This window comes from Panthera onca, chromosome E1 (genome assembly GCF_046562875.1).
Source record: "Panthera onca isolate mPanOnc1 chromosome E1, mPanOnc1 haplotype 2, whole genome shotgun sequence".
Taxonomy (NCBI): domain Eukaryota; kingdom Metazoa; phylum Chordata; class Mammalia; order Carnivora; family Felidae; genus Panthera; species Panthera onca.
In genome coordinates this window covers 57,287,756-57,356,461 of record NC_138352.1, presented here as the reverse complement: position 1 = coordinate 57,356,461, position 68,706 = coordinate 57,287,756, and the positions used below count along the sequence as shown (strand labels likewise).

At 52.0% G+C, this 68,706-nt stretch overlaps 4 protein-coding genes across 7 annotated transcripts in view; 2 read left to right on the top strand and 2 right to left on the bottom strand.

Annotated features, from left to right (window-relative positions):
* Positions 1-13,197, top strand: part of JUP (junction plakoglobin) — a 24,871-nt gene extending 11,674 nt beyond the window's left edge. For all 4 annotated transcript variants that reach the window (XM_081791292.1, XM_081791290.1, XM_081791289.1 and 1 more), the window contains exons 3-15: positions 1,026-1,285; positions 1,503-1,741; positions 2,483-2,684; positions 3,495-3,639; positions 3,750-3,853; positions 5,284-5,622; positions 6,811-6,966; positions 7,153-7,272; positions 10,358-10,508; positions 10,620-10,741; positions 11,567-11,606; positions 11,851-12,016; positions 12,337-13,197. In XM_081791292.1, coding sequence (XP_081647418.1) covers positions 1,026-1,285; positions 1,503-1,741; positions 2,483-2,684; positions 3,495-3,639; positions 3,750-3,853; positions 5,284-5,622; positions 6,811-6,966; positions 7,153-7,272; positions 10,358-10,508; positions 10,620-10,741; positions 11,567-11,606; positions 11,851-12,002 — 2,030 coding nt within the window. In that variant the 3' untranslated portion in view covers positions 12,003-12,016; positions 12,337-13,197. The remainder of the gene's footprint in view (positions 1-1,025; positions 1,286-1,502; positions 1,742-2,482; positions 2,685-3,494; positions 3,640-3,749; positions 3,854-5,283; positions 5,623-6,810; positions 6,967-7,152; positions 7,273-10,357; positions 10,509-10,619; positions 10,742-11,566; positions 11,607-11,850; positions 12,017-12,336) is intronic.
* A 15,219-nt stretch (positions 13,198-28,416) lies between these two features.
* On the top strand, positions 28,417-37,206 carry HAP1 (huntingtin associated protein 1). Its single transcript, XM_081791187.1, is given in 12 exon segments — positions 28,417-29,523; positions 30,563-30,657; positions 31,022-31,168; positions 31,301-31,446; positions 31,448-31,755; positions 33,006-33,292; positions 34,059-34,193; positions 34,328-34,416; positions 34,678-34,719; positions 34,882-34,943; positions 35,254-35,264; positions 35,384-37,206. Coding segments are annotated over 12 exon segments (2,346 nt in total). The 5' UTR covers positions 28,417-29,048; the 3' UTR covers positions 35,933-37,206.
* Positions 37,207-41,735: 4,529 nt separating this feature from the next.
* GAST (gastrin) lies at positions 41,736-42,326 on the bottom strand. Its single transcript, XM_060647843.3, has 2 exons — positions 41,962-42,326; positions 41,736-41,839 (listed from the first exon to the last, which is right to left on the bottom strand). The coding sequence occupies exons 1-2, from the start codon at positions 42,170-42,172 to the stop codon at positions 41,736-41,738; spliced, it is 315 nt and encodes a 104-aa protein (XP_060503826.1). The 5' UTR covers positions 42,173-42,326.
* A 20,688-nt stretch (positions 42,327-63,014) lies between these two features.
* Positions 63,015-65,771, bottom strand: EIF1 (eukaryotic translation initiation factor 1). Its single transcript, XM_060646110.3, has 4 exons — positions 65,584-65,771; positions 64,713-64,876; positions 64,473-64,574; positions 63,015-63,887 (listed from the first exon to the last, which is right to left on the bottom strand). Exons 1-4 carry the CDS (start codon positions 65,612-65,614, stop codon positions 63,843-63,845), a joined length of 342 nt encoding a protein of 113 aa, XP_060502093.1. The 5' UTR covers positions 65,615-65,771; the 3' UTR covers positions 63,015-63,842.
* Positions 65,772-68,706: the final 2,935 nt, after the last annotated feature.

The window sequence follows — 68,706 nt, the reverse complement described above, 5'->3', positions numbered from 1 at the left end:
CTCCCGGACAGCAGGCTTGGCAGGGCCGGCCAGGGCGTGGTGTTGACAGCTACAAGTACAGCACCCAGGTGGGAAAGCCCAGCGGTGTCTCCTTCCCCCACTAACTGGGGGATGGAGCCTCCGCCTGTCTCCCCCCAGGGTATTGGGACACTTGCCAGGGTAGGGCTGCCTGGGGAGCGTGGGCACCTATCCGTGGGACTCCTGGACTCACCCAGGGATGGATGGAACCTGCAGTCTGAGCTGAGAACCCACCTCCTGCTTTCTGAAATCCACAGTCCCGACTTTCCCTCTGATCTGCTGTATGATACTGGCTGGCCCTCTGGGCCTCTATTTGCTAGCCTATGTAATGGGAGAGTTGCCTCCTTTAGAGATGATGAGGATATAATTAGAGTCATGACATATCAGACTTGAAAGGAGACTTAGGTTGTCTCATGCTACCCCGACCTGATTGTTAAGGGAGGGGCCTTGGGTTGGGGTTTGGGCTCTGGAGTCAGGCTGTCTGAGTTCACACCTCAGCTTGGGCTCCTATAAGCGCTCTGTGCCTCAGTTTCCCCATCTGTAAAGTAGAGATAATAATAGTGCTTATCTTGTAGGGTTATGGTGGGACTAACTGAGAAAATATAAGGAAAGCATTTAATTCACAGCTAAGCACATAGGAAATACTCCAAAAATGTTAATTATTCCTATGAATAGTAATATTCACTCACGGTTTTGTAGTGACATTTGCACTACATCTTTTCTTTGCAGAGCAGTTTACAACTATTATCTCACTTAATTCCCATAAGAATTCCCTGTGATGGACAGAACAGGTGGCACCCCATTTTACAGCTGATGTAACTGAGGCGATGGTGACCTCCCCTCTGTTAGAGGCAGGACTGCGAGTGGTGTCCTGGGGCTTTGGTCGGCGGGGGTGGGGAGCGAGGCCACAGAACCCAGGTGGGCTGTCCGCAAGGCCTGCCCTGCTCCCCAGTGTCCCCCCACCCAACCCACCTCCTGCAGCTCAGTCCCTGCCCGTTGGCCCCCAGGAGACCTGGAGTACCAGATGTCCACGACGGCCAGAGCCAAGCGGGTGCGGGAGGCCATGTGTCCTGGCGTGACAGGTGAAGACAGCTCACTGCTGCTGGCCACCCAGGTGGAGGGGCAGGCCACCAACCTGCAGCGGCTGGCCGAGCCGTCCCAGCTGCTCAAGTCAGCCATCGTGCATCTCATCAACTACCAGGACGACGCCGAGCTGGCCACCCGGGCCCTGCCCGAACTCACCAAACTGCTCAACGATGAGGACCCGGTCCGTGAGGGGCCTGGCCAGGGTGGGGGCAGGGCAGAGAGGGGGGTAAAGGTCAGGTGTCTGCAGGGAATGGCCCTACCTGGGGCCCCATCAGCGGGGAAAGACTGACCCGGGTCCCTCCGAGCTCTGTGGAGGGGTCACCTGGCCCCTCCATCTCCAGTGTCAGCCAGCCTGGCCCGTCTGCTCACTTTTTCCCATCCTTCCTTCTACCGCTCAGGTGGTAGTGACCAAGGCAGCCATGATCGTGAACCAGCTGTCCAAGAAAGAGGCGTCGCGGCGGGCGCTGATGGGCTCACCCCAGCTGGTGGCAGCCGTGGTGCGTACGATGCAGAACACCAGTGACCTGGACACGGCCCGCTGCACCACAAGCATCCTGCATAACCTCTCCCACCACCGCGAGGGGCTCCTTGCCATCTTCAAGTCAGGCGGCATCCCTGCCCTGGTCCGCATGCTCAGGTGACTGCCCCTGCTTGCTGTGGGATACTGGGGCTTTCCTCTCCCTTTCAGACATTTACTGAAGCCCTACTATGTGCCAGGTAGAGAACCATGCCCAGTCCTGGTGCTCAGCTACTCACAGCCCAACAGGGGAGGCAGGCATGTAACTGGCACATTAGTTATTAGGATACAGTATAGGCTAGGGCAGAGGTCTGTCCAGGATTTCTCAGAGCCGTGAGACACTGTGCACTTTAGCAACAGGGGGTTGACGGATGAGTGGGGCTTGGCCTGTGTAGGTGAAGGGAAGGCCATTCCAGGCAGAAGGAACAGCATGTGCAAAGGCCCTTGCCACCTTTATCTTTCCCATCCTGTTAATATTGATTGGCCTTTTTCCTTACCTCCATCCTGGGCTGTGAGTTCCTCGAGGTTGGAGATACTCTGACCCCCCCTTTGCAGGACCTCTCTAGCACACGGCCTCCCATATGGTAGTTAGTTAGTAGAGACAGATGTCCAGGGGACCTACTAGGCACTCAGCACTGGGCTAGGAGCCCAGAAGCAGGAAGAGTTGTGGTCTCCCAGTGGGGAGAGGGACGGTGCTGTGTGCTCCATGCATAAGAGTGGGGCTGGGCTCAGGGGACAATGAGATTTTAGTAAAGGGCTATGTCTACAGGGGTGTTGGTAAGGGGAGGGCTTCCTGGGGGAGGTTAGCTTGCATTTATGCCAGGGCCCCGACTCCTGTTAACCCCCTGCCCACCCTCCCAGCTCCCCCGTGGAGTCGGTCCTGTTCTACGCCATCACCACGCTGCACAACCTGCTGCTCTACCAGGAGGGCGCCAAGATGGCGGTGCGCCTGGCAGACGGGCTGCAGAAGATGGTGCCCCTGCTTAACAAGAACAACCCCAAGTTCCTGGCCATCACCACCGACTGCCTGCAGCTCCTGGCCTACGGCAACCAGGAGAGCAAGGTGGGCTGCGCCCCGCCCCCAGCCGAGAGCCGCAGCCTTCCCGCGCATCGCCTTCTGTCCCGCTGCAGCTTCCGGCCACTGCCCCCTCACCATTTTTAGGTTAAATACATGAGTACATGCAGCTGTACATGTCTCATTATGTAACTGAAATATTTTGAGGATTAGGAAAAGGAAAGGAAAAAAGGCACCATCCTCACACAGCCACTGCTGTCTCCGCGTGCTTCCTGCAGTGCTATCCTGTGGGCATATTTGTCCGTGGTTGTAGTCATGGCAAATGTGCAACTTTGCATCTGTTTCCTACGTTTTCTTTTTTGTTTGTTGTTGCTGTATCATCCTCAAAAGCACCCTCTGTAGGGGCAAATAGCATCTCATTAAGTGGAGGCCCGAGACTTTTTTCTGAGGGCATTTAGATTGCTCTCAATTTTCCACCCTTATAAACAGTGCGGTAACGAACATCTTTGGGCACACAGCTTTTCCCAGGGAATAGAAAATTTTTTCATCAGTGGGGCGAACGATTTTTAATGTTTCTGAGCTTTTACCCAGGTTTCCAGATCGTTTTCCGAAAGGATTGTATTATTTACAATGTCATTGTTGGTGGTGTATGTTAGTACCATTTCACCTCATCCTTGTCAGCATTGTGTATTATCCTTTTTTCAAAATTTTGGATTTCTTTGCCAGTCACAAAAGCTATTCGGGTTTTGGCTGAAGCTCAGTAATGACAGCTCTGTCACCCCCAATCCTTTCCTTGTTCCTTGTCGTATTTCCTGTCTGTCTCACACTTGTTCTCCACTGTCTCCCCTGCCACCCCAGCTCATCATCCTAGCCAACGGAGGACCCCAGGCCCTCGTGCAGATCATGCGCAACTACAGTTATGAGAAGCTGCTCTGGACTACCAGCCGCGTGCTCAAGGTGCTGTCTGTGTGTCCCAGCAATAAGCCCGCCATTGTGGAGGCTGGTGAGTATGGCCCATGTGGCCAGGAGGGGCGGGGTGAAGGCCTTGTCCAGCAGCCAGGCTTGGCCAGCCATGCTCCCCGTGGCTGACATGCCCCCTGTTCTGTGCCCCAGGTGGGATGCAGGCCCTGGGCAAACACCTGACAAGCAACAGCCCCCGCCTCGTACAGAACTGCCTTTGGACCCTGCGTAATCTCTCGGACGTGGCCACCAAACAGGTGAGGGAGACGTTCGGGCCTGGGTCCACCTCTTCAGCCACCTTGTCCTCCCCTCTTGCCACATGCACGCTCCTGTCTGGGACTCTGACCTCAGGAACCGTGGGAGGCCTGAGGCCTCGCAGTCTTGCCCTGTTGTGGCTGAGGCTGGAAATACCCTTCAGACCCTCATCCCTTTAGCTTAAGGTTCTAGTCACTGCTAAAGATTCAGGAAGGAGAGGTCCCTGGTGGCTCAGTCAGTTAAGCGTCTGACTTCGGCTCAGGTCATGATCTCGAGGTTCGTGAGTTCGAGCCTTGCATCGGGCTCTGTGCTGACAGCTCAAAGCCTGGAGCCTTGTCTGAATTCTGCGTCTCCCTTTCTCTCTGCCCCTCCCCTGCTCGCATTCTGTCTCTGTCTCTGTCTCTGTCTTTCTCTCAAAAATGAATAAACATTTAAAAAAATTAAAAAAAAAAGATTCAGGAAGGAGAATAGATGAAGGCACTGATGTTCCTAAGCCACACGTTCCCAGATGGTACCAGGGGAATAGTTTTGACCTAGACCCGGTGGCGAGGAACAGTAATACACCAAGAGACAGCTTGGGGCCTCTGCTGGCTAAAAACACAACTTAAAGAAAAATGCAGTTTTAGGACAAGACTCCTGGTCTCCCTTTCCAACCTGACTACCATTCCTAAGAGGCCCCCACCCCCATCCGTAGGCTGTTTATTCAGCTCTGGCCACTTGCTGGACTCTGCTAGGCACTTGTGAACATTGGCTCGCTTATGTCTTTCAACAACTGGAGTGGAATGTGAGACCCAGTTGGTTAGGTGAAGAAACAGAGTCCCAGGGAGTTACATGATGGCCCTCGTTCACAGCTAGTAAATTGGCAGAGATGGGATTTGAACCCAGAACTGTCATCCCAGAGCCTGGGGGCCTTCTGTTCACAAGGCCCACGTGGCTCCGCTGGGAGAAGTGCGGCTTCCGGGGCAGGAATGTTTCCTGAAAGTGGATTTAGTCTGGGGACCGCTGAGGGGGCAGCAGCAAAGGCCCAGAAAGATGAGAAGCCGGGAAAAATGGGTCAGCTGGGCCACCAAGGCATGTGGCCTCCTCAACAACTTCCTCCTGGCCCTGCCTGGCTCTGAGGATGCAGAGAGGGGCAGGAGGGGCGTGGAGGGAAGAGCATGAACTTGGAGTCAGGCCTGGCTTTGGAGCTGGCCCGCCGGCAGTGGGTCTGTGTGCAAGCCCCTCAACCGCCCTGATAGTACCACCTTCCCGTGGGGTGTTGGCAGAATCACAGGGATGAAGATTCCTGGGCACGCAGGCAGGACCCAGTGGCTGTCAGCTGGGTGGGCTTCAGACCGTGAGTTCATCTTGCTGCCCTCGGACGTATTTGGGAAAGACTTCTGGGAGTGGGGGATCCCCCCTCACTCTCCACTGCCTCCCCCACAACCCGCAGGAGGGCCTGGAGAGCGTGCTGAAGATACTGGTGAACCAACTGAGCGTGGATGACGTCAATGTCCTCACCTGCGCCACGGGCACGCTGTCCAACCTGACGTGCAACAACAGCAAGAACAAGACGCTGGTGACCCAGAACAGCGGCGTGGAGGCTCTCATCCACGCCATCCTGCGTGCCGGCGACAAGGACGACATCACGGAGCCTGCGGTCTGCGCCCTGCGCCACCTCACCAGCCGTCACCCAGAGGCCGAGATGGCCCAGAACTCCGTGCGCCTCAACTACGGCATCCCGGCCATCGTCAAGCTGCTCAACCAGCCCAACCAGTGGCCGCTGGTCAAGGTACCTATTGTGGCCGCCGTGGGGGCCGGGCGAGGGGAAGGAGCTCTCTGCCGTCGGGATTAGGTGCCAAATCAGTGCAGGCAAAGCCGCTCTAATGGGCCCTGAGTCCATAGGCTGGGGTGGCCGCCAGACGCTGCATTTCTAACGCGGTCCCAGGTAATGTTTCTGGTCCACGGGACGCGTGGCTTCGGCTCACAGTTTGGAACTTGATCACATTGCCACGTCTAGGTACAAGGAAGCTGGCAAAGCTTCATGTGTCCTGAAGGCCTTGTGTCCCGCTACAACTCAGAAGGGATACTAAAAAGACAAAAAGCAGAAAGGGTTCTGGGGGGTGGGGGGACACTTAGTGTCTGCCATAGGGATTAAAGGCGTGAAGGGGTGCAGCCTTCTCTGTAGGTTGCTGCCCGGGTAGAGGAGGGCCAGCTGGCAGGGACTCCCACTGGCGAAATTGTAGACAGTTTTGACAGTACAGATAAGAATGCCTCTAAGTAGTTACACACTGAATTTTTAAAATCCATAGTGAGAAAAAAAGCAGTAGTGTGTGGCCCCTCCCGCGGGTTGGTCCCTGCTGCGAGCCCGAGGTGGGGGGAGGGTCTGACTTAGCAGCTAAGTGGCAGAGTGACCTTGGCAGGTCATCTACCTTGTGCTCACGTCCCCAGCTCTCGTGATTTTTGTCCCTGCTCTCTTGGCTGCTTGTTTTGAGAGTCAGATGAGATGAGAGCTTGCTTTGTAAGAACCCGAGGGACCCTGGGAGGCCAGAGTGGCCCCTGGGAGACCGGGGCCCTGGGGAGGAGGCTTCTTCCCAGAGCGGCCTCACTGAGGATTGATCACAATACGAGTGTCACTAAAGCAGGAAGCTTGGGGGTCAACCAAGCAGGGTTTGGGAGTTACTGGGAAAGGGGTAAGACTCGGGTGTCTGGGGGAGAAGGGGTACTGAGAGAAGGGGCAAGGGTGAGAGTCAGGGCCTGGGGCTGGTAGCATGTTCTGGAATGGGGTTTCATTTTAGCAGGGGCTGTTAGAGTTAGACAGGAGCACCCACCGATCCTATGGAATAAGGGACGTGGGCTGGGAGTGGTCTCGTGGTCTGGCAAACGGAGACGACAAGGGAAGGAGGAGATGGTGCTGGGAAATTGGGATTCTCCAGATGCCCAAGAAATGTCCCTGATTGTTGTCCTTTTTGCTTGTCAGGCAACCATCGGCCTGATCAGGAATCTGGCCCTGTGTCCAGCCAACCATGCCCCTCTGCAGGAGGCGGCGGTCATTCCCCGCCTCGTGCAGTTGCTGGTCAAGGCTCACCAGGATGCCCAGCGCCACGTGGCTGCAGGCACACAGCAGCCATACACGGTCAGTCCCCAGGGGTCGGAGTGGCCTTTTTGTGAATGTGTGTGCACGTGTGTGTAAATGGGGAGGCAGGTTGTGGTGGATGCACACTCTGAGGACCAGTGAGGTTTGTCAGATCGTCACGGTGGGGGCGTGCGGCCACGTCCAAGGGCCATCTGTCGCAATGTCCCACCGCCTCCTCTTATGCAGGATGGCGTGAGGATGGAGGAGATTGTGGAGGGCTGTGCCGGAGCCCTGCACATCCTCGCCCGGGACCCCATGAACCGCATGGAGATCTTCCGGCTGAACACCATCCCCCTGTTTGTTCAGGTGAGTCTGGGGCAGGGAGGCAGGAGAGCTTCCTCCATTCCCCGCGCATCCCCGTTGCTGAAAGGGGGAGCTTGGCAGCCTCTCTGGGCCAGGCATCAAGAGGTGTTTGGAGGAGTTTGGAGGAAAGTGGCCACGCCAGGAGTGACCACTTAGCAAATCCCTGCATAGGAACGGCTTTCCAAACTCAAAAGCAAGGGAAGAGATCACAAGTGAAAAAAAATAGCTTAAGATTCAACCACATGGCCACTAAAATCATCTATATGTCAGAAACAGCCTAAAAAGCGTTAAAAAGTCGACACAGGGGTGCCTGGGTGGCTCAGTCAGTTAAGCATCTGACTCAGTTTCGGCTCAGATCATGATCTCACTGTTTGTGAGTTCAAGCTATGTGTCAGGCTCTGTGCTGACAACACAGAGCCTGCTTGGGATTCTCTCCCTCTCTCTCTCTCAACTGTATCTCCCCCACTCATGCACACGCGCGCACACACGCACACACACACACGCACACACACACACACACACACACACACACACAGTCTCTCTCTCTCTCTCTCTCTCTCTCTCTCTCAAAATAAACTTAAAAAAAAAAAAGATTCTCTCTCTCCCTCTGCCCCTCTCCCCCACTCATACTCTTTTTCAAAATAAAAGAATAAGATAAATAATAAAATAAATAAAATAAAAAAATAAAAATAAAAAAATCAACAGCAAACTGGGAAAATGTTTCCAGGTATCACAATAGACAAGAGTCTAATATCCTTCATATAAAAGAGCTCATTAATACTAGACCCCGGGGGTTAGATGGGCAGAGGCAGAAGCAGCTCCCAGGTGGCTTATAAACATGCCCAACCCCAGGAGTTTAAAGAAGAGAAGCTCACATTCCCAGTGAGATCCTATTTTCCACTATCAAACTGGCAGAGGAAAAAAAACGGGAGTGCCCTGTGCTGGCAAAGATGTGATGAAATACGCAGTCCCATATCCTGCCGGTGAGGAGAGAAGATGATAAAACCTCTCCGGCAGGCAGTTCTACAATCTATATAGAGAGCCTGAAAATATTCATATCCTTTGACTAAGTAGTACAAGTCTTATGGGATAATTATTTATTAATTTAAAATGTGGCGGAAATGTATACCTATAGCCAACAATCGCAATGTTACTTATAAGAATTGAAAACAAAATGAATGTCCAATGATAAGGGAATGGTTTAAAAAAGAATGGCCATGGGGCGCCTGGGTGGCTCAGCCGGTTGAGTGTCCAACTTCGGCTCGGGTCATGATCTTACAGCTTGTGAGTTCAAGCCCCGCATCGGGCTCTGGTGCTGACAGCTCGGAACCTGGAGCCTGCTTCGGATTCTGTGTCTCCCTCTCTCTCTGTCCCTAATCCACTCGCATTCTGTCTCTGTCTCTCTCAGAAATAAATAAACATTAAAAAAAATTAAAAAAAAAAAATTAAAAATAAAAAAATAAAAAAGAATGGCCATTGTATCATATGGCCATATATAGCAATGTTAATGAATTTTTGCTTTTGAAATTTTTCCATTTATTTATTTATTTATTTATTTATTTATTTATTTATTTATTTTACTTTTAATTTTTGGGACAGAGAGAGACAGAGCATGAACGGGGGAGGGTCAGAGAGAGAGGGAGACACAGAATCGGAAACAGGCTCCAGGCTCCGAGCCATCAGCCCAGAGCCTGACGCGGGGCTCGAACTCACGGACCGCGAGATCGTGACCTGGCTGAAGTCGGACGCTTAACCGACTGCGCCACCCAGGCGCCCCTATTTATTTTACTTTTAAATGTTTATTTTTGAGAGAGAGAGAGAGAGAGAGCACGTGTGTGAGCGGGGGAGGGGCAGAGAGAGAGGGAGACACAGAATCCAAAGCAGGCTCCAAGATCTGAGCTGTCAGCGCAGATCCCAACCTGGGGCTCAAAGCCACAAAGTGTGAGATCCTGACCTGAGCCAAAGTTGGATGCTTAATCGACTGAGCCACCCAGGCTCCCCGAGAAATTTTTTCCCTTTAGAGTTCAGAGTGAGGGATTGGCACTGTTGTGACCTCCTATTGTGACCAATGGGTTTTTTTTGTTTTTGTTATTGTTTTGCTTTTTAGCATTACTCTTTTTCTCTTATCAATATGAGCTCATAGATTTCTAGGAAATGTTTTTTAATAATGTAGGAAAATGCCTTATGCTACAATGTTAGGTAAAAAAAAAAACCCCAAACAAACAGGAATCAAAGTATCAAAATACATGCTATGGGGGGGTGTGCCTGGCTGGTTCTGTTGGTGGGGCATGAGACTCTTGATCTCTGGGTTGTGAGTTTGAGCCGCACGTTGGGTGTAGAGATTACTTAAAAACAAAATCTTAGGGGTGCCTTGGTGGTCCAGTCGGTGAAGCCTCCGACTTCGGCTCAGATAATAATCTCACAGCTTGGGAGTTCGAGCCCCACGTCAGGCTCTGTGCTGACCGCTCAGAGCCTGGAGCCTGCTTCAGATTCTGTGTCTCCCTCTCTCTCTCTGCCCCTCCCCTGCTCTCTCTCTCTCTCTCAAAGATAAATAAACATCAAAAATGTTTATAGATCAAATTTTATAGATAATGAGGTGCCTGGGTGACTCCGTCAGTTAAGCATTTGACTCAGGTTCGGCTTGGGTCGTGATCTCCCAGTTCATGGGTTTGAGCCCCATATGGGGCTCTTTGCTGACAGCGCGGAACCTGCTTGGGATTTTCTCTCTCTGTCTGTCTCTGCCCCTCCCCTGCTCATGTGCACATGTGTACACGCTCTCTCTCTCTCTGTCTCAAAATGGATAAATAAACTTAAAAAATTATAGATAAAAAAACAGGACTGTGATAAAAATCTGATGGAAATATGCCAGTGTATTAAGAGAGGTTGTATGTGGGTGGGGAATCATGGCTGGCTTTCTTTCTGTTTCTTTATACCTTTCTTAGACTTTCTACCCTTTCTGGTATGAGCTTGTGTTAAATCCAGAGAAGGGAGGCAGAGATGGACAGGGCTGGGAGGCAGGCTGCCCCCCTGCCTGCCTTACCCCTCATCCACCTCCACCCCTTCCCCACCCTGCATGCCCTCTGCCCAGCTCCTGTACTCATCAGTGGAGAACATCCAGCGTGTAGCCGCCGGGGTGCTGTGTGAGCTGGCCCAGGACAAGGAAGCAGCTGATGCCATTGATGCCGAGGGGGCCTCGTCCCCACTCATGGAGCTACTGCACTCTCGCAACGAGGGCACAGGTGAGGGGCTGTGCTGTGGGCGAGGGGGTAACAGAGGAGGGCTGAGTGTTAGTCCTCCAGCCAGAGTGGAGGCAGGCACCTGAATTGGTCTTTCCTTTCCTCTCTGCTCAGCCACCTATGCTGCCGCTGTCCTGTTCCGCATCTCTGAGGACAAGAACCCAGATTATCGTAAGCGTGTGTCTGTGGAGCTCACCAACTCCCTCTTCAAGCATGACCCAGCTGCCTGGGAGGCCGTGAGTATCCTGGGTTGGACTGTGACGTCTGGTTGTGCAAGTTGCACACTGCACAAAGACAGCACTTTTAAGGGGGCTCCTGTCATACTGTCTACCTCATAGATTTTTATTTTGTAATTATTTCTTTAAATTTTTTAATTAAAATTTTTATTTTATTTTTTTTTTTGAGAGAGAGGGAGTGCATGTGAATATGCGCACAAGTGGGAGAGGGGCAGAGGGAGAGGGAGAGAGAAATCTTAAGCAGGTTCCATCCATGCTCAGTGTGGATCCCCAGGCAGGGCTCGATCTCATCACCATGAGATCCTGACCTGAGCCGAAATCAAGAGTCAGACACTTAACCGACTGAGCCACCCAGGCACCCTGATTTTTATTTTATAATTGGATCATCCACGACAATTTCTAGCAGACGGAAGTAATAGGTTGAACTGTCTTTCTGATTTTGACCTGCCAGAATGGTAATTTTATTTTGTCCACACTATACATTCTAAGCATTTGAGGCAGGGTGCCTTTTTCTAACTTGCATGGAGGTGCTCTATAGGCTAGCGGCTGCCCTGATCCCGGGTCCACTCCCGTCCCCAGGGCTGCTCTAGTTCTGTGGGTGCCCCCAAGCATGAATGGTGGGACCTTCCACGCTCAGGAGGTGCCTGACAGGAGGGGTCCACGGAGGCACTGAATAACCGCATTCCATCCTCTGTTCTTTCAAGGGGTCTTTGTTTTTCCCCGGCCCCCTTTTCTAGAAGCACCTCCAGCCGCCCACCCCCAGCCCAGAGCCTACATTTTCCGCCCTTCTCCCTTCCCTCAATGTTTCTCTGTCTCTTTCCTTAGGCCCAGAGCATGATCCCCATCAATGAACCCTACGCAGATGGTAAGTGTGTGCAGAGTTCCTCAGGGACCCCCAAGAGCCCGGGGCGTGGGACATCTGTGGGTGTGAGCGAAGGGGGCATTGTGTCCCCAGTGGCAGACACCATATAGAATCCACAGATATCCCCGTGGAGGTCCCCTGATGTGGGAGTTTGAGGACGGGGTCAGGCCCACGGCAGATGGATGGAGGGCTGTCCAGCAGGGTGGTCTACAGACTTTAGAAGGTCCTCCTTCCTTCTCCTCCCCAGACATGGATGCCACCTACCGCCCCATGTACTCGAGTGACGTGCCCCTGGACCCTCTGGACATGCACATGGACATGGACGGAGACTATCCCATCGACACCTACAGCGACGGCCTGAGGCCCCCCTACCCTGCGGCGGACCACATGCTGGCCTAGCTGGCTCCTTTCCAGTACGGTGCCCTCTGTCGTGTCTGCAGGCTGTGGAGACACGCTTCCCCCCCACCCCCTGCTGGAACCTGCTTCTCATGGAAGAGGCCCTCTCATGTTTCCTTGGAACCTTTGGCTCTTTTTTGGGGGGGGAATGAATGTGGGTCCCTTGCTGTCGAGCACCCGCCAGGGAAGGTGTCTGTGGCCTACCTTACTCTCTTATCTTGAGGGGGTGGGGAGTCCTGCCCCTTTGTGGGTAGTGGGTGGGTGACCTGGCGGGGGGGACGAGCTCCTAGGGGACAGAGGCCTGCCCTGACCTCTCTGTGTCTGCCTCACCCCCCAGGTGCGGTTCCTCATCTGAGAGGTTCTCCGTGCAGGCGATGGGGCGAGACAGAAAAGTGCCTGAGCCCAGGGGAGCGGGGCTGCGACTTCTTGCCGAACCCCACGCCTCCAGAGGTCCTCTGTAGCGTCTTTCTTGGGATGGTGATCTGCTCCTGCTTTTCTGTCCTGGGCCGTGGGTCCAGGGCCCAACACCCCCTCCCCACCTCTGTGGCCCCGGAACTAAAGCTTTAGACTCAATCACCTGCTCTCTTCCCCCACCTGGCAATCACCCCCCGACCCCCACTCCCACCCCCCAGCCCAGGCAGCTTGACCCCAGCAGCCTGGGCCCCACAGAGCTTTGGTTCCTCCCCCGGGCCTGATTTTCTCACCGAACTCCAGCCGACCGACTGTTCCGAGCCCCTGGGGTGTCCAGGACCCAGGTTCAAGGCCCCAAAATCCCAGAATCCAAAGCTTGTCTTGAAAAGTTCAGGGACCGACAAGGAGATGGGATGGAGACGCGGAGAGTGAGTCCCCCACTCCAGGACACTGCCTGCTCCTCTCTCCAGGACACTCAACCGGACCTGGCCCCTTCCTGGGAGCTCTGGGGACAGCTCCCTGGCACCCCATCCCGCCCCGTCCCACCCACTCCACCACCCTAGCTGACTCCTGAGAAGTGCTCTTGGCTGACCCCTCTGGTGTGCGGTGAGGGGCTTTCTCTTCCCCTTCCTGTTTCGAACCCACCACCACCTCCTGCACGTGGGTGTGGGGGGCTGGGGGAGGTCCCAGCGGAGAGTTTTATTATTATCGCTTTATGTTTTTGGTTATTGGTTGTTTTTTTTTTTTTGTATAGACCAAAGCAAAGGAAATAAAACTAACACACAGATCCAATGGAAGCTGTGCGGGGTGGGGGTGGGATGGGGCGTTGGGGGCTCCCCTAGCAGCCCGATGCCTCCTTGGCTGGGTCCCACGTGCACTCATGACCACCTTGTGTGTGGGAAAGACACAGGGAGGGGAGTCAGGGAGAAAGGCACATTTGAGTATCTGGAGTAGATTCAATTCAGTCCGCACTCACAGGGACCTTAGGGAGTGGGAGGGGTAAAGATATGCCTGGAGGTGCGTCCCCCCTTCAGGGACGCCAGGCCTCACTTTTTTCTCCAAGGGGCGCCCTCCTCGCTGGCCTCAACCTCTGGCCCTGTCCCATCCAGCCTTAATGTGCCTTTGGTGGATTTCTCCTGGGCGCAACACTTCCTGTGGCCTATGGCTTCGAGTCTGGGCCCCTTTTTGAAAGTCTGTGGTGGGCCCACTCTGGCCCCTGCCCACCTCCCTTCTGTCCCCTCAACCAGCATCCTCTCTGCTGGTTCTTGCCTCCCAATCTTTGTGCATGCTGTTCCCTCTGCCTGGAATACCTTCACTTGCTCACGCACTGGGGTCCAGCTCAGCCCTCACTCCAGGAATGCTGCTTCCTCCATGACCTCCCACAGCTCCCAGCCGGGCTGAGCTGGTGCCCCTTCTGTGCCCCGTAATGCCCTGTGCACGCCATCATCTCACCCACCACACGCTACCGTTGGCTTGTGTGACGGTTCCCCACCCACATCCCCGAATTCCCCTTCCTGGGGACAGCTAATCGCAATGGTCCTGTGGCTCCAGGACGGATGTGCTGGGGGCAGGGACAGCGAGCCCGACTGCGAGGCAGATGTGGGGTGCGGGCAAGAGGCGTTGAGATGCTGAGCCGAGCTCCCCTGAGGGGAGGGGACAGGACAGTTTTCAGACATCACAAGGACTTTTAGGGACAAAGCACTTTGTGCTCTGTGTTAAGGGCCTGTCTTATTCTGCTTGGGCGGCTACAACAAAATACCATAGGTTGGGGGCTGGAAGTCCAAGATGAAGGTCCCAGCAGATTCCATGCCTGGGAAAAGCTGGCTGCTTGGCTTGTACAAGACAGCTGCCCCCTGGACGAGTTCTCATGTGGCCTTTCCTCAGGGCATGACCCTCACAGAGAGATCTCTCCCTGTTTGAAGGGGGCTAATCCCATCACGGGGCCCCACCCTCAAAACTTCATCTAAACCTAATTACATCCCCAAGGGCCCACCTCTAAATATCACACTGGGGGACTAGGGCTTCAACATATGAAATCGGGGGGATGCAGACAGCCCCCAACGGGGCCCTGGCAAGAACCACTCAGCTTGGGTAACTTGAGAATTTGGTAAAGGGACAGTTTACAGAGGTGTGGGCAGGGAGAGGGACCAGCAAGCGAGAGGGCAGCACCCTGGGCTAATTATCGTGGCCTCAGGCAAAAAGGCAGGAAGTGCTTCTTGGGGTCAGGACTCTGGACGAGGCTACTGACGGGGAGGTTCCTTCCTCTTCCCAAGGCTCCCTGTTGGTCAGACTGAGGCAGAAACCAGGGAACCCAACCATGTAGTCCATTGACCTCACTGCTGCCCAGAGCAGAGTGGAGAGATCTGCAGAGGCCAGGGAACGATAAGCTGGGCAACCCCAAGCTTTCCAAAAGAGAAGGAGGCGGCTTAGCAGAAAGGATTGGCCTCTTAGATCTCATAAGAGACATTGAGGACAAGGGAAAGGAAAGGGTAGTAAAGCACCAGTGTTAAGGGTTGATACCAGCCATGATTGAGCTTTATATTAGGCCCTGAGCTTCCTGGCAGCCTGGGCAAAAAGGGAAAGTTAAGCTAGTTAATCTCAACGAAGTGAGTAGACGCTTCTAGTTTTCCTGTAGGAGTTATCTGAGCCTTGTGACCTTGAAAAAAATCAATTCATGTCTCTGAGCCTCAATTTCCTCACCTGTAAAATGGGGATAATGCACATGAAGATGGGATGAAAGCATAGGGCTTCCAGGCAAGAAGGGGAAAACGCAAAAGTCTTTTTTTTCCCAGAGGAGTTTTGCCTTTCTGTTTCCCAGAAGGGACATCTACCCCCAGAGACATTGGCAGGAAACTGGCACATGACCCTCGCCGCAAGGGAAGCTGAGGGTAGTTTATTGCACACGTCGCCCCCTTGGTAGAAATCAGGGTTCCGATGGTATGAAAGGAAGGAGGCATGGAAGACAGGGGGTAGAGCTCCAGTCTTGTCTGCTGTGACTCAGAACTAGTCTCCCCTGCCAGCCCCTTCCTTTTACTGGGTGAGCAGCCATGGCCAAGGGGCCGGAACCCTGGCCCTGGTGGTCTGGGGGAATGTCAGTGTCTGCACTCACCACACTCAGCAGATCTAGCCCGGTGTCAACAGTACCAATGGAAACCAACACCCACCCATCACAATAGCAGGTGCCACGCTGAAGGCAACCCTGAAATGGCAACGAGCCAGAACGAGGGGCAGAATCCAACAAGGTGGTGTTGGGGCGGAGGACCTTCCTCGGCCCTGTGGTCCTTCCAGCTGGACGTAGAATCCAACTGACACAAGACAGATTAACAGAAGGAAATCAAATTGAATCGCTGTATGTATGGGGAGTCCACACAGACATGAACTTCCAAAGCTGATGAGGCAAGAGGTTTATCTGAGCTAAGGAGAGAGGAAGGGTCTGGGGGGTTAAAAGGGGGAGAAAGCTCATTAGCAGGAAGGTGAGAGAAGATGTTTGGAAAAACAAGGTTGCTGAATTATGCAGATAAGATTCCTTGAAGCTCTCCTCTTGGTACAGGCTCTCCTTTTCTTTTTTTTTTTTTATTATGTTTATTTATTTTTGAGACAGAGACAGAGCATGAACGGGGGAGGGGCAGAGAGAGAGGGAGACACAGAATCAGAAGCAGGCTCCAGGCTCTGAGCCATCAGCCCAGAGCCCGACACGGGGCTCAAACTCACGGACCGCGAGATCGTGACCTGAGCTGAAGTAGGACGCTTAACCGACTGAGCCACCCCGTTGCTCCGCTCCCAGGCTCTCCTTTTCAATGTAAATTTTGGGAGTTGAGTGGGAGGCAGGGAGCTTTTCCTGCATCTGCTGGGTTTTAATTACTTAAAAAATATTTTTTTTTAATTTTTAAGGTTTGTTTATTTTGAGGGGGAGAGAGAAACAGAGTGTGAGTGGGGAAGGGTCAGAGAAAGAGGGAGACACAGAATCTGAAGGAGGCCCCAGGCTCCGAGCTGTCAGCAAGACCCTGATGCAGGGCTCAAGCTCACGAACTGCGAGATCACGACCTGAGATGAAGTCAGACGCTTAACTGACTGAGCCACCCAGGCGCCCCCGCAAAAAAATGTTTTAGGTTTATTTATTTTGAGAGGGAGAGAGAGGACGTGCAAGTGGGGAAGTGGCAGAGAGAGAGAGAGAGAGAGAGAGAGAGAGAGAGAATCCCAAGCAGGCTCTATGCTGCCAGTGTGGAGCCCAACTCGGGACTTGAACCCTGAGATCATGAAGTTGGAAGCTTAATGAATGGACTGAGCCATCCAGATGCTCTATGCTGGGTTTTAATTACTTTTAACCCGAAATACTCTTTATGCCCAAGTGGCCCATCTAGGGGCAGACTGCCCTTGGCCCCTACAGTGGATTGCAATATCAAATTATCAGGGGGCACCTGGCTGGTTCAGCTGGTGGAGCATGTGACCATTGGTTCCTACACTGGGCATAGATAGCACTTTAAAAAACATCAAGTTATCAAAATAAATCCAAAATAAGTTATCATCTGTGAACCTGAAGCTACCCTTAAAAATGTAGCCTGTTGGGGGTGGGGGGGGTGCTCTGGGTGGCTCAGTTAGTTAAGCATCTGACTTCTGCTCAGGTCATGATCTCGACGTTTATGAGTTCGAGCGCCTCATCGGGCTCAGTGCTGACAGCTCGGAGCCTGCTTTGGATTCTGTCTCCCTCTCTCTCTCTGTCCCTCCCCCACTCATGCTCTGCCTCTCTCTCTCTCTCTCAAAAATACATAAACATTAAAAAAAATTATTTAAGGGGCGCCTGGGTGGGTCAGTCGGTTGAGCGTCTGACTTCGGCTCAGGTCATGATCTCACAGTTTGTGGGTTCGAGCCCCGCATCGGGCTCTGTGCTGATGGCTCAGAGCCTGGAGCCTGCTTCGAATTCTGTGGCTCCCTCTCTCTCTGATCCTCCCCCGCTCATGCTGTCTCTCTCTCTCCTTCAAAAATAAATAAAAACATTAAAAAAATTATTTAAAAAAAAAGAAAAGAAAATATAGGGAACTTGGTAACACCCAGGATGCGTGGGAAAGATTTGAAAAATTCAGTTGACTCCTGGTTCACAATAATTACTGGTGCAACGAAGCTGTGGAAAACCGGTCCGAGTGCAGCCCCGGTCTGTACTGCTTCCTAAGGACCTGCTCTCTGCCAGGCTTTGCTCCGGGCCCTGGGGATAGAGATGCCCCACATTCTCGTCTTCCTGTGGGAAACACAGCAAAGCAATGCTAGCAGCAGAGTGCGCATGTGCGCAGGGGCCTGAGTGGGTTCAGGGAGCCTGTGGAGGCGGAGGTGACATCTGAGTCGCCTTGCCTTTCAAATAAGGAGGTGCTCGATGGACATCATGGCGTTTACCTGGGCCGGATTCTCGGCAGAGGGAGCAGCCAAAGACGTGAAGTTGGGAAACTGAGCACAGAGTTCAAGAGATGACAGTGGCTTGGAGGGGTGACTGCGAGACACAGGCTGGAAAATGAGGCAAAAGTCAGGGAGTTGGAGGGCTTCGTGCGGCTGGGCAAAGTGTCCAAACAAACTGGATCGTGGATACGAAGTGGGGGGGGGGGGACCACTGAAAGGCCTTTGTGGAAGGCGGTTGCGACCCTGCCTGGAGGGTAAGGTTTTCTGTCCTGGGGTCGTTCAGGGACAGCGGTCCTAGCAATCCTGATCATACCCATCACTGGCTGATCTCTGTGCTGGGCCCTGTGGCAGGCGACATTCTCAGAGCAACTGATGTTGGAGATATTTGCCTCTTGTTTTACTTTTGAGGCCCAAGTGACAGGTGACATTGTTAAAAATTTTTTTAATCTTTATTTTTGAGAGAGAGAGAGAGAGAGAGAGCGCGCATGAGCAGGGGAGGGGCAGAGAGAGAGGGAGACAGAATCTGAAGAAGCCTCCAGGCTCTGAGCTGTCAGCACAGAGCCCGACATGGGGCTGGAACTCGTCAACCGTGAGATCATGACCTGAGCCGGAGTCAGACGTTCAACCGACCGAGCCACCCAGGCGCCCAGGTGACATTGTTAATAATAATGTGAACATCAACAGTTATCATTTGCTGAGCCCTCGGTAGGTGTTAGGTGCTTTACTGCGTAATCTCAGGTAAGCCCTGTGAGGTGTGTAAAGTGGAGGTAAATTATACACGGTGAGGCTGCCGAGATTCAGAGAAATTAGGAAATGTGCGGAAGGCAGCACAGCTTGTGAGAGTCAGAGCTTGGATGTGGATTCAGGATGCCAGAAGTTTCATCCCATGGCTCTTCGCTGCCTCCAGCCTCCACCTTCTGAGCCCAGGCCACCTTCCTTGGCTGGCCTGGAGCATCCCCCTGAGATCAGAAGGGGAGGGGTTCAGGCCTGGCTGGAGGATGGGGAGCCTGGGGAAGAGCAAACTAGCAAAACACCCGTCTGGTGTGCACAGAGCACAGGAGGGCGCAACCTCGTTCTGGGGATCCCTGGAGGGCACAGCCGGAAACAGAAAGTGGGATGGGGGTGGGGTAGGGGTAGGGGTAGGGGTGGGGGCGTGGGTGAGAATTACAAAGAAAAAGATTTTATTCTAAGCAGAAGTCTCAAGGAAGCCCTTTCTAGAATAAGGGCTATCTAGAAGTGCCCAGACTATTCTACTGAGCTCCCCATTATGCAGGTATGCAGGCAAAGGCTGGAAGGCCACTTGGTAGGAAGGTCATGGGACAGATTCGGCAGCAACTGGGAAAAACTCTCCATGTCAGGTGGCGCAATGGGGTCCCTGTGATAAGCAAGGTTTCCTCTGTCAGGAATGGCTGAAATGCCAGGAATCCTCACTCAGTGGTCAGTGGTGCCAAACCATTTCTCATCTATGAAAAGTAATATATTTTTTTCCTCCGGGTGATGATAAAATGAAATAACATATACAAAGCATAGACTAGTTGGGGCTCAGTGAATTTGTGTTTCTCCCTTCTTTGCTGTCCCCGACTCGTGAGTTGTTCCCAGAAGGGCTCAGAGTCTAGACATGGACCCAAGGACCAGAAGAAGTCATTGACTCTGGGGACAGAAGTCAGGCAGTGAAGGGCTCCTGGGTCTTCTCCCTGAACCTGGTGGTAGCTGACAGAGGCCCAAGAGCAGTAGACAGTCCTCCCAAGCTCACCACCTGTGTCTGCCCAGCAGGCTGGACACGGCTGATTGCCCTGCCCCCCCCTACCCCCCCCCCCCGCCCCCACTGTGTGCTTGGTTCCCCCCACCTGGCTCCCAGCTGCTTCCCCTGGAGCGCCGCCCCCCTCCCCCCAGGCCAGGGCAGGCCCTGTGACCTGCCACCTGCAGATAGCTCCTATCCCACTTAGGCCTCAGAGCTGGTGCCTGGAGGAAGTGAGTGGGGGCTGAGCTGAAGGGCTCTAAGTGAGGAGAGGGGAGGGGACTATGCTGGAGTCCCTTAACACCGCCCACCCCCTGAGGGTCTGCTGTCCCTGTGCCCCTGGGCAGTTTCCTGGTGGGGCTCACCTGTGTCGGGGGAATGTGCAGCACTCTCCAGGGTCCAGGGACGCAGAATCTCTCCCTGACTGGGCAAGTCTCTCTAGAGCCTTTGGGGACCACTCCCTGCCCCCGACCCATACCCAGACTCACCCGGAGAATCCATCATGGTTCACTCGACAGATACTGAGTGCTTACTCTAATTAGAGCCCTAAGGATACAGAAGTACCCTCTGCGTTGCGTAATTTTCTCATTAGTAACAGAAGCTTACACTGTCAACAGTGAGAGGCAGGAAGATGCCAGGAGAGGGTAGAACAGGGAGACGTCCCTTCTGGGAGCCTGGAGGGCTTCTCAGAGGAGGTGGCCGCCCTCAGCAGGAGAGCTGGAGACAAGCTGGAGTGAGCCTGCAGGCTGTGTGGGTGGCAGGTGGTGGGTGTTCCGGGAAGGCAAGCCCCCCCCCCCCCAGGTGGGAGGAAGCGCGGGTGGGGTTGGAGTGGAGGAAACTGCCATCTTCTAGGACCCTGGCCATCCCTGCTAGATCCCCACCCCCACCGTCACTGCAGGTACTTCCTCTCTGCCGCCTCTCTGGCTTCTCTCCTTCCCCTGTCTTGACCAGAGGGGGACCTAGGAACCCAGAGGACAGCAGGTGAGGGGCTTAGGCCCCCAGCACGCCCACTTCCTCGCCCCAGGTCCCGGAGAGGCTGGCTCGGTGCCTAGGAGTCTGGGCGGGGTCTGGGGAAGAGGAGTAAAGGAAAAGAGTCCTGACGTCTTGGAGGGGCCTGGGCACTGGTAGGGAGGAGACGCCAGGAGGAGGAGGAGAGCTCCTGGGAATCCCACAGGAGAAGAGCAGGAATGGGGGAGGGGGGGAGGCGGCATCCCGGTCCATGCTCCCTGGAAGCTCCCCTCTGCCCTGCTCCCTGGTCTGCAGGGATTGGTCCTGGTGTCTGGCCCCGCCCAGATCCCAGGCACACTCTCAAGGGCTCTAGCCATGGGGTAGCCTGTCCTAGGTTCATTTTCCAGGGTCAGGCTAAGGAAGGTGGCCTGAGCCTGTGTGCTGTCTGAGTGACTGTGCCCTCAAGTTCATGGGTGCGGTGGGTCTTGAGCCCCTTCCTGTCTTCTCTTCCTGTCCCCTGTCCTCAGCAGGGGTCAGTGGGTTCATACTGGAGGGAGGGCAGAAGGTCTAGGGTGTCTGTTCTGCCAGCCTCTCTGGTTAGAACAGCAGCAGGGCAGAGGGGAACAAGACTGAATGACACCGCTGGACAGGGGCCTGCTGGGTCTCCTGGGCAGCCCTGGGCTGTGGCAGACATCCATCAGCCAGGCCAAAATGCTTACGTGTGGAGTGACCAGGGGCCTGAGCTTTGGCTTCTCTATCTGTAAAATGAAGTCACCATCCCTACTCCGCCTCTTTTGTGGGGTTACAGATGTGCGGGTGAAGGGCTGGGTCGGGGTAGGAGGGGGGTATGTGGGCCGACACTGCCCTCTGGTGGCTGTAGCTAGAGTTGCTATGCACTGGTGCTGGGAGCTAGAGGCTGCAAGTCAACTGGGAGCCTGTGGGGTCCCCTTCATCTCTGTGTCTTTCTTCTTCACCCCAAACTTCCCAGGGGCCTCGGGGCTGCTTTCTCGTGGGCAGGGACAATCCAGTTCAGCAAACATCCATTCAGCAGGAATGGAATGGGCCCCTATTTTATGTCCCCTTCTGTGCTTGGAGCTGCAGAGATGTCTAGGGCACAGTGAGACTGTCCAGGAAGCTGTTCAGGGGACTAGTGAGGGAGCGGCTTGGCCAAGCTGAAGTCTGGACAGGTGACCCTGTCGTGGCCACCCCTGAGGTTCTCCAATCTCACTGTCCACAGCAAACCCTGGGGTTGGGTTGTGTCTCCTTCAAACTTTTTGGTGACAAAGACACCATAGAAAATACGCATGCTTGAGGGGCGCCTGGGTGGCTCAGTCGGTTAAGCGTCCGACTTCAGCTCAGGTCATGATCTCGCGGTCCGTGAGTTCGAGCCCCGCGTCGGGCTCTGGGCTGATAGCTCAGAGCCTGGAGCCTGCTTCCGATTCTGTGTCTCCCTCTCTCTCTGCCCCTCCCCTGTTCATGCTCTGTCTCTCTCTGTCCCCAAAATAAATAAAACGTTAAAAAAAATAAAAAAAAAAAAAAGAAAATACCCATGCTTGAGCACAGAGGAGAACGGATTTGGTTACCAGGGTTCGTCCATTCCCAGAAGGATCTCAGAATGATCCCTGGGCTCTGGGTTCTGTCTTTGGCATTAGTTTTCTCCTCCCTGCTGGAACATCCCCATCAGCACATAAACATGTTGTCACCGCACTCAACCTTAAATGCTTTGTTTGTTTGTTTGTTTTTTGTTTTAGTTTATTTATTTGAGTAAGTTCTACACCCAACGTGAGGTTCGAACTCACGACCCTGAGATCAGGAGTTGTGGTCTCTTCCAACGGAGCCAGTCAGGCACCCCTCATCTCTCGTCCTTAAACCACCTTCTCTAGGGGCAACTGGGTGGCTCAGTCGGTTAAACATCCGACTTCGCTCGGGTCATGATCTCACGGTTCATGGGTTCGAGCCCCGTGTCGGGCTCTGTGCTGAGCGCTCAGAGCCTGGAGCCTGCTTTGGATTCTGTGTCTCCGTCTCTCTCTCTGACCCTCCCCTGCTCGCGCTCTCTCTCTCTCTCTCTCTCTCTCTCTCAAAAAATAAATAAACATTAAAAAAAATTTAAAAAACAAACCAACAAAAAACCCCCCAAAAACCACCTTCTCTAGTGCCTGTGTTGTCTTTCAGTGACTGTTCTCTTTCAGCTCCCCTTCCCTGCAAAACTCTTCAATAGTTTTCTATATTCTCCATCCTCACATCATCACCTCCCATTACTTCCTCACCCTTCTCAGTCTCTCTCACCTCCGTCTCTCCACCAAGATGGCTCTTGCCAAGGTTGTCCATGGCCTCCATCTTGCTGAGTTGATTCTCCGTCCTCATTGGTCTCCTGTGGCAGCACCACTCAACACAGGTGGCTCTCTCTGCTTGAAACACTTTCTCTGGAACCCAGCTTTTCCATGGTTTACCTCTTCTTCAGGGTCCCATCCATCTTGGTCACCTTAGATGAGTCTTCCTCTTCTCCCTGCCCTCTATGTACAGAGGGTTTAACCCTGGGCCCCCTTATCTATCTACACTCAGTCTCTCAGGGGTCTCACCTAGTCTCATGGCTTTACATTCTCACCTTAGAGCAATGAGTCCCCAGTTGAAGTGTCCGGCCCCCATCTTTCCCCTATGCTCAGATTTATATATCAAGTTGTTATATTTATATATCCAGTTGGGATAAACCCAACTAGTTGTTTATCCACTTGGATACTTAGTAAGCATTTTGGATTTAACTTATTTAAAACTGAACTCCTGGGGCACTTGGCTGGCTCAGTTGGTAGAGTGTGTGACTCTTGATCTCAGGATTATGAGTTCAAGCCCCACGTTGGGTGTGGAGCTTATTAAAAAAAAAAAAAAGATATTTAGATAAATCTGAACTCCTGATTTTCTCTACCAAAGCTGACTTCCCCTCAGTTTTTCTCATCTTCGTGTATGGCAGCTCTCTCTGGCCCAAACAGTTGGAGTCATTCTTGACTTTTCTTCTTCCTTCACACTCTTCATCCAATCCTTCCGCAAGTCCTATGGCTCTACCTTCAGGATAGGCTTCTAATTCAATGTCTATCCAAATAGATGGAGTAGCTAGCTCCACATTTCCCTCCTGCAGAAAATAAGTAGAAAACTGGATAAAATGTGTGAAACAAAGGTTTAAGGCATTGGACAATAAGCATCACAGGACTGTGGTCTCAGGGAGAAACAAATTAAGTGAGTCCTATGACGACCTTGGGTTTCTGTCTAGAGGCAATTTCTGAGGGCAGTATAGGGAGGGGGAACCCAAGCAGACTCTGGTGTCTACTGACCCGCAGAGACAGAGGTCAGAGTTCAGGGAGGCTGGAATTTGTGGAACAGATTTTTTCCCAGGAGGAGAGAGCCATGCAGTTCTCAACAAGTCCCAGAAACCTACAACGGAATGTTCTTGAGTCTTTGGTTGAATGCGAAGCTGGAGGTGTGTAGGGTGAGACTCCATGAGGCTGAGAAAAGAATATCCACCGGGGAGAGAACAACTCCCAGGAAGTCATACGTGAATTCCCAGAGCTCACACAGGGCTGGGAAATGTTTAGGTTCTTATCAGCCAGTGAGGAGAGTCCTCACTGAATATTTGGGGCATTCAGTAGACACTCCAGAAAGATTACTCCTTTGTAATAGGGCTAAAATATCTCTAGAGTAAAGGCCTTTCTGGATCTGCCCTACAAAACTTTAAAAACAAGCCTCAAGAGGATCAAGCTGATCCACAACTTAGCTGCCTGGCAAGATGAAACCCAGCAAAGGAGGATAAAAAGCTGGCATCTCAGCAATGTAACATCCACAATATATCCGGCATCCAAAAGATTATTGAGCAAGAAAGATGTAGAAAATGTGACCTGTAGACAGGAGAAAAATCACTCAATAAAAACAGACCCACAAATGACAGAGATGATGGCAGAGAAAGATTTCTAAAAATTCCTTATAGCTAAGTACAAGGATTAAACAATATATATGAGTATACTAAGGAGAGAAATGGAAGATGCAAATGAGGACCAACTAGCATGCCTGGAGCTGGAAAATACATGATCAGAAATGAAAAGTTCCTGAATGGCCTAAAAGAAGATTAAAAAGTCAGTGGAGGGGCACCTGGCTGGCTCAGGTCAGTCAGTAGAGCATGTGACTCTTGATCTTGGGGTTGTAACTTTGAGCCCCATGTTGGGTGTAGAGATTCCTGAAAAATAACATCTTTAAAAGAAAAAAATCAGTGGACTTGAAGATATACCAGTCACAACAACTGAAACGGAAGGACAGAGAGAAAAAGGCTGGAAAAAGAAAATGAACAGAGTCCTAGTGCCTGTGGTTCAGTATCAAGTGGTCTAACACACATGTAATTGAAATCCCAGAAGTGGGGCTCAGAAAAAAAATATTTAAAGAAATAAAAGTTGATGGGGCACCTGGGTGGCTGTCAGTTGAGTGGCCAACTTCGACTCAGGTCATGATCTCACGGTTCGTGAGTTCTAGCCTCACATTGGGCTTGTTGCTGTCAGTCTGTCATTGCAGAACCAGCTTCAGATCCTCTATCCCTCTCTCTCTTCCCTGCCCCCACTTGTGCTCCCCCCAACCGAAAATAAAAATAAATATTAAAAAAAAAGAAATAAGAGTTGAAAAATTTCCAAATTTTGATCAAAGCTATACACCCTCAAATCTAAGAAGCTCGATCAGCCCCAAGAAGGATGAAAGAAAAATCCTACTAAGACACATCATGATCAAATTGATGAAATCCAGTGATGAAGAGAAAAAAATTTAAAGGTATATAGTGGGAAAAAGACAAATTATATTTAGAAAAATAAAGAGAAGAATGAATTTGAGTCTCAACTGAAATGGGCCATAAGAATAAAATGCACTCAATTCATTATAAAAAATGGAAAATATAATCTCATTCATAATTTTTTATGTTGATTACATGTTGAAATAATAATATTTTGGAGATATTGGGTTAAATAAAAATTATTATATTATTTTATTTATTTTTATTATTATTATTTTATTTTTTAAAAATATAATTTATTGTCACATTGGCTTACATACGACACCCAGTGCTCATCCCAACAAGTGCCCTCCTCAATGCCCATCACCCACTTTCCCCTCTCCCCCATCTACCTTCAGTTTGTTCTCTGTATTTAAGTTTCTTATGGTTTGCTTCCCTCCCTCTCTGTTTGTAACTATTTTTCCCTTCTTCCCTTCCCCATGGTCTTCTGTTAAGTTTCTCAAGATCCACATATGAGTGAAAATATATGATAACTGTCTTTCTCTGACTTATTTCACTTAGCATAATACCTCCAGTTCCATCCACGTTGCTGCAAATGGCATGATTTCATTCTTTCTCATTGCCAAGTAGTATTCCATTGTATGTATAAACCACATCTTCTTTATCCATTCATCAGTTGATGGACATTTAGTCTCTTTCCATAATTTGGGTATTGTTGAAAGCGCTGCTAGAAACATTGGGGTACATGTGCCCCAATGCATCAGCACTCCTGTATCCCTTGGGTAAATTCCTAGCAGTGCTATTTCTGGGTCATAGGGTATTTCTGTTTTTAATTTTTTGAGGAACCTCCACACTGTTTTCCAGAGCGGCTGCACTAGTTTGCATTCCCACCAACAGTGCAAGAGAGTTCCGGTTTCTCCACATCTTCACCAACATCTATAGTTTCCTGATTTGTTCACTTTAGCCACTCTGACAGGTGTGAGGTGGTATCTCAGTGTGGCTTTGATTTGTATTTCCCTGATAAGGAGTGATATTGAGCAGTGTTTCATGTGTCTGCTGGCCACCTGGATGTCTTCTTTGGAAAAGTGTCTATTCATGTCTTCTGCCCATTTCTTCACTGGATTATTTGTTTTTAGGGTGTGGAGTTTGGTGAGTTCTTTATAGATACTAACACTTTATCTGATACGTCATTTGCAAATATCTTCTCCCATTCCATCGGTTGCCTTTTAGTTTTGCTGATTGTTTCCTTTGCAGTGGAGAAGCTTTTTATCTTGATGAGGTCTCAATAGTTCATTTCTGCTTTTAATTTCCTTGCCTTTGGAGATGTGTCGAGTAAGAAATTGCTGCGGCTGAGGTCAAAGAGGTTGTTGCCTGTTTTCTCCTCTAGGGTTTTGATGGTTTCCTGTCTCACATTTAGGTCTTTCATCCATTTTGAGTTTATTTTTGTGTATGGTGTAAGAAGTGGTCTAGTTTCATTCTTCTGCATGTTGGTGTCCAGTTCTCCCAGCAGCATTTGCTAAAGAGACTGTCTTTTTTCCATTGGATACTCTCCTGCATTGTCAAAAATTAGTTGGCCATACATTTGTGGGCCCAATTCTGGGTTCTCTATTCTGTTCCATCAGTCCATGTGTCTGTTTTTGTGCCAATACCATACCATCTTGATGATTACAGTTTTGTAGCAGAGGCTAAATAAAGTCTGGGATTGCGATGCCTCCTGCTTTGGTTTTCTTCTTCAGTATTACTTTGGCTCTTCGGGGTCTTTTGTGGTTCCATACAAATTTTAGGACTGTTTGTTCTAGCTTTGCGAAGACTGCCGGTGAAATTTTGATTGGTATTGCATTGAATGTGTAGATTGCTTTGGGTAGTATTGACATTTTAACAACATTTATTTTCCAATCCATGAGCATGGAATGCTTTTCCATTTCCTTGCGTCTTCTTCAGTTTCCTTTATAAGCTTTCTCTAGTTTTCAGCATACAGATCTTTTACCTCTTCGGTTAGGTTTATTCCTAGGTATTTTATGATTCTTGGTGCAATTGTGAATGGGATCAGTTTCTTTATTTGTCCTTCTGTTGCTTCACTATTGGTGTATAAAAATGCAACCAATTTCTGCACATTGATTTTGTACCCTGCAACTTTGGTGAATTCATGTATCAGTATTGGAGATACCGGATTAAATAAAATATTATTATTTTTTTAATGTTTGTTTATTTTTGAGAGAGAAAGAAACAGAGCATGAACAGGGGAGGGGCAAAGAGAGAGGGAGCCACAGAATCCGAAGCAGGCTCCAGGCTCTGAGCTGTCAGCACAGAGCCAGACATGGGGCTCAAACTCACAAACTTTAAGATCGTGATCTGAGCTGAAGTCGGATGCTTAACCAACTGAGCCACCCAGGCGCCCCCAAAACTGGTGGGTTTTTGTTATTGCTGTTGCTTTGTTTTTAAAGAGTGATAGGGTTGTTATGGTCTAAGTGTTGGTGTCCCCCTGAAATTCATGTTGAAATCCTAACCCCCAGCGCGATGGTGTTAGGAGGTGGGGCCTTTCTGAGGTGATTAGGTCTTGAGGGGGGAACCCTCAGGCATGGGAACTGGTGGCCTTATAAAAGAAGCCCCAGAGAGCTCCCTCCACCCTTCCACTACGTGAGGACCACAGTGAGAAGATAAGACAGTGCCTGGGTGGTTCAGTCGGTTAAGCATCCAAGTCTTGATTCTGAGGTCATGATCTCACGGTTCACGATATAGAGCCCTGCGTTGAGCTCTGTGCTGATAGCGTAGAGCCTACTTGGAATTCTTTCTATCCCTCCCTCTTTCTTTCTCTGCCCCTCCTTCGTGGGTGGGCACGCTCTCACGCTCTGTCCCTCCCCTGCGCTGTCTCTGAAAATCAGTAAACATTAAAAAAAAAAAAAAAAAAAAAAAGGAGAATTAGTGCCATAACCATCTCTTTTGGGCCTGCAGGTTCTTCCAGTCTAAGGCACAGAAATGGCCCCACGACTCCTCGGCCCGCCTCCCGTGGTGCGCTCTGAGGGACCCGCTCCCTGCGCTGAAGGGGCGCAGGTCTGGATTGGAAATAGACACACTCTTGAGCACTGCCGGCCGCCGGATGAGGGACGCTCTGAGGCCACAGGGGACGAGGTTGGAGGAGTCTTCAGGGGGAGCCCTCTAAGCGGGGTCTGCAGCAAGAACAGGTGTTTGCCAGGGTGGAAGGAGGTGGGCGAAGCGAATGAGGGCTAGAGGTAAAGCACGAGGAAAGGAAGTAAGACGAATTAAGAAAGAAGAAGAAGGGCTGTCAAACGGCTGGAGCCCCGGGAGCGTGAGAGCGAGGACCAGCGTGTGACGCGCCGGACTGGGCGGCGCGTTGAAACAGTCCTAGGGTCGGGATGCATCTCCCAGCCACCGGGGAAAGCACTACCCTGCGCTAACTCCCAGATCACATCCAGGGAGAGCAGCCGGCAACGCCCGCGGGAATGGAGGGAGGCTGTGCCCCCCAGGTAGGGACCTCGGGGTCCCGGTACCCGAAGTCCAGGGAAGCCGCGACTTTGGGCAGAACCATTCTCCGGAGGTGGAGAGGAGAGTAGAAACCCTGCACTCGGAACCAAGCCCATGGAACCGGCCGGAACCGCCATTCGACTCTCTCCTTGTTCTGATTTTTTGCGCTCTGCTCCACCACCTCCGTCCCCTCGCGCGCGACTCCCAGTCCCGGGCACCACTGGTTGCTCCCTGGCTGCCCCCTCCCGCGCGTGGTACGGGCCGGCGGGCGAGCACTCCAGGCGCAGGTTATAAAGGCGGGGCTGCGGCAGCAGACTGCGGACTCAAGATGCGCCCGAAAGAGCCCGGGCAAGGCCTCGTGGGGCACCGCTTCAGAACCCGGGCTCCAGCGGGAGTCACCCCCGCACCCCCACCCGCAGCCCATTCCGCTCCAGAGCCCTCAGCGCAGCCTGCACCCGCCCCTGCGCAGGCACTGACTGAAGGACCGCGAACGGGATCCAGATCCCCATCCGTCTCGGGACCCGCCCCCGCCGGAGCTCGCCCGACCTCCAAGGCTGGATCCCCGACAAGAACACCGCGCGCGTCCGCATTCGCCGCCGCCCAGCGGAATGCCCAGTTTGGGCCCGGCAACTCGGACGCGCAGTGGACTCGCTTCATATTCCGAGGGCCCTTTGGTCCCCGGGCCACTGGCCTGGGGACTGAGAAGGCGGCGGGCATCTGGAAGACGCCGGCCGCCTACATCGGACGGCGGCCTGGGGTGTCGGGCCCCGAGCACGCCGCCTTTATTAGGGAGCTGGAGGAAGGTAAACCGGGTCCCCGGGACCCCAGAGCGGGTGGGACCTGGGTATTTGCAGGCAGAAGGCGGGGGGGGGGGGGGGGCGTCGGTTCCAGGCGCCCCGCCCCCTCTGGCACTCAGTCTCACCCTTCCACCCACTTGCGTTGTCACTGCGGTGCCTGTTCGGACGCCTCTTGCCCTTCTTCTCCAACCTTCTGTCGTCCCCTGATTGCTGTCGGAGGGTCAGGTCCGCGCACCAGCGCGCTCGTCCGCGCGGCTCTGCGCGCCTGTTGCTCCCCAGATCTGCGCACTCTCACGGTCCCCCCTGCCCCGCCCCACTCAGTCAACCGCAATTCCAGGAGAGGGGCGGGGGGCTGCGGGAGGGCGCTGCCAGGCTCGCTCTGAGCTTGTGCTCGCCCGCCGCACCAAGCTGGGGAGGTGGGTGGGCGGAGGTGGGTTTTGTCAACCTTTTGGCTGCGGGTGTCGAAGCCCGGCTTTTCCCAGACTCGGGGTGGGCGGGGCCTCAGGTTTCTTCCCCTTGTACCCTCTCGTGGGTCGCGGGAGATCTCTGGATTAGGTCTGGAGGCTCAGGAGCCCCTACTGCGTGCTGGAAAAGTCTCTCCCGCCTCTCCACACGCAACAGGTGCAGGGTGGGTGACTGCGTCTGTTTTATGACCCATGAGGCTCCAGTCGGCCGAGAGCGCCCTCCGGGTAAGAGGTGATGAGTCAGTCTGGGGCTGTACTTTCGCTAGCCTCCTGCATTCCCCTGGTACCAGGGACTCGGGCGTCCTGAGAACTCATTTCCACCTGAGCTTGGAGGACTGTGATCCCTTGACCTCACCCAGACCCCTCCAGGGCACAAAAGAGCCCATTTGGCCCTGGGAGCAGGGGAAAGGAGTGCTGGGTACTGGGGGTGTCTGGAGAGAATAGTGGGGGCAGGAAGGGAGCTCTCTTGTCGCTGACTCTTGTTGTTGAGGGAGAACTGAGGATCGGACAGGAAACAGTGGGATGTGGGGTAGCGTATGTCCTCCCTTTTCCCACCTTGGCCTCCACTCCTGCTTTTGCAGCGCTGTGCCCCGACCAACCCCCACCAGCCGAGATCACCCAAGAAGATGTCAAAGTGATGTTAAATTTGCTAGAGAAGCTGGGTACTGCTTTCCCTGTCCGGCCCAGCCTGAGCCTTAGCCAGGCCTCTGTTTCCATTCTCCCCTGGAGGGGTAGGAGTCTTGTCTTTTTCCTGCTTGATTATTTCTCTGGGAGCCGAGCCAGGGGTCCCTCTTATGGAAGGCAGGTATATGCCGGATATCCAGGCCGGAATTGCTTGTAGAGCCATCTGGTCTGATGTGGTCTTCTCCATAAGGGGAAGCTGAGTCAGGCCCCACAGTGTGTCGATGGCAGACTTTTTTCTAGTACCCTGGAAAACTAGGGTGTGGGGAAGGTTTCCCCTAGTGGCCTAGCTTCCCTTTGACCCCTGTGTACTCCCTTGCTTCTCCCACCTGTCTGGGAGAGCCCAGAAAACAGGAAAGTATTCCCCGTGGATGGGGGTCCCTCTGCAGAGAGAGCGGGACCTAAATACTGTGGCTCGCATTGGCCAGTCCCTGGTGAGACAGAACAGTGTTCTGATGGGGGAGCACGGGAAACTGGAAGCCATGCTGGGCTCAGCCAGGGAGGAGGTAACCGGGAAGGGAGGAGGGGAGGGAGTGTGCCATCTCAGACCTACCTACAGCACCCCCACCCTGCCCCGTGCCTGGACCTGTGCTCGCCCCCACCTGCGTTCCGACAGGGCCCCTCTCCCCCACTGCCAGATTTTACACCTCAGATACCAGGTGAGCTTGAGAGATGACCTCCTTCAGCTCTACTCAGACTCTGAGGAGGAGGAGGAGGAGGAAGAAGAGGAGGAGGAGCCGGAGGAGGAAGAGCAGCAGCACTATCATTCCTATGGAGCCCCTGAGCCGTGAGTGTCCTGCCTTTTCACCTGGGCAGCCCCTTCTCTGTGCCTCAGTTTCCCTGTGTGCAAACAGGAACACTGACGGTGCACCTGCCGGCAGGGTTGCTGGGACTAATGGAGACCGCCACACTGAGCCCAGGTGGGCAGCCTCCGGGTGGGCTGGGACCTGGGTCCCCTACCCCCTGGCTTCTGTGGCTCTCACTCCTAGGACTTGTCTGTGGGAGACGGAGGTCCTGCACGACTGCCCGCAGCTGGAAGCCCTGCAGGAGCAGCTGAGGCTGCTGGAGGAGGAGAACGAGAAGCTGAGGAGGAGTTGAGCAGGTGGACAGAGGGCACATCCACGGCCAGGGGGTGTTGACTCCCCTGCCCCTGCCTCTCTCCCTCCCTCCAGGCCTCTCAGCTCTACCCCCTTGATTGTGTGGAGCAGTTTTGTACGTGAAGTTGTAACTTGGGGTGGGGGGAAGAACTCAGAACTCGGAGTTTGGAGACCTGAGTTCAAGTCCCCACTCTGGCATTTCTTAGCGGTGTGAGCTTGGACGGTGTTCCTTGACCCGCTGAACCTCCGTCGTTAGCATGGGGAGGAGTACTCTCAGCCCTGTGGACCCTTCCAGAGGCACAGCTGAGGAAGTGCTTTCTGCACCCTGTAAAATGCTGTACAGAAGCCCCAGGGTCCCTCTAAGCCTGTGGCCTTTTGTTATTTGGGGCACAGGAAGAAGGGGCCTGGAAGCAAGGAAGGGAAGGAGCCGGGAGCTGCCAGAGATCAGGCGCTGAGGCACCGGGGCCAGGCCAGGGGCTGTGCTGCTACTGTGTGTTTATGAAGAAGAGGGAGGCACAGCGTTGGTCCCTGGGGAGCTCAGGTCTGGCTGTGAGCTGCAGACACAAGATGGCTGAACTCATGCTGTTCCCCTCCCCCCAGGCCTGACCTTCCTTCCCCCTGGGTTCCTCAGCTCCCCCGTTGGCCCACAGGTCCCCAGATCCCTGGCATGGGAACTGGTCCCTAAGTTCTGTTGCTCCCACCTCCTCAGAGAGGCTTAAGTGTCTTTTCTCCTCCTCACCTCCCTGACTCTAGCCCAGGCCCCCCGTCTTAACCGGTCTCCCTGCCTGGATTGCTGCCCTTCCGGGTCATTCTGCACACAGCCCAAATAAGTTTCCTAAAACCAAATCTGACCACGTCATCCTCTGCCTAAAACCCCAAGTTTCCCATTGGCCAAAGGGTAACCTCAACCCCCACCCCAGCCCCAGCGTCAGAGCCCTCCCAGTGTCTTGTGATTGCCTCCAGGCCTCTCCACCCCCTGTCTGGGCCTTGTTTGCCATTCTGTGCCTGGCGGAGCCCCGCTTGCCCCGCAGAGGCAGACCTTGTAAGGCAGGACAGGGTGTCGCAGCTGAGACCCCCAGCGCGCCCATTGTACTCGCTCCATCAGAGCCCAGCCTACGCACTGGCAGGATTTCCTCGCCCATCACTTTCCCCACTAGACTTGAGCCCCGTGTGTGCTGGGACCAGGCCTGGCAGACTGGTCACCCAGGGCCTTGCTCCGTGTCAGTTAACTAACATTTACGGAAAGGAGACCAAGTGAGGAAGGCGAATCCTGCAAAGGTGGACCCCCCCCCACTCCCCTCAGGAGCTGAGGGGCGGGGTGGACAGAGGCAGTGGGAGGACCAGACTGGTCCCCGAAGGCCAAGGGGACCGGAGCCGAGCTTCTGTCCCTACTTGTCACCAGCCGAGGCCAGCCAGCAGATGGCTGAGCTGTTAGAGGTGCTGGTGCTCAGGAGGGAGGCCCAGGACCAGTAGCAGAGGGAGGTCACCCAGCTGCGGGCCCAGGTCCTGAAGGTGCAGCAACGCTGCCAGTCGGTGCGTCCGGGTGTGCCCAGGGCTCCCTCTTGTCATGGCCCCGCCACACCCAAGCCCCCTCCTCCCTGTCCTCACCTCATGGGGCTTTTGGCTCGGCCAGGCCCCAGACCCCTCTCTGCGTCAGAGTCCGAGTTGGAGGGGATCTCAGAGAGCCCTCATTCTGCCCCCTCCTTGTCCCAGGGAGGGGACCAAGTCCCAGAGAGGGTCACAGCATGTTCCAGGAACCAGGCCGCATGACTCTCCTGCCTTACGTGGCCTCACTCTACGTGACTTCTTACTTAAAGGGCTGCCAAAGCCTCACCCGTGTGCCTGGGAAGACCTGTCGGAAGTGGTGGGGAGGCCTGGGGGGAGGAGTGCTTACCAGTCTTGGGTCCTTCCAGCATGGGGCTGAGACTGAGAAGTTGCAGCAGCAGCTGGCTTCGGAGAGAGTAATCCAGATGCGGCTCCAGCATGAGGTGAAACCGTCCTTGGCTCCTGCCCCTGCCCTCGAGAGACCGTGACCCAGAGCGGGGAGCTCGGGGCCCTTGGTCGGCTGCCTGACTTTCCTGGGAGGACAAGCTCCTTGAGCCGGGACTGGGTCTGTCCCTTTGCACACCCTCAGCGTCTGGCATGGGGCCTAGCAGGTGGTGTCTGAGTGGAGTAGAGTCCAGGGACCTATCTGGGGGCACCCTGTGTCAGAGTCTGGGCCTCTCGCCTCTTAGCCCCCTGGGGAAAGGGTGGGCTGGGTGGGCCTGGGTCCCAATAGAACCTGCAAGTGGCTTCCCAGCTGCAGGACCTACGGGAGAAGTACACGGAGCGTGGGGGCATGCCGACCCAGGCTCAGGAGGAGGTGAAGACCCTCCGCCAGCAAGCACCGGGGTCCACTGACCCTGTCACCCGCCTCACACACGCCGTACCTCTGGTGAGGACCCCCGGCTGCCCGCTTTTGCCTGTGTGCTTGTGCCTCAGCCCTGCTGGCTGATTTCCTTTCTGTGCCTGTGAGTAGGGGCTGGAGTTCTGTGGGGATCCCCCGGTAATACCCCTTCTCCACCACAGGAGGCCCTTCCTGGTTTTCAGGAGGCCCTGGCGGAGGAGCTCAGAAGGTCTATAAGGATTATCTCGGACCCTGTGTTTTTTATGGAAAGGTGCGGTGCTGGGACCCCCAGGCCCTTGCCTGACCCACACTCACTTTCCCAGAGTGGGGAGGGGGTTTGCTTCTGACCTTCCTTCACTCCTGGCGCCCCTTGTTCGCTGCCCCAGCCCCTCCCCCACCCCACCCTTTTCTCCGTCCATGTCTGGGCCCGTCATTTCTCCCCAGGACTTTTTCACATGTTGGGGCCCGCAGGGACTTTGTGGTTTCAGCTAATGTTGCCTTGGGACAGTGAAAGCCCTTTTCTCTGTTGAAGGAATCATGGGAAGACTGAGAAGGAGGAGATGTCACACCTGGGGTAAGCTGGCTAGGGGCTCTCCCATCAACCACCCTCACTTTTCAGCAGTCAGACAACCACCTGCAATCCTGCCGCCCTAGAGAAGGCCCTATGCTCTGGGCTGGCTGGGTTGAGTTGTTCTGGAAGGGGCTGCTCCCTTTTCTTTCAAATCTTGCCCCATAGGTGGTCATCTGATTTAGGCTGTTCCAGGTGGGAACCGAAGCCTTTCCTTTACCTTGAGGGAGGCTGAGAGTGAAGGAGCACTGGCCTGGGAGCTGGAAACATTTGGGACCGAGTCCCAACTTGGTCCCTTTATTGGCTGTGTCCTTGGCCAATGGCTTGAACTGTCTGAGCCTTACTAAAATGGATTTGTTCCTATGGCAACTAGCTGTGGGATGGGCTATAAAGGTTAAATCATGGAGGGGAGCAGAAGGAATATTATTATCCTTGCCGGTCTGTTCTGTGAAGCAGGGTGGGGGTACTAGGAGAAAGCAGGGTTTGTGCAGTGTTTGGTGACCCTCCTTCCTACCTGGTGCCTGGGCTGGGTGTTTGAAGCCTTGAAGCGGGTACCCAGCTCCCTTTTCCCCTAGTTGGGACAGAACTGAGGAGTAGCCATTGGATCTATGTGTAGACTGGGGCAGAGAGCACGAGAGCTCCTCAACCCTGGTGGCTGGAGATGTCCTAGGGGCAGGTGGAAGGGGGGCGCTGGGGCTCTGCCTGGGGTTGGCCTTCAGGGGCACAGAAAGACTTTCCTGTCTCCCTGCCCAGATACAGGCTGTGCTGCAGTGAGGTGCGAGAGCAGGACCGGGGCTTAGAGGCTGAGAAGGGGTTACTGACAGCAGAGGATTTTGTGGCGGAAGATTTTGTGCCTGTGGAGGAATTGGTGCCTGTGGAGGAACTGGGGGCCACAGAAGAGGTGGCGTCAGCTGAGGAGGGGGCAACAGAAGAGGCAGAGCTGGTGTCTGAGGAGGCCGAGGCCTGGGAGGAGGTGGAACCGGAGCTGGATGAGGCAACGCAGGGGAACGTAGTGACCTCAGTGCTGGAGGCTAGCGGCTTGGGCCCCTCTCGCCTAAACATGAAGCACGTCCTCCAGCAACTGGCTAACTGGCTGGATGCGCATTATAGTCGGCAGCTGAGGCCGAAGATGCTCCAGAAAGGTGAGTGCTCCCACAGGGGCCTCCCTCTGGCCAGCCAGACCAGCTACAGATCATCAATGAAAGGTGAGGGTAGGTGAGCCCCCCAAATGCTCACTTACCCCAGCTTGGCCTCACCCAGTGTGATGATTTGCATGGAATTTGCATATCATTTGGATAGGCACCTCCAGGTTTCTTCAGTGGGAACTATGGCCCCAGGGCTCATTTATGTGGAATTTGCTTAGGATTCCAGATCTCTACCCCTTTTTCTCCTGGGGGTCTGGGCTGAAAGTCATGACCAGGACTGCAGCCCCCTACTGTGCCTCTGCTTCCCGTCTCTGCTGTCCCCTTCTCCCTGTCTCCCACTCCGCCACCCGATCCCCGAGGCTTCCCAGCCCTACAGTAGTGACAGCAACAGGTACAGGGAGCGGATCAGAGCAGCAGCCCAGGGTGCTGACCCAGCCCTTTCAGAGGCTGGAGGAGGACTGGGCCAACCATCCTCCCAGGGCCTGGGAGGAAGAGGGGTGTTCTGGGGCCACTCAGGCCACTGGGACAAAGGTCTCTGCCAGCAAGGGTCGCAGCTGGACCAGCCCCCTGGGTGAGTCTGAAGATGGGCTAGGTCTCCTCCAGGGTGCCGGGGGGTGGGTCAGGGTCTCCTTTCCCCAGCTGGAAGCCCCAAAGTTTGGGGAGCTGCACCTGCTGAGTGTGAGCCCTGCCTTCAAGGAGCTCACAGAGACACCAAAGGTGATTTAGTGACTGGCATTGTTTCCTTTAGTCCTCGCACCCCTGAAGGTAGCTGTTACCAGCCCTTTGTTAGGTGAGAAAACTGAGGTTTGGAGAACGTAAGTAAGAACTTAAGATCATTTAAGAACTTAAGAACTTAAGATCACTTAGCTGGGGTGGGTCTGAGCCTGTTCTCCTCACTGCTATGCCAGAATGACTTTTCCTGGCCTGTCCCTCCCCTCTGACCCTGTCCTGGTGCCTGCCTGGCCTGCTCATCAGCCGTGAAATTTGTAGCCTCACCGGCATGGGTGGGCTGCCCCCACTCCAGTGGCCGCTTGGTCACTGCTGGGCAGCCTCATCAGGGTCACCGTGTAAGGTTGTGCAGTTTGGAAACTGAACTGTGACCTCTTTGGCCAGCCAGTGGGCAGCCAAACTAGTAAAACTATCAATCGCGGCTGTCTTTCTGATACAGCGACAAGGCCTCGGCCCCTGCCTGCTGTCCAAACCCTCAGTTTACCCCTCCCTTCTCTTCCAGGCTTTGCTGGTTCCCAGCAGCCTGCAGAGGCCCCACAGACAGCCTGAGGCCCCTCCTTCAGCTGCTTGGCCAAGTCCCACCTACCCCAGACCCTCCTTCCCATCCTCCCAAACAGGACGCCCCTGTCTGTCACTGGCCTGCCTTCTGTCCCCATGAACCTGGGCTGGGGCTTGAGGACCCAAGCCTCGACCCTTTGCAGCTGGTGCAAAAGCTAGTTCAGGTTCCTGGGCCTGGGGTCACATGGTAGTCCAGGGGATGGGGGTGCCTGAGGCGAGGTCTGTCTGCTGCCAGACCTGGCTTTGAGCTGGGGGTGGGGCTCAGACACTGGTGTAGGAAGGTGTTCTGACTACCTTTCTAACGACAGGCCCTTGAGCCTCAAGTTAAAGGTGGCCCCTGAGTCCTTGCTGACTTTTAGGGACCTGGCCTTCTTCCTCCATTCTTGGTCCTTTCTTCTCAGTCCCTAACTACTGTTGGTAACCAAGAGTATCTCTGTGTGTGGGTGAGGGGTCCCTCCGCCCACTGGGGGCCTCCTCCCGCCCCGCCCCCATCTCCCTGCCTGTGGCCCATGTGTCCAGGCTCCCTGCCCATTGCTCCTTCCCCCTGGTCCTCCCCTCAGTCCTCTGTGCCTCTCCTTTCTTCATTCTAGATGTTCTGCCCTTTCCCACTCTTTACTCCTAAACAGCTGGAGTCTGGGGCTCCCCCACCTCCTGCCCACTTCAGTCTGGCTCTGTTCCTGCTGTGTTGCTCACTCTCCTGTTGCTCACTTGTCAGCCTGTGCACCTGCTGGTGCAGGAAATAAAGGACCTGTGCACTACCTGGCCTGGACTCCGGCGTCTTTCTCTGGGAGCATGTGTGCATGTGTTTGTGCCCCTGCATGCAGCTTTGCTGGGGCAAAGTTGTAGAAAGAGGATGGGCTCCAATACTGAATCATGTGCCATGGACTTTTGTTAAATGCATTACTTAGTCATATCAACAACCCCTGGGGGGTGGTGGGTGATCTGGTAAATGGTTATTAGAGGATGAAACAGGCCCAGGCGGGTCTAACAGCTAGTTGCAGAACTGGGATGTGAACCCAGGCCCTCAGGCCTCTGGAGCTCATGCTCAGACAGGCTCCTTTCCCTGTTTTTCTGCTCCAGGGACTCTGGCCCAGTGCCCTGCCTGTGAGGGGAAAGGCACGGGCGAGAATCACCCACTGTCTTAGGTAAACGTCCCTCAGACCTGGAATCAGACCTGGAGCAGCATTTGAAAACAAGTAGTTTGTTTGGGAGATGATCCAGGAATCACTCTTGGGGACAGTGGGGAATTGAGAACGGAAGGAAAGCTAATGAAAGGGAGTGCTAGGCACCGAGGCTAACCCTACAGGGAACTCTGGGAAGAAGTGTAGCCTTTTGCTACTCAGGTGTGGTCTGTGGACCAGCGGCACCCACATCTCCTGGGAGTTTGTCAGAAATGCAGATTCTCAGGTACCACCCCAGACCCAAAGAGTCAGAATCTCCATGGTAACAAAGACCCCAGGGAAGGCACATGCATACTAAAGTTTGGGACCCACCGAGATGGACCCCACCCAAAGGGGGAGGAGGCTGGGCATGCATCGCCCAGCTGACATTTGTGTCTGGCAGTCTTGGGGGCATTAACATGTTGTGTTCTGTGCCCTGTACGTGGGAGAGGAAAGCCTCCTGGTACAAAATACCAGTGCTTTCAGTGGAATATGGACAGTACATGCTGGAGTGGATATATATTTTTAAGAGTTTATTTATTTATTTTGAGAGATAGCATGAGCAGGAGAGGGGCACAAGCAAGAGAGAGAGAGAGAGAATCCCAAAGCAGGTTCCATAATGTCAGCGCAGAGCCCAACATGGGGCTCGAACTCAACAATGTTGAGATCATGACCTGGGCCAAAATCAAGAGTCAGATGCTTAACCGACTGAGCCACCCAGGTGCCCCCGGAATGCATATTTTTAAATGGCCACGCTATATTTTTAAAATTTTTTTTGAAGTTTTTATTTTTGAGACAGAGAGCATGAACGGGGGAGGGTCAGAGAGAGAGGGAGGCACAGAATCCGAAGCAGGCTCCAGGCTCTGAGCTGTCAGCATAGAGCCCGACGTGGGGCTTGAACTCACGGACCGCGAGATAGTGACCTGAGCCCAAGTCGGACGCTTAACCGACTGAGCCACCCAGGCGCACCCCCGATGTGGGGTTTGAATTCACAAACTGTCAAGATCACGACCTGAGCCACAGTTGGATGGTCAACTGACTGAGCCACCCGGGAACCCCAAGGTTTTCCAGGTTTAAACAAAGTAGACCTCACCTTCCCCACTCTTGATAAAGAATGCTGGGAGGCAAAAAGACACTAAGACATTATGCGGAAGAAGATAGGGTCTAATTATACATAAAACTCATTATGGTACAAAAAAAAAAAAAAAAAAAAAAAAGCCCAAGTCCTTAACACTAAATCCCTGGAAGAGAACATAGGAGTTCAAAATTCTTTTTTTTTTCTTCTGTTTATTTACTTATTTTTGAGAGAGAGAGCATGAGCAGGGAAAGGGCAGAGAGAGAGGGAGACAGAGAATCCCAAGCAGGCTCCATGGTGTCAGCACAGAGCCCAATGCAGGGCTTGAATTCATGAACCATGAGATCATGACCTGAACTGAAACCAAGAGTCAGACACTTACCTGAACGGGGCACCCAGGCGCCCCAGGAATTCAAAATTCTTTTTTTTTATGTTTATTTATTTTTGAGCGAGAGCGAGAGAGAGAGCAAGTGGGGGAGGGACAGAGAGAGGGACACACACACACACACACACACAGAATCTGAAGCAGGCTCCAGGCTCCGAGCTGTCTGCACAGAGCCTGACAGGGGTGCTTGCTCGAATTCACAAGCAGCGAGATCATGACCTGAGGCGAAGTCAGGTGCTTAACGGACTGAGTCACGAGGGGCCCCTAGGAGTTCAAAATTCTTAAGGGAATCTTCTCAGATGTCCCATGCAAGGTGTCGTGGTCTCATGCCTTTCATTCTATGACTTAAAAAAAAAAAAAGTTTATTTATTTACTTTTGAGAGAGAGAGAGAGGTAAAAAGAGAAATTCCAAGCATGCTCTGCACTGTCAGCATGGAGCTGGACCAGGGGCTTGAACCCACAAACCGTGCGATCATGACCTGAGCCGAAACTAGGAGCCAGGCGCTTGACTACTCGAGCCACCCAGATGCCTCTCATTCTAGGACTTTAACGGGGGAGACTTGCTGGGCTTCCAATTTCGGCTTCCTTTGTTATCTGCACTCTTACATTCAGATCTTGGGCTTGAGTTAATGGTTGGCTAACCTGCGCCTAACATTTTCTTCCTCCGGAGATTCTCTGATGATTAACGGTAGCCAATCAATGCCACGGCCAAAAGCACCCCCCCCCTTCTCTCTCCAGCGCTGGAGCAGTTGCATAAGCCAGTGCTCCTTCTTCCACGTGTGCCCCATCCTGATTCACCGGGATGAGAATTTGGTAGTGGTGTTGCCACAACACTCCAGCGGTTACCAGCACCCTGCAAAGGGGGCTGGCTAGTGAAGGATCACATTTTAGAATCCCAAGATGAGTGTGTTGTTTCCTAAAATCCTCTGTTTTCAGAGGAGGGCCCCTGACACACACCCCGCCCTGCCCCGAGGCAGACTTGGAGATAAGGATTTGAGTGTGAGTGGTTTATTTGGGTGGTGATCTCAAGTGGGACCACGAGGGTGTGAGATGGGGAAGGGATGCACGTGAACAAAGGAGAGCCTTGAGCTCGGTCCTGCAGGGGGATTCTGGAATTTGGGGAGACAGAATTATCCTGCCCAAGGGATGAGGGAACTAGGGTATTTATCCTCCAATCGAGGGTGCGTGTGGAAGGATGTTGCCCACGGGCTCAGAACAGTGAGGGGAATACGGGCGAAACGTCAACAACGCCCATAGCAGCCACTCACCTGCCAATGTGACAGATTGGATAACCCCCTATTCTTGGAACGGGATACAGCAGAGAGGAGGGATGTGGGATCCACACTCTTACAGAGTCTCCCTTCTAAGTGGGGGAGGCGGACAATAAACTAACATACAAAACAATGACAGGATGTGACCTAGGGAGAAAAAGGGGAGCCAGCCAGGTTTATGCCTGGGAAAAGCCTTCCAGGCACAGGGAACAGAAAGGACGAAAGTTCTGAGCAGAAATGAGCTTGGTGCATTGTGTAAGGAAGGGAAAGGGAGAGAGGAGGAAGACCCTTGGCACCTGCCATGGGGACAGCAGGGCTGACCTAGGACTTCGACAAGGAGTTTAGGTTTGATTCTAAGTGCAGCAGGAGGCATTGGAAGGTGAAAACCTGGAGTGGCGCAGTTTGATTTCTCTTTTAGAAAGAGGACTCTGGTTGTGACCCTACCACTGTTTTCCACCTGCACGAGTAGATTCTCATTCAATGTTAGGCTCTGGGGATACCGAGAAGAATGAGTCATGGGTCCCCGTCCCCAAGAGTGTTCTCCGTTCTCTCTGTTACCTCAACCGTGTCTTCACCAACTCCCCTCTCCTGCCCCACACTTGACACAACGTGATCCATTGGAAGCTAGTTTATTTTGATTGGTTTTTCATGGGGCTGGGCTGGGCTGGGCTGGGAGAGGCTGGGCTCTGAAGCTCCGTTCTAGGGATGTTGGTCCCCGTCCTCTGCACTGCGGCGGCCGAAGTCCATCCATCCGTATGCTGCTTCTTCTTCCTCCAGCCACGGTCCCTGCTTCTTGGACAGGTCTGAGGGTCAGAGGTGGGAGAGGACGTGAGCATATGGGAAGGACATCTAAGCCACTAGAAACCAAGGCCAGGGCCAACCCTGGCTGGGTGAGGCAAGCAGGGATGGCCGTCACAGCTCCTACCTGCCACCAGCTGTGGGGGACCCTGGAGCCCTAGCTGCCGTCGGTGGTGAGAGGCCGGGCCCAGCCGGTTCAGCCAATGTGGTTCCAGGCCCCTGTTGGCCCCTGGACCCGAGGGTGCATCCTGCAGCTGGGAGCGGGGCTTCCAGGAAGCTTCAGAGAAGGCGGTCAGAGCCAGTGCCAAGATCAGCACGCACACACACAGTCGTTGCATCTTGTCTGCAAAGGAAAGAGGGGCGGGGCTGAAAGGTGGAGCCGGCTAGGCACCCAAAGGCAGGGGCCTGGACCAGATGGACTCTAGGTGCCTCCCTGCTGGCAGGTGCAGTGCCGTGTGGGGCTGTGGGCTGGTCCTCAGTTCGCTTTTCCAGTTCCTGCCAGCTGCGCAACCCCTGCTCCCTGCAACTCCCAAGCCCTGCCCTTTTCCTCCTCACCCACCCTAATTACAACAGTGGCTTTTCTCCAAGGAATTTACAACTTAGAGCAACGGTTTCCAAACTTCTGCAGAATTTGAGGCCATGTGAGTGGTCCTGTGGATGTTTACATCTCATAATTTAAAGTGAACTTTCATGTTTTTATTAAAAGTTTTTTAATGTTTATTTATTTTTTGGGGGGGGTGCGGAGGGGCAGAGAGAGAGAGGGAGACACAGAATCTGAAGCAGGCTCCAGGCTCTGAGCTGTCAGTATGGAGCCCGACGCAGGGCTCGAACTCATAAACCGTGAGATCATGACCTGAGCTGAATTCAGACGCTTAACCGACTGAGCCACCCAGGTGCCGCTAAACGTGTTTTTTTGTTTTTGTTTTTTTAATTTTCGAGAGAGAGAAAGAGAGAACGAGCAGGGGAGAGGGACAGAGAGGGGGAGAGAGAGAGAATCTTCAGCAGGCTCCATGCTGAGGGTGGAGCCCAGTGCCGGGCTCCACACCACAACCCTGAGATCATGACCTGAGCCTAAATCCAGAGTCAGATGCTCAACCGACTGAGCCACCCAGGCACCCCTAAAGTGAACTTTTAAATAGTGATACCAAAGGGTGCGTTCCAGACAGCACGGTATGGTTATCTCTTTGGAGACCATCGGTGTATTCACTGTGTGGTCGGGTCCCACCGATTCTGTGCAGCCCTCGGAAGGAAAGTTCTCCTGCCATTTTTGCTTAAGAGGAATATCGTGTGATTGTAATTAAGCAGTTAAAAATTAAGCTGTTAAAAAAAGTTAAGGGGCGCCTGGGGGGCTCACTTGGTTGAGCATCTGACTTTTGATTTTTTTTTTTTTTAACGTTTATTTATTTTTGAGACAGAGAGAGACAGAGCATGAACGGGGGAGGGTCAGAGAGAGGGAGACACAGAATCTGAAACAGGCTCCAGGCTCTGAGCTGTCAGCACAGAGCCCGACGCGGGGCTCAAACTCACCGACCGCGGGGCTTGAACTCACCGACCGCGAGATCATGACCTGAGCCGAAATCGGCTGCCCAACCGACTGAGCCACCCAGGCGCCCCCTGGCTTTTGATTTTTTTATGGTCTCATGGTTCATGGGTTCGAGCCCTGCATGGGGCTCTGTGCTGGTAGCACGGAGCCTGCTTGGGATTCTCTGTCTTCTCTCTCTCAGCCCCTCCCCCACTCAGGCTCTCTCTCTCTCTCTCTCTCTCTCTCTCTCTCTCTCTCTCGCGCTCTCTCTCTTTCTCTCAAAAATAAACTTAAAAAATCTTTGTAAAAAGTTAAGCAGTTACCACTTGCACCTGTGTGTCAGCATGACCTGAGTTGGGGGGGAAACTATCATACAGAAATAAACTGGATCCTCAAATGAGTCTAAAATTCACATCTAGGGGCACCTGGGTGGCTCAGTCAGTTAAGTGTCCCACTTTGGCTCAGGTCATGATCTCAGCGTTCGTGAGTTTAAGCCCTGCCTCAGGCTCTGTGCTGACAGCTCGGAGCCTGGAGCCTGCTTCGGATTCTGTGTCTCCTTCTCTCTCTGCCCCTTCCCCGCTCATGCTCGCTCTCTCTCAAAAATGACTAAACATTGAAAAATAAAATAAAAAAATGAAATTCACATCTAAAACTCTCTTCTTAGCATTTGTGTTCTTTCTGCCTCATTGTTCTGATTGGCTTCATCAGAAGTAAATTATAAAAATGTTACCCTTGAGGGATGCGTTTCTATGAATAAAATACTGCTTTTATCTGTTTGTCATCGTGGAGCTCTGTGTTAGATTTCCTTTGAAGGAGAAAGGGTTCTTGCTGCTAAAGAAGCAAGGTTAGCCACGTTATTGTCCAACATGGTAGCTACTAGCCACATATGGCTCTTTACATTTAAATTAATTAAAATTAAAAACTCCTTCTTTGAACTAGCCTCCTTTCTGGTGCACCTTTGGCTGGTGGGTACCACATTGGATGGTGCAGATACAATCCCCATCATCATGGGAAGTTCTTTCAGACAGTGCTGGTGTAGGAAAGAGCTTGAGATGGAACCCAGAAGCCCTGGGTTCCAGTTCCAGCCCTGCCCTATGATTGGTGTGACTTTGGCCAGTCACTTCTCCTTCTGGGCCTCAGTTTTTTCACCTGGAAATGGGAGAATAGCCTTTGTCCTTCTCACCTTGCAGGACTGGGGTGAGCATGGAGGCAGAGGGGCAGGGCAGGGCTCCAGTTGAAGCAGCAGGAGAGGAAAGGGCACTCCAGGGTGGGTTCTAGAGCTGAGACCTAGTCCGGCCCTGAGCTGAGAGGAGGGTGGTGGCCCTGGAGACACCGAGGCGTGAGCCTGGTCCTTTGGGGCAGGGAGACGTCCCATCAGCCCTCTCCCCGACTCTCTCCTCCCCTCCTGGGTGGTCTCACCTGCAGAGACTCTCCTCCCCCTCCTGGGTGCTCTCACCTGCAGAGCCGGGAGGTTGGTGATGCTATAGCCAGCCTGGTTCCTTTCCGTGCTTTGTGCTACTTGGTGCTCCAGCCCTACCTTTTAAAGCCCTCATGGTCCCTCCCAAACCCCCATGAGGTCAGCCTCCCCCGCAGCAAGACAAAAGGGGGTGGGCACAGGTACCTCGCCCCTGCCCTACCCCGTCATTCAATCAGTCATCTCATGGGGGAAGGGAGGGGAGTTGACCTCCTAGCGGTGGGGGCAGGTGCAGGGTGCAGGCATTTCCTCAGCTGGGCATGAGGGCAGGCAGGAGACAGGCTCCCTGGGGTCGGGAGCAGTGCCCACTCCCCCCCGCCCCCGTGCCCAGTCCTTGGGGTCACAGTCCTGGTGTGCATCATCCCTCCGGTATGTCCAACTGGGGGGCAGATGAGACAGATGCCCCTAGTGACCTTGGATTCAGGGGAAGCGTATTTCTCCGTACATTGGTGTTTGAAGAGCAGGGAGTGTGTGGATGTCGGGTGATGTATTGATCCCCTGTCCCCCTGCCGGGCTCTGCAAACAGGACGTGAGGTAGTTATTGGGGGCAATGGGCCGTGGGCTGATGGCCCCGCGCTCTGCCTGGGGGCTGCATCCTGGTTGCCTCTTCACCTCCTTTGCCTGGAAAATCCTGAGTGTACCCCTCCCCCCCCCCCCCCCCATTTGTGCCCTCTGTGCTGGCTGGATTCAGCTTGCAGCTCCTCTCAATCCCAGGTCTGCCCTTTATCCCCTGCCTCTTGGAAACCCCCTCCCCGGGGCAGTTGCTTCAGGCCCCTATACGTGGAGACTCCCTCCTTTCATTTTCAAGGGAAGATAGCAATCTGCATAATGCACTCACCACCTTTCAATATAAAAAGACATCTTGTTTTTTTTTTTTAACGTTTATTTATTTTTGAGAGAGACAGAGACAGAATGTGAGTGGGTTAGGGGCAGACAGACTGGGAGACACAGAATCTGAAGCAGGCTCCAGGCTCTGAGCTGTCTGCACAGAGCCCGATGCGGGGCTCGAGCTCACAAGCTGTGAGATTATGACCTGAGCTGAAGTCAGACGTTCAACCGACCGAGCCACCCGGGCACCCCTAAAAATACATCTTTAAAAAAATTTTTTTAAAAATGTTTAGTTTTGAGAGAGACATAGAGAGAGTGCATGAGCAGTGGAGGGGGGCGGGAGGAGAGAGAGAGAGAGAGAGAGAGAGAGAGAGACAGAATCCAAAGCAGGCTCCAGGCTCTGAGCTGTCAGCACAGAGCCCGACATGGGGCTCGAACCCACAAACCTCGAGATCATGACCTGAACCGGAATCGGATGACTAACCAACTGAGCCACCCAGGTGTCCCTAAAAATACATCCTAAAGTGGTTAGCAAAGAGACTAAAGAGTTTGCCCAAGATATGCCAGAAAACCAAATAGTGTGCTTGTTGACTTATTTGATGAATTGCCACCTTGACCTGGTTTGGACAGATGTAAGTAGCTCTAGGCTGTTTTTGATTTTTCCACAGTTGGCATTAGAGATTTAGCTGTTGTTCATGCGTCATCATGGCCCCTCCTTTTCTGGGGGAGTTTTGATGCCCGTTGGGTCCTGGATAAGGGGCAGTGGTACCCACGCTCACAGCCAGCCTTGCTGAGAAATTAACAGGTGATGAAGCAGGCTGGGAGGTGTCCATGGCAACGAGCGAGCAGAATGTTCTGGTGAATAACCACTCTAATTCAGAGCAGGGCTCAGTGACTCAGCGGATGGAATAAGTGAAAATGACAAACCCAGTGCAGGTATTGGTGGCAATTAATCGAAACCAGAACCTTAGAGGCAGAGGGGCCTTTGAGGGGCCTTGGGAGACAGGGTGGCATGGGGAGCAGCTCTGTTCACACGAGAGAGGCATGGAGACATTCGTGTTGCCATGGTGACAAGAAATGAGAAGCTTTCCGCAGAGCCTTGGTTGCACCAGAACCCAAGACTTGTGCTGTGGAGGGGGTAATGCCCACCCCCCCCTCCCCGGTTCTTCTTCACAGGCTGGTCACACCAGCTGGGGACAGCACCAAACAGATTTGTGTATCCCACTCAACAGGCGACTGCGGGCACTGGCGGGCAAGCAGGGGGGGCTCTGCCCCGAGTGGAGAGACAGCACTCCCCCCAGGGTGCTCATAATCACCAAACTGCATGTTCTGCCCTCCCGGGAATCATGTCCAATGGGAAAGAAAAGGGTTTCCTGGCCCCACCCTTTTCCAGATGTTGAGCTTTGGGCAGATCTCTCCTCCTCTGAGCTATTTTCTTCTCCAAGAAATGAGGAAAATAACTTGGGTGTGTGTGGGTGGGGGGGTGGGGGGAGAGTCTTGTGAAGGTGATGTGCAGAAAACAACATGCACAGTGCCTAGAACATCGTGAGTTTGTATCCTCTTCGGGCCTCAGTTAGCCTCATCTGCGAAATGGGAATCATTCATTCCTACCTCAGAGGGCTGCTGTGAAGGGGAGAGGTCACAAGGTCTGTGCACACACTTTGCACACATCACAGAGCTCCTCCTTTCCCAAGGCTTATGGAGGGTGATTCCCTAAAAAGCACCGTGTGTGAATCTAAGGTTTTCCCTCCCACTGGCTATGACTCAGAGGGACACTTGTCCTGGGCTGCACCCGCAGGAGGTGGCAGGGATGGAATCTGTGGAAGCTGGATCTCTCAGAGGCCAGCACCGACTGATGTATGGACGATTTTGGAACTGGTGAGGCCAGAGGGGACTCCTGGCTCCAACACTTTGACTAGCTGGGCAACCAGAAAATCCAGTTTCTGAGTCTACCAAATTGAAGACCATATCCCAGACCTTGGGGCCAGCTCCCTCCCTCTCCCTGTGGGCCCCGTCCTTGTTCTCACAAGAGTGACAATGCTGTGTGCTGGGCCGATAAGCTCTCTGCATGAATAAACGTAGTTGTTCTTCACCATGGTCCTTGGATGTAAGGACTAGTGTGTCCCTGTTCCACAGGTGAAGAAACCAAGGCTCAGCCAGGTGAAGCAATCCCTGTCCTGAGTTTACAGGACCAAGGAGATCTGGGCCTGAAATTCCTAGTTCTGGCATCTTTCTCCTCCCAGGAGGGGTGTGGAGGACAGAATAATCATCCCCCAAAGACGTCCACAGCCCGACTCCTGGGACCTGGGAATATATGAGGTTACATGGCAAAAGGACTTTGCAGATGTAATTATAGACTTTGAAGTAGGGAGCTTATCCTGGATTGTCTGGGTGGGCCCAATTTTTTTTAATTTATTTTTTTAAATGTTTACTTTTTTGAGACAGAGAGAGTGTGAGTAGGGGAGGGGCAGAGAGAGAGGGAGATAGAACTGAAGCACTCTCCAGGCTCTGAGCTGTCAGCACAGAGCCCGACATGGGGCTCAAACCACAAGATCGTGACCTGAGCCGGAGTCAGATGCTCAATCAACTGAGCCACCCAGGCGCCCCTGAGTGCGCCCAATTTAATCAGATAAGCCCTTAAAATGTTCTTTGGCTGGGGGCGCCTGGGTGGCTCAGTCGGTTGAGTGCCCATCCCACTCTTGATTTCAGCTCAGGTCATGATCTTACGGTTGTGAGATCCAACCTTGGGTCGGGCTCCTTGAGTTGAGCGCGTGGAGCCTGCTTGGGATTCTCTGTCCCTTTGCCCCTCCCCTGCTCACACACTCTCTCTTTCAAAATAGATAAACATTAAAAAAATGTTCTCTGGCTCGAATGTCCTTTGCCTAAAGGCAGAAGTGATGCTGCTGAAGAATGAATCAGAGATTTGAGGACCCAGGAGGATTCTACCCACCCTCACCGGTTTGGAGGTGGGAGGGGGAGGGCAACAGGCCGAGAAGCGCAGGTGGCCTTAAGGAGCTGAGAGAGGCCCCCAGCCAAGGTCCTAGGACCGCAAAGGACTGAATTCAGCCAACAATCTGGAAGAGCTTGGAAACGGGTTCAAACCCAGAGCCTTCAGAACGGAGCGCAGCCCTGGTGACGCCTTCATTTCCCCCCGGGGCGCCCTGCTGTACCTGGGGCTTCTGACCTACTGAACCGTCAGAGAATGAATTGACGTCGTCCTAAGCTTCTACAGTTTGTGGTAATTTACTGGGGCTGCAACAGCCCCCCCAGTGCTAGGGATTCCAGCATCATGAAGTTTTCTTTTGAAATCGTGAAGTAAGGTAAGAACTGGCCCGGTGTGAATTTGCATGTGATTTTTCAAATACAATGAAGGGGGACGTTTGTTAAAGTATTGGGCCATTCTTCTGTTCCATTTCCCTTCCAGGTGGTGAGCACCTGCCAGAAGCCAGGGCCAGGATGAGGCCCCAGGGGTAACAGGTGGATGTGATCGGCTCAGTCATGGCTTCCTGGCATTTAGATTTCAGGGTGGGGGCGCACACAAAATAGAATTAATAACAACAGCGGGGAGGACTATCCCTGGGGAGGGAGACTCCCCAGGGCAACTCTGCATGCCTGACCCCACTCTCCCTCCTGCCAGAGCCGGTCCTGGGAAATAGTACCGAGCAGCTGCAAACCGCTGTCAGAAGCCACCAGCCCCCCGGGGTTCCTCATTGGTTATTGATGGTGGGCGAGGGAGAGGCTGAGGATGCCTCAGTCACCCTGTCCCAGGCAATGGGGCCTCGGAGGGATGAAGGTGTTGAGACAGTGACCCCCTGGAGGCAGCCTGGGCATGCGTGGTCCCTCCTGGAGTGGGGGGCTGGGGAGGAACAAGTGGCTTCATGACGTCTGGCTGCTGTCCCAGGGTAAGAAGGTAGCAGGACCAGGCTGAGCTGGAGAGGGGGCCCGGGAGGAGCTCAGGGGCCAGGTGACTGCCCAGCTGCCTCGAGGGGAGAGCAGAGGGCACCCCCATACTCCAGCTTTGGCCTCCTCTCTCTGGCCCCCCTCTCCTTCCCATCTGATGCCCACCTGTGTCTTTGGAGCGGTGGCTCTCAACCCACACCTCACATTGGGATCGCCTGTGGAGCTCTAAGCCCACCCCTGTGCCCGGGGCACCAATGAGAAATCTTCTCGAATCAGAAGCCGCGGTGAGACCCAGGCTGCGGCTGGTGTCTGTGTGCGGGACTAGTGTTTGTGTATTGTGGAAGGTCAGGACAAGGAGGCTTTGTGACCCTGGGTTGAATCCCAGCTTCGCCACTTCCTAGCTGTGATCTAAGGCAAGTCACGGACTTAGGATGTTCCCCATACCTTTCTGGGAGGGTCAAGGTGAGGGATAAATGAGACACCTGTAGCCTCCACTTGGTCTCTGATGCATGGTAAGTTCTATGTAAGGGTCTGCTATTATTATTGGTATATATTTTAAAGTTTTTATTTATTTATTTTGAGAGAGGGTGCAGGGGAGGGGCAGAGAGAGAGAGAGAGAGGAGAGAGAGAGAGAGAAGAGAGAGAGTATCCCAAGCAGGCTCTGAACTGTGAGTGCAAAGCCGGATGTGGGGCTTGAACTCACAAACCGTGAGATCATGACCTGAGCAGAAATCAAGAGTCAGAAACTGACTGAGCCACTCAGGCGCCTCTATTACTGGTATTTTCATCACCACAGCCTTACCTGCAACTTATCTGTGCTGTTACATCTTGCTGACTTCCAGAATATTCTACCCCCTTTTCCTTGATTATTTTTCTCTCCACTCTTCCCTGTAATAGTCCCTAGAGTCTCCCCTCACAGGTTAACGCTGCCTATTCCAGGTTGGCCTCACCCTGGCTCCTCGGGTCCATCCACCTTCTGCTTCCCACAGCCCTGGGTCACATCCTGGCTACCCCCCTCTGGGGACTGTTTTGCCTCCCATATCTTAACCGTAACAACCTCCACTGTTGAATGAGGTGCTGATGGGGCCTATTATCTCCCTTAACAATCAAAATCAAGCCCAGAACCCTGTTTGCAGGGCACATTTAGAACTGTGCACTCCATTGTACATAAATTTTATTAAAAAAAAAACTGTAACAAAGTGGAAGTCTAGTTAATGAAGTATTTAGGTCAAAGTGTATTACTGTACATTTAGTTTGAAATGCATAAAAAAAGATGAATAGATATGAGATCAATAATAATAAAATATAAATTATGGAATCTAGGTGGTGGGCATATGAGTCTTCACGTTAAAATTAAACTTTTCTGAGTATTTGAACATTTTTTTTTTTTTTTTAAATTTTTTTTTTCAACGTTTTTTATTTATTTTTGGGACAGAGAGAGACAGAGCATGAACGGGGGAGGGGCAGAGAGAGAGGGAGACACAGAATCGGAAGCAAGCTCCAGGCTCCGAGCCATCAGCCCAGAGCCTGACGCGGGGCTCGAACTCACGGACCGCGAGATCGTGACCTGGCTGAAGTCGGACGCTTAACCGACTGCGCCACCCAGGCGCCCCTGAACATTTTTATAATAAAATGTTAGAGAGTATTTTGTTTAGCACTATCAGTGGATTTAAGATGGGAAACAAATCCTAAAAGCACCAATGTGAGAATAATCTTTACTCAGGTGCATTTTATTTTACTTATTTTTTATTTTAGAGAGAGAGCATGAGCGAGGGAGAGGGGCAGAGGGAGAGAGAATCTTTTTTTAATTTTTTAAAATGTCTTGATTTAATTGACACAGAGAGAGAGAGAGCATGAGAGGGGTCGGGGCGGGGGTGGTGGGACTGAGAGAGAGGGAGACAGAGAATACAAAGCAGGTTTCAGGCTCCGAGCTGTCAGCACAGAGCCTGACGTGGGGCTCGAACTCACGGACTGCTAGATCATGACCTGAGCCGAAGTCAGACACCTGCTTAACTGACCGAGCCACCCAGGTGCCCCGAGAGAGAGAATCTTAACCAGCCTCCATGATCAGCACAGATTGATTCTGTGACCCTGGGATCATGACCTGAGCAGAAATCAAGAGTCAGAAGCTCAACCGCCTGAGCCATCCAGGTGCACTCAGGTGCATTTTAGGGTTAGGGGTTGGCCAGGGGAAGCTGCCTGCTCACGCCTGACACCTGACGGGTGAGGGGATGGAGCTGTGCGCCTGGCCGGTCTTTTCTGGGCTGTGCTGCTGCTTCTCCTGGTCCACAGCCTCTGGCCTACCCTCTCTCCAGAAGCCCAGCTCCTGCTCAATCTGACTTTGCTGTAACTGTCAGTCCGACTGCCTTCCTTCTCATAGCCCACCTTCCCCCTCTGGTCTCACTTTCCTCCCTCCCCAGCCTGGCCCCCACGGTTTTTTACTTCATTTATGGGCGATGCACCTGGGTCGCTGCCCCTGTCCTGCTTCAGAACCTGCCAGGCTTGTCCCCATCCTTAAACCTTGACCACTTCTTCAGCTCCTGTCTCCCCATCCCTGCAAACAGGATAGTTCCTCAAAGTAGCCAGTTGATTCAATTGCAAATTAATATTCTGCAGCTGGGTGGTTGCCTGGCAACCTTGTGAGTCACCTTCCCTTCCCTCCCAAGGCCATCTGACCTCAGCTTCCTTCTCTCTGCGTGACCACAGCTGTCCGAGCCCACCTTCTGCTCTCCTTTCCTCCGTCACTGGAGGGTATGCAGCCCTGTCAAGTTCAGTGCCCCCACGGTGGCCCTTCATCCCGGACCCTCCTGCCAGCTCAGACGCTTAATGCCTTCACATTTCTTTTTTTCTCCCCCGCCTTTTTTTTTTTTTTTTAACATTTATTCATTTTTGAGAGACTGAGCATGAGTGGGGAAGGGGCAGAGAGAGAGGGAGACACAGAATCCGAAGTAGGCTCCAGGCTCCGAGCTGTCAGCACAGAGCCCGGTGCGGGGCTTGAACTCATGAACTGTGAGATCATGACCCGAGCCGAAGTTGGACGCTCAGCCAACCGAACCACCCAGGCACTCCTCTGCTTTCACTTTTCATTCATTCATTCATTCATTCATTCATTAAATGCCCACTTCGTGCCGGGTGCTGTGTTGACCCTGGGAACACAATGTTGATCAAGAGGGTCTTTGTTCCTTTTCTCTTGGGGAGAGACAGTGTGATATGAGCTTAAGGTGCCATGGACAGTTGGGGGGCAAGTAAGTGGGGAAGCCTTCTGTTTCCTCCGGACCTTGAAGCTCTCTTAAATGCAAGCTTTCTCATGTTTATAACATGTTTTCACCTCCCTCTTCCCCTAATGATGGTGATTACAATTTAGGGAGCCCTTCTTTGGCCAGGTCTCCATGCTAAGCACTTTACGGGGCATTATGTCTTGGAGTCCTCACCACGACCCCACAAGGAGGGTAATACTATTGCCCCCAGTTTTAGCTGAGGAAACCGAGGCACAGAGAAATTGGCGAAGCAATGAAGCAGTTCGCCATGGGCTTGAGCCTCCCTGAATGTTCTTGCTGAACATGCCAAGGTCGTGACCACTCTTTGCTCAGGCCATTTCTTGGGTTTGTGTTTGCAGTGAGTGACTTTGAGAGAGGAGGTAATGTCCCCTCCGGGACGTAGAGCAGACTTGCTTACTACTTCCTACAAACGCAGTAGATTTCCAGGCTCAGTGTCCTCAGCTGCCTCACAACTACTGTCCGTGTAGCATCTCTGCTGTGTTACCACCAAGGAACTTGGGGAGCAAGGGTTATTGATGCAGATTATGTGGTCAGCTGGGTTGTGAGTAACGCAGTTATTTGTCTCTGACCCAGGAGTCTTGTGTCTTCTGCCTTTGGTGAAAAGCTAATAGGATAGCTTATTAGCTTGTGAGTAGGGTAAAATCAGATCCCAGACTCAACCCAGTGATTAGCCCGGGACACAGCCCATCAAATGCACAGCTGAGGCTTGAACCTGGACAGTTGGATTCTGTAAGCATTGGGGAAAAAAAAAAAGCCTTCCCTTGCTGCTTTCCTGCTTCCTCGACAGTGAACCTTCTCTGAACTCTGTGATCTATTGAGCCAATGAGTGGGGTTGGTGGGAGTTGTGGCCTCAGGGCCAAGGAAATGAGGGAGGTTCTGGTGTCTGATTTTACCTGTAATCTTACTTGGTTATTGTGAAAAATTGTTTCAGGGAAGGGAGAAGGGGCAGTGTGCTTCTTTAGGCTTTACCGAGGTTCTCCTGCTTTTATAAACCAGCCAAATCCCAAACTCTCCCTGGCAGAGGGTAAGGAGATTTCTAGTCACCAAACCGAAAGTGGAACTTCCATTTGGTAAGGGCAAAACCCCTGCTCGTAATTTGTCCATCCATCCAGCTTTGACATGATACAATTTAAAACACATATATAGGGGGGCACCTGGGTGGCTCAGTCGGTTGAGCATCCATCTTCAGCTCAGGCTGTGATCTCACAGTTTGTGGGTTCAGTCCCCATATTGGGCTCACTGCTGTCAGCGTGGAGCCTGCTTGGGATCCTCTGTCCCTATCTCTCTGTACTCCCTGCACCTCTTGAAAAAAAACCCCACATATATAGGATCTATCTACCCATATTTTTTTTTTTAGAGAGAGAGAGAGAGAGAGAGAGAGAAAGAAAAGAATGAGTGGGGAAGGGGCAGAGAGAGACTCTTAAGCAGGTTCGACGCCCAGTGTGGAGCCGGACTCGGGGCTTGATCTCATGACCATGAGATCATAACCCGAGCTGAAATCAAGAGTCAGATATTTGACGGAGCCAGCAAGGCACCCCTACAAGATCTATTTATTGAGATATAGTGAAATATCACACCATTCACTCTTTTTTTTAAATGTTTATTTTTGAGAGAGAGAGAGAGAGAGAGAGAGGGAGAGAGAGAGAGCAGGGGAGGGGCAGAGAGAGCAGGGGCACAGAATCGGAAGCAGGCTCTAGGCTCCAGGCTCCAAGCTGTCAGCACAGAGCTCAGTGCGGGGCTCTAACTCACTAACTGTGAGATCATGACCTGAGCTGAAGCCGGACACTCAACTGACTGAGCCACCCAGGTGCCCGCCATTCACTCTTTTTTTTTTTTTTTTAACTTTTTATTTTTTTTATTTTTTTTTATTTTTGGGACAGAGAGAGACAGAGCATGAACGGGGGAGGGGCAGAGAGAGAGGGAGACACAGAACTGGAAGCAGGCTCCAGGCTCTGAGCCATCAGCCCAGAGCCCGACGCGGGGCTCGAACTCACGGACCGTGAGATCGTGACCTGAGCTGAAGTCGGATGCTTAACCGACTGAGCCACCCAGGCGCCCCCCATTCACTCTTTTAAAGTACACCAGCCGGTGGCTTTTAGCGTATCCACAACGTTGCACAACCATGACCTTTATCTAGTTCCAGAATATTTTCATCACCCCAAAAGGAAAAACCTCATTTGCATTCACTCCTCATTTCTCTTCTCCCAGGGAAAGACTAGGACATGAAAAAGAGGTTTGTGACAAACTACTCAGAGAGTTGGTAGCTGGGAGATCACCTTAAGAAGAACTTCCCCATCGACTGTTTAAAATTTAAAGCTGCTCTCTCAAATAGCACGCAAAAAGGAAACCAAAACCACAAAATACTAGCATATTACAGCCATGGGAATTCTAAGAGATGGGAGAAGATGGTCAAAATCAAGCAAAGCTAAATTATAGACTTGTCCAGGTGGTGATAAGTGCTGTGGAGCAAAAGAGCGGAGAAAGAGGGGGCGCCTGGGTGGCTCATTTGGTTAAGCGTCGGACTTCAGCTCAGGTCACGATCTCACGGTTCATGGGTTCCAGCCCCGCATCGGGCTCTGTGCTGACAGCTCAGAGCCTGGAGCTGCTTCGGATTCTGTGTCTCCCTCTCTCTCTGCTCCTCCCCCACTCATGCTCTGTCTCTCTCTCAAAAATAAATAAATGTTAAAAAAAAAAAAAAGCAGAGACAGAGTGCCTCTCCCTGTCACAGGCTGAATGTGACCCCTTGCCTAAGCATGGCTGAAATAGTTTAGGTGTTTGTGCAGTGGTTGGTTTAGCGCCTGACTCCCCAGCTGGAGTATAGACTCCGTGAGAAAGAAGGTGTGCTTTGCCTTGTTGGTTGCTGAACCCACACCCCTTGTGGACACCTGTACCGAGTGAGTACTCCATAAATGTGAATGAATGAGTGAGTGAACGAATGAATGAACACAGCAAAGAGTTGGCAGTGGGCTCTGGACTTGAACGAGAAGTTGAAGCTGGAAACAGAGTGTTAGGAGCATGAACCCTGAAGGCATAATCAGTCATGACCTAGGGTGAGACCAGAAGGGAGAGGCAAGGAAAGCCCAGACTGTCTTAGTCCCTTTGGAACTCCTACATTTGGAGCATGGAGGGATGAAAGGTTCGAGCAGGTGGAGAGGTCACAGGGTGGCTAGTGGGAGACCTCATCCGAGAAGCAAAGAGGGCTGGCATGCAGCGCCAAATGTTGCAAGGAAACAGTTGTAGGGGACGAGGAAATCCAAAACCCAGTCCGTCCTCCCCTTCTGGAACGTAACTTCCATATGGGCAGGGATCTTTGTTCAGTGCTGTATCCCCAGTGGCTCAAAGGGTGCCGGGCACATATGGTGTGCTGAATAAATGTTTACTGAATGAATGAATGAATGAACGAATGGTTCATTCTATGAGAAGTTTAAAATTAGCAGGGTTATCTTCTGTGATATCATGATTTGCTCTCCTTCCTTTGCATTTCTGTTTGGCAGAACAGGAGGGAAAGGGTGAACTAAACCAGTGGTTCTCAAAAGGGGTATGTGGTTTTTGCCCCCGCCAGGGGCATTTGGCAATAATCTGGAGATAATTTTGGTCGTCCGGCATGCCTGGGAAGGAGTAGTGTGTGGAGGTCTGAGATTCTGCTAAACACCCTTTGATACACAGGTCAGTCCCTCCTCCCCAAGAAATAATTCTCGGGGCCCAAATATTAATGGTGCTGAGTTACGTGAGGCCCCCAGTTACGTGAACCCACTGGGGATTGTCAAAAGCCCGGACAAGCTCTCCACGAAGCCGTCCACATGAATGTCTTCTGTCCTGCGTCCAGCAGCAAAGCAGCTGAGTTCTCGCTCAGTGAGTCTTGACGTTTTTGGACTCAAAATCCTATTCCCTGTCATATCAGTGATCTAGAGGACCAACCTGGAAACTTTCAATCTTTTTCTTTCCAATGCCTGGCATATGCCCAGCATTTTAATTAAAAGGTAATTTGAGGTGGGTCAGTTATGATTGGTTCTCTTTAAATTTCAATTTAAAATATAACTTGTGGTAATCATAGACACATTTTGACTTTCCCCATAAAAATGTGACAAAACACTGTTTAGATTTAATTAGAAGAAAAAGCATGACTTTAGACCAATTAAAAAGTGATACTGCATCACATTTGGTTCTGAGAACAAATGTATATTAAAATGTAGATTTAGATTTTATTATGTACTTAAAAAAATCTAATGTTCATTGGGGTCCCCTTACATTTGTTATAGCTTTTGTATTATTTTTCCCAGGGGGTGATAGAAGAGTTTCAGGCTACTCACATACAAGCACATTGCAAACCCACATGAGAGATGCAGGCTGTCTTTGGCTCCAACGAAGGAAAAGTCCAATTAGATCTAGCCAACACCATATTTTCTTCTTCAGCATTGTTTTTGACATTCTGGAGTCCTCTTAGTCAGATGGATGGGAACTGCAGGTCTGATGGGGTTCCATGGGCGTGAATGGCTAGATAATCATCACTCATGGGCCACCCCCTAGTTCTGGCCTGAGGCTTTGGGGGCTAAGCCCAGGCTTGGTACCACCGAAGAACTCCCCAGCTGATGTGACAGCCAGGTTTCTGCACCTCTTAGCTAGTGCAATGAACTCAGTCCATATTCAGCTCATACCTGTTGCTTTCCATACTTGGACTATTTTTGTGGGTTTTAAATGCACATCTAAAACCATAATGGAGGGGCACCTGGGTGGCTCAGTCAGTTAAGTGTCTGACTTCGGCTCAGGTCGTGATCTCACGGCTTGTGGGTTCGAGCCCCGCGTCGGGCTCTGGGCTGACAGCTCAGAGCCTGGAGCCTGCTTCGGATTCTGTGTCTCCCTCTCTCTCTGCCCCTCCCCCACTCGCGCTTGCTCGCTTGCTCTCTCAAAAATAAAGAATGAAAAAATAAAAAAAAAATGAAGATGGGTTTGGGAGGTCTGGGATCAGGCTTAAAATCCTAACGAGCTCACGGGGATACTGAGTAGCGAGAGTCTGCAGTTCTGTCTCCAAGGTGGACCGTGGGACCTAGCTCGGTCACATCTCTCTGCATTGACTTTGTCCTCATGCTTGTTTCCTGTTGTTCCACAGAAATGGAGAGCGAGTGACGTGACCCACACAAAAGACTGTCGTGTTTCACGCTCCACGTTAACATGTTCAACCTCTGCGTTCCCTGTGCTTCCTGTTTTTAACTAGGTGTCCATTCTGGGTACAAATTGACCATCAAGGACCAAGATTAAAGACAATTTAAACTGTGCAACCACCCAGACCGCCGAGGCCGGGTGACGGCTGGCAACAGCGGCTCGGGAGCGAGTGAGTCACACTGGGGCATCCGAGGCTGTGGAGTCTGGCTGCTGCGTGTGTGCCTTTTGCCCAGCCCTCGCTCGGTTTGGGAGTTGTTTAGAAATATTTTTAAATAGTTATTAATTTTCAAAGTCGATATTGGAAAAGGCATGTTGCTGCTTGCACTGCTGTGCCTGGATAACCTTTGTTAGTCCCTGGGGCTTTGTAAGCCTGGGGAGGAAACCACAGGCCAGTGATTCTTAGGGGTTTTGGGTAACAGGCTCTTTTAAGAATCTGATAAAAGCAGGGCCGACCGGGTGACTCAGTCGGTTGAGCCTCCATCTTCGGCTCGGGTCATGATCTCATGGTTCATGAGTTCAAGCCCCATATCGGGCTTGCTGCTGTCAGTGCAAAGCCTGCTTTGGATCCTCTGTGTCCCCACCCCCCCTTTGCCCCTTCCTGGCTTGTGCTCGTGCTCTCTCTCTCTTAAAAATACAAATTATAGGGGCGCCTGGGTGGCTCAGTGGTTTAAGTGGCCGACTTCAGCTCAGATCATGATCTCGCGGTGAGTTCGAGCCCCGCGTCGGGCTCTGTGCTAACAGCTCAGAGCCTGGAGCCTGTTTCAGATTCTGTGTCTCCCTCTCTCTGACCCTCCCCCGTTCATGTTCTGTCTCTCTCTGTCTCAAAAATAAATAAACTTAAAAAAAAAAAATTAAAAATACAAATTATAAAAAAATCTTGTTAAAAAAAAAAGAATCTGATAAAAGCTCTGGACAGTCTTGCAAGAAATGCCCACATTTTCACATACGGGAAAATGCCAAAATGTCAGGGGTTGGTTTCTCAGATGCTGGTAACCAAGTTCTGACTCTTGGCCACCCCCTTTTCAAACCATCTTAAATACTCTTTTTTTTTTTTTTTTAAGATTAAAAAAATTTTTTTTTAACTTTATTTTGAGAGAGGAGAGAGAGAGAGACAGAGAGAGAGAGAGAGAGAGAATCCCAAGCAGGCTCCACACTGTCAGTGCAGAGCCCAACGCAGGGTTCAAATTCATGAACCGTGAGATCACACTGAGCTGAAATCCAGAGTTGGACACTTAACTGACTAAGCCACCCACATGCCGCTAAAGATTTTATTTTTAAGAAATCTTTGCATCTAACGTGAGTCTGGATCATAATCCTGAGATCAAGAGTTGTGCGCTCCACCGGCTGAGCCAGCCAGGTGCCCCTTAAATACAGTACTCTTGATTTCTTTCCCTGAAACTTAGCTCTGGTAATGCTTCTCTCCTGCTCATGTTTCCTCAATAGCTCCCCATTAGCCACATCAGTGTTTCCCCAGTATGGCTTGTGGTCCTCCCATTTGAATTGGCTGATGTTAAAAAGACAGGTTCCTGGGCCCCACATCAGAATCTCTGGATCCGAGTCTGTGGCTCTAGAGGCAGGGTCATTTCCTGGAGCTTGTGGGCCAGACATTCTGACCTCAGAGGTTCTGTTGTGCCTCATACCAAGTGAATAATGTACACCCACAGGCCAAATAGACGTTTTCTGTAGTATTTTTGGGAAGATGTTTGTACACTTTACAAATCTAAGTTTTGTTACAAATAATGTTCCTTTTCTAGAAATGTTTATTACATTTTCATATAGTTATATAGGAATTATATTACAGTTACAGCCAGTGTTATCTTTTGTAGTGTTAAACACTTATGCATTCTGAGTTTTGCAGTTTGGGGGTCAAATTTGGGAAATGATGAATTTCTTTCAGTTCCCAGACATTTTTGTAGGCCCTTGAGAAGCAGGTGGATTGTTCAGCTGACACCCAGCAAAGCTTAGCTATCCTGGGTGGGGCCTCTAATCTGATTTTTTTTTTTTTAACTCACGACCCTCAGATCAAGACCCGAGCTGAGATCAAGAGTCAGAAACTTAACCAACTGAGCCACTCAGATGCCCCTAGAATTTTTTTTTAAGTTTATTTATTTAAGAGAGAGAGAAAGAGAAAGAGAATACAATTGGGGGAGGGGGCAGAGAGAGAAGGTGACACAGAAGCTGAAGCAGGCTCCAGGCTCTGAGCTGTCAGCACAGAGCCAGATGCAAAGCTTGAATCCATGCGCCTTGAGATCATGATCTGGGCTGAAGTCAGACGCTTAACCCACTGAGCCACCCAGGTGCCCCTAGAATCTGAATTTTTAACAAGCTTCCCAAGAACAGTACGTTTTATGAATATTTAAACTAGGAGGATTTAAGGGAGTCCAAGAGAAGAAATGGCCAGAGCCTCACACGATTTGCTAATTCTGAAACAGTGTGTATCTCCTGAAAAGTTAGGGAGCTCGCGCTTCGTTTCCAAGCCAGGTGAACAGTAAACTGTGTTTTGACACTCATGCCACAAGGGGGCAGCACCCAGGCTGGTAAATAAGGAAGCAGGTCAATTGCAGAGCTAGTTGGTAGCATGTTCAGTTCCCAAATAGACCATGTTTCTTTGTCCTATTTATGGGTGAGCTTTGAATAGGCTTTAAAGTAGTTTTTGTGGATTCCTGTGCAGCTTTAGCTGACCAGTATTCATTTCGTCTTGCTAACACAATTTTAAGGAACATTGGGTTTGTGTCGGCTTGTCCCTGTGGCAGAGGGTGGGCCTTGGTTGGGGCCAGGAGAGTGAGGTGAGAAGGGAGGAAACAGGAGAGGGAAGGGGAGGACAGACAGACAGAGTGGAGGCAGAGAGGAGACTGGGGGTGGGGGCGCGGTGGGGGGAGAGGAACCGAGAGCACAGAGCCGGGAGACGCTTCTCATCGAGATCTGCTCTTCACCGTGACTTCTTGCAGGCTGACATCTGAATGTTTTAGCTTGTGGCTCAGCCCACTCTGACCTCACACCAGCCTTCCAGCCCTCCCTCCCCTCTGCTCCATCTCATCACCTGCTTGCTGGCTCAGCCGTCCCACTTCTCAGAACGTTCTACCATAGGGCCGAGTCCCTCCTGTTAAGCGAACAGGTCAGTGTGTACCAGCTCTCAGCACAGGCCTGGCATAGAGACAGTACTGTTATTCCTGCTCTATACAAGGCCTTTGTTCCAGCCAAGCGCTCCTACCTTAGGGCCCTCATATACTCTGGGTGCTCCCACCTCTGGATCCTGACTCCTCTGTTAACACGCTGCTTCAGATGGCACCTCCTTTATGAAGCCTTCCCTGGCCCCCGTGGGTGTGGACGGGGTGGGGAAGATTGGCCAGTCCCCCAAACCTGTGACTCTTTGGCCAAGCCAGGGGCGGCATTGGCTCCTTTCTGCCTCGTGTCAAGGCCGTGTGCTGGTTTTCCACTCCTGTCAGGCCACCGGCTTCCAGAGCACAGGGTGTCTTCCCGATTACTGTTGTGTGCCCCGCGATCCCCACACTCGACACTGCATACACGGATCTTGGTAAAACGAACTCTTTAAATTGGAAATGTACAGGTCACCTGGTGGGAAGGGCAAGGACGGAGAGCTTGGGTTCTGGAGGAAACCCTACCACTTTTTAGCCTTGCAAATTTCCCCCAACCATCCAACGGACATGACTATACTTTTATCTCCGGCCTGAGATACTGAATTAAGAGTGTTCTCTCCTGTCATGTTCACGGATAACCATTTTGATTACAGATGGTGGATTACTGACGTTGCTGGCTTAACTCTCAATAATCTCATTCTAGAATGCTGGAAGTCCTTAAAAGGCAAGATATCTCAACAGCCTAGCACAGGACCTGCATATCAACCTATAGCAGGATTCTCTTACTGTTTTATCTTATTTCCTGACTGTGGTCTTCTGTGGGTTGGCCTCCTGGGTTGGTTGCTGCTAGAAGCTTCTGAATAGCCCTTTGCTTTGTAATGAAATCTTACTTAAAACTATCATTCAAGGGGTGTCTGGGTGGCTCAGTCGGTAGGGTCCGACTTCGGCTCAGATCGTGATCTACCCCTTGGTGAGTTTGACACCCCCCGTCTGCACTGACAGCTCAGAGCCTGGAATCTATTTTGGATTGTCTCCCCCTCTCTGCCCCTCCCCTGCTGGCAGTCGGTTTCTCTGTCAAAAATAAACCTTAAAAAGCAAAAGTATCACTCAAATCTTGTTTGCTGAACACATGAGTTTTGTAAGACCTTGTTGTAACCCTCTACCTCCCAGATTAAAATCCTATTTTCAGGGCAGCTGCCACTGGCTCAGCCTTTCACCAGCCTTCCCCCGCACTTCACCTTGTTCTAGGCTGGCCTCTGTACAGACTTATTCGCAAGGCTGACCAGTATTTACAAGAGGCTAGCAATAGGAAAAGTGGATTCATGACTACTCAGTAGTTTGAAGCCTGTATTTTACAATCTGCAATTGGTACCAGTTCATGATCCACATACTGACAGAATTTTAATAGAATGAATCACATTCATTGTTCTTCTATAAGGGATGGCCTGACCTTTTTCTTAAACTGCTTTATAGTCCCTTAACTGTTAACCCTATAAATGTATCCCCTGGAAAAAGCACTTCTGTGTCCCTCCCAGGGGTCTGAGGATCAGATTAAATCCCACACCATGTTTCTCCCTTGTTACAACCTTTAGAAAGGCAAGATCCTGTCACTGAGGGGGCTCAAGGGTTTCCAACCAAACTGCTCTATCAGTTCACAAGGTGAGTTCCTCCATGGCCATTGAACCGGGATGGCCCAACGACCACCAGTGAATCCGTCCACCCTGCAGTCCCTCCTTTCAGGACTCTAAGGACACTGCAGCTCTGGCGACATGCAAGGGACAAGCTCACTGAAGGTTTTCTTGGCCAAGAGGTTGAGGTCCCCGTTGGCCTGCAGGCATAGACTACCCTCCACTGCCCCTTTCTGTGGTTCCTTCCCACGTACAAGACTGACTACACATAAAATACAATCTGCAAATCAGGTGTTTCTGAAAACAAGTTTTATTTAAATAAGGGCTTAAATACATTACATAACATTAAAAGTGAAGGAAAAAATAAACCAAAAAACCAGTCTGTTACTTCACATGGCATTGGGCAGCTGCTGCTAGTAAGGTGCAAGCTCTACAGCCAGCTACAGGACTCATACATCGGTTTGAAGTTTGTTCCCTTGTCAGAAGTTTAACTCGGATAGAAGGTTGGCCTCACATTCTGGTGTTCGGACATCAATTAGCTAGGATATGTCTGGTCAAAAAGACTTTGGTGGCAAGTCAGACGTCCTATCACACCTTGCTAGAGGGAAGGTGGCCGCTCTAAGCTCCGCCCGCCCGGTCAGGTTGGAGACACCAGGGATCTTTCTTTGACTACCAAGACTCCCTGTGGCAGCACCGCTGCTGTGGCCGGCTTACCCCATCCTGTCCTCTCAGCTCCACCGCGGGCTGCTCAGGTGGTGACATTCTCTTAGGGCAGGGAACTCTGAAGAGGGAGAGCCGAGGAGCTTCTGGCCAGACATAGCCGGCTGTGATCTTGGGGCTCTGGGCTTGACCGAAACATGACGTTACTGCTTGGTTTCAGGCTGGACACTGCCAGGCGCCTACTGCTTGACCTCTGTTTAAATGAGGAACTTCAAGACTAGACAGCATGGCTCTTTTCAGTTTATTGCATGAAGGAGTTACACTAGTCCAAGTTAAAAGCAGACCCCAAATGGTTACATTATACAAGCTGTGAGGTTTTTAAACTTGTGACAAGGGACAGAAGGGAAATTCTACTCATTGCAAAGAAATCCTCACTTAAGCTTCAGTGAGCCAAAAGCACTTAAAACCCATGAACCTTCAGCTGGTCGTCCTTAGCCAGTCCAATCTGCAAAGAAAAAAAGACAAAATTATAGTAGGGGATCAACCCCCCCCCCCCCCCCCGATTTCTGATGCCAACAACTCTGTCTTCTTGCTCCTACACTGGGCAAAAGAAGTCCAAGAGCCAAGGCACACACCTCAACCACTAGGAGCACAATGGTTCTTAACTCAGGGTACTCAGTAAAGAACGAATGATATAAGAGGATTTTAGCGCTTAGGAACTGCCAACCAGACATCGTGTGTATTCTAGTATCTGTGTGCCATTTAAATGTGCATCTTTAAAGTGGTCACCAGGCTGACTCAGTCAAGTAGAGCATGTGACTCTTGATCTGGGGGTTTTAAGTTCTAGCCCACACACTAGGTGTAGAGATTACTTAACAAACAAAAAAAGTACATCCATATACGAATTAAATAAGGCAGACAAGTCCCTTCTGTTTTTGGGAATACTTATCTACTTCAAAACTCAATTGTTTTGCTTAGTCTTACAATACCAACTTCTATGTCCTCAGGAGACTGAGTATAGAGTAGGAAGGATCGGACATGTAGACAGGGTAGAGGCACAAATGGATCGTCACCAAGTGATGGAACTCACCTCTACAAGGAACTGGCATATGTTCTTGCGCTGGTCACCCTGTAGCTGAATTACTTCTCCATATTCTGGATGCTCAATTACAGTACCATTGCAGGCAAATTTCTGCAAACATGAATGAAGCAAAACAAATTAGACAAAGTGCAGCCCAAGTGCACCAACAACTCCTCCTGAGAATACAAGTGAGCACCCCCCCCTGAGCAAGTTAAATGTGATATTCTTACGATCTCACCGAATACCTACCTTCTTGAACGCCTTCACTAGTTTCTTTTTATCGTAATCATCAGCGATCCCTTGGACAGTAGTAAGGGTCTTCCTGCCGTTTCTCTGTTGAATTCTTATATGGATATAATCCTCAGTGCCAGCAGGAAGCAGATCATCACCCTTACTTGCATCAGCAAAGGGGTCTGGGAAGAAAGAGCAAACTCGGTTAGAGCTGTTGGGGCTCAGGTGCCATTGTCACCCTCCCAATGGATCTTTTGCGCGCCCAGAAAACAACTACTGATATCGCCAGGGCTGAGATCAAGTCAGACAAGTCCTTGTTGGCCGTCCCCGGAACGGGTCAGTCCGGGACGGCTGGCTTCCCCAGCGCCGGGGGAAAGCCTGGGCCTCTTGCCCCAGGCCCGCCCTCGGAAGCCGATCACGTGCCGGGGGAGCCTGGACTGCAGGCAGTGCCCCACCCGGCTGATGCAACCGGCCGGAACCAAAGCTCCAAGGCGGGGCCAAGCTTCCCGCCCCATTGGCGGGAGCGTTTGTCACTTAGGCCTGGCACCGCCTCTCACTCCCGGGTCCGTGACAACGGCGGTGACGTAACGGACGTGACGCAAGGGTGGCGGGAGGGGGCGGGTGGGGCCCAAGGCGGCCCGGGAGCCATTAGTAAATGCGCCACCCGATAGACACTGGGACTGCCCAAGGGTTGCCTCCCTGCCCGCTCCTTCCGGTCGCACTTAAGGACCGACCCCAGGGCCCCGGCCGGGCCCCGCTTCCTGCGAGCGCGAATATCTTCCCTCCTCCCAAGTTTACGAAAGCCCGGAGCGCTGGCAGGTTTCCGGGCCCGGAGCACTTCGCCACCCCACCCAGGCCTTTCTCCCCACGGGACTTTTCCGCGGCTTACCGAAAGAGTGGAGGTTCTGGATAGCGGACATACGATACGATTCCTTTTCCTCGGTGGAAACGGCCTGCGGAAGGCGGCGGCGGGAGAAGGCGGGCAGGGGGGACGGAGCGTCGGGAAGCGAGGGGGCTCAAGGGGGAGGCTGCTGAGTCCTCGGCGGCGGCTCAGTGACTGGGGCGGAGGGGCGGCGCCTGTATTCACTTATATAGCCGCCCCTGTGACGCCAGCGCGCTGCCCTCACGTCCTGGCCCCACCCACGACGTCGTGGCCCTAGCCCCCCGGCGCCGCCGTTTCCGATTGGTCCGGGAGCGGGGACGCGAGACGGCGCTTGCGCAGGAGCTCTGCTGCGGGAGGGCGTCCTCTCGATTCCGGGAGTGGTAGAAGGGGAAGGGAAAGGTTGGTCCGTCTAGGCGCCTGCGCAGTGCGGGAGGAAGGTGTCAGGGCTGCGCAGAAAAGTGGCGGAGGTTTCGGGAGAGCCTGAGTCCTCTGTTCTCTGGCACGTTCCACCTTCTTGACCCTGTTGCAGCCCTGCCTGCTTGGAGAAGATTTTTCGTGCGGTAGATTGGCACCCTTTAAATGGGATTTAGATGCTGAACCTCCCAAACGCGACACATTCCCACTATCATGCCCACCCAGTTACCCACGAACTCTTTCTTTAGGGCAGCACTTGTATTTAATCAACAAATAATATAATCCAAACCTTAACTAAATCACGTATTGTTTAGATGAATCTAATCTAAAACTGGATTAATCTGCTTTGAGTATGTCATTTATATAATCTACGGAAAGAATGCCCACCTCATTAGCGTGGATTCAAGGGAGAGTAACTCTGGTTCTGGGGGCAAAGAAGAATTCAGGCACCTTAAGGGGTCCTGTGTGCCCTCCAAATTGTGTGGGGGAGAGTAGTCAAAATATTTTCTTCAAAACAGTCAACCGTTCTTGCTTTTTCAGTATATAAATTGAAATGCTCTGTTGCAAGGGAGAATAGAGTGGATTTAGATTCCAAAGACCTCCAGGGGCCATTCAGGTAAGATAAAGGAGTGCAGACAGCCAAGTGTGATGTAATGGGGTGTGGAGGGGGCCTGGGTGAGAACTAGAGGCTGTAACAGCTACTCACCTCCAGCCCATTGTGCTGGATCTTTTTCAAGACAACTTGGACCCTCTGATATTTATAGAAAATCTCTTCATTTTTAAAAAAAATGTTTATTTATTTTTGGGTGAGAGAGAGAAAAAACTTGAGTGGGGGAGGGGCAGAGAGGGAGAGACAGAGAATCCCAAGGAGGCTCCGTGCTGTCAGTGCAAAGCCTGATGCAGGGCTCAGAACTCACAAACCCATGAGATCATGACCTGGGCTGAAGTCAAGGGTGGGATGCTCAACTGACTGAGCCACCGAGGTGCCCCTAAAATCTCTTGATTTTTAAATATTGCCAATAAGTTGAAGTTTGGGAAAACAGTAGACAAGTCAAACAAAAAAAGTGTTTCTTGGCCCCATGGGCTGCCTGTTTAGACCCCTTGACAGTCAGGGTCACTGGCCACGTGGAATCTAGTGGGAGAGAGATCATAGACAAACCTGACGCATTGTGATAGATGCCAAGAACAAGCAGGGCAATGTGAGACCCAGCTGATACTTAGGGGTGGGAAAGAGCCCATTGTGGGGCAAGGTGAGAGCCTGCCAGATGGGAAACCCCGAGGAAGGAAAAGCTAGGTGTATTTGATAGTTTGTTTTGATGGCGTCTTTACTAAGTAAAATTTTGGTTAATAATTTGACTTCCTTGATACAGGAAGTTGGGAACCATGGCTAGACGCATGGCTAGACGTCTCAGTCTCAGTCTCCTGTCCAAACCTTCCTGTCCTCCACCTGGGAAGCTCTACCCTTCTAGACCAGGCTGTGCTTGACAGGGGGTTTGAGGAGAGAGTGAATAAATCCGAGTATGCACACATTTTGTTATACAAAATTTTTATTTTTTTTAATATGAAATTTACTGTCAAATTGGTTTCCATACAACACCCAGTGCTCATCCCAACAGGTGCCCTCCTCAGTGCCCATCACCCACCCTCCCCTCCCTCCCACCCCCATCAACCCTCAGTTCTCAGTTTTTAAGAGTCTCTAAAATTTTTTAAATTAGCAGTGTGGTCCAGCTTATCTTTCCTTTTAGGAAAAGACCCTTTCCGCACTATTTTAAAGAAATCCTTTCTCTGCTTTGCAGTTTATAAAGATACTCTTTTTTTGGTTGTGTTGATTGTTTGTTTTGAAAGTTTTGAAGCTTTACTTTTTGGAGCGCCTGGGTGGCTCCGTTGGTTGAGGGTCTGACTTCAGGTCATGACCTCACAGTTTGTGGTTTCGACTCCAGCTCCAGACTCGTTGCTGTCAGCTCAGACCTGCTTCAGATCCTCTGTCCTCCTCTCTCTTTGCCCCTTCCCCATTCACACTCTGTCTCTCTCTCAAAAATAAATATTAATTTTTTTTTTTTTTTTTTTACTTTTAACACTTAGGTCTTTAAGCCACCTGGAATTTATTTCTCTGTGTGGTGCAAAACAGAGGTCTAATTTTTTTTTTTTTTTTTAACCTATACGGATAGCCGATCGTTCTTGCAACATTTATTGAATAATGTATCATTTCCCCACTGATTCATGCCTTCTCAGTCATAACCATGTTTCCATTTGTGTGTGGGTTCGTTTTGGGGGTCTCTGTTCTGTTGCACTAGTCTGTTTTTCCCAAAGCTATGCTCCCTTATTTAGAGGAGCTTTACGAAAAGTCTTGATGTCCAGTAGGAGGCACCCCTCCATTTTGTTGTTCTTCAGAATGCTCTGGCCCTTCTGCTCCCCTGCATTCACCACTTCTATGAAACACCCTGAACTTTCTCATCTCAGGGTGTTTGTACAATGGCTCTCCCTTGAAAAAAAAAATGTTTATTTTTGAGAGGGGCAGGGGCAGAAAAGGGGAGAGAGAGAGAGAGAGAGAGAGAGAGAGAGAGAATATCCCAAGCAGGCTCTGCACTGTCAGCACAGAGCCTGATGCAGGGCTCAATCTCACGAACAGCGAGATCGTGACCTGAGCCAAAACCAAGAGTCCTATGCTTTGACTGAGCCAGCCAGGTGCCCCTAAAGGCTCTCCCTTTGCTAGGT

Coding starts and splice junctions, on each gene's coding strand:
- GAST (XM_060647843.3), bottom strand. CDS start 42,172: ATGCAACGACTGTGTGTGTGCGTGCTGATCTTGGCACTGGCTCTGACC. Junction 41,840..41,961: donor TCCCCCACAGCTGGTGGCAG/GTAGGAGCTGTG, acceptor TCTGACCCTCAG/ACCTGTCCAAGAAGCAGGGA.
- EIF1 (XM_060646110.3), bottom strand. CDS start 65,614: ATGTCCGCTATCCAGAACCTCCACTCTTTCG. Junction 64,877..65,583: donor CCAGAACCTCCACTCTTTCG/GTAAGCCGCGGA, acceptor CTTTCTTCCCAG/ACCCCTTTGCTGATGCAAGT. Junction 64,575..64,712: donor TAGTGAAGGCGTTCAAGAAG/GTAGGTATTCGG, acceptor TCATGTTTGCAG/AAATTTGCCTGCAATGGTAC.